Source organism: Camellia sinensis, unplaced genomic scaffold (genome assembly GCF_055761805.1).
Source record: "Camellia sinensis isolate YWXY unplaced genomic scaffold, ASM5576180v1 Unanchor10, whole genome shotgun sequence".
In the NCBI taxonomy this organism is placed as follows: domain Eukaryota; kingdom Viridiplantae; phylum Streptophyta; class Magnoliopsida; order Ericales; family Theaceae; genus Camellia; species Camellia sinensis.
In genome coordinates this window covers 1-58875 of record NW_028128988.1, presented here as the reverse complement: position 1 = coordinate 58875, position 58875 = coordinate 1, and the positions used below count along the sequence as shown (strand labels likewise).

At 37.4% G+C, this 58875-nt stretch overlaps 1 pseudogene across 1 annotated transcript; it reads right to left on the bottom strand.

Annotated features, from left to right (window-relative positions):
* Positions 1-24586: 24586 nt before the first annotated feature.
* Positions 24587-41338, bottom strand: LOC114304555 (SWI/SNF complex subunit SWI3C pseudogene; annotated as a pseudogene). Its single transcript, XR_014357826.1, has 5 exons — positions 40735-41338; positions 38813-39985; positions 36845-38518; positions 25042-25146; positions 24587-24786 (listed from the first exon to the last, which is right to left on the bottom strand). The product of XR_014357826.1 is annotated as an SWI/SNF complex subunit SWI3C pseudogene (transcript).
* Between the last annotated feature and the right edge of the window lie 17537 nt (positions 41339-58875).

Here is a 58875-nt window from a genome sequence, read left to right as displayed (position 1 = left end):
AGGCACCTCATTTTCTGCCATCGGCATCTCATGTGAGTGCGGCTGAGGCTCTCTCATGTTAGTATAAGTCCATTTGTCATTTTCCATGTCATTTGCATTGCGTATGCACCGCCTCGGTTTGCGTGCCCGTGTGCACGCATTTCGAGGCACCTCATTTTCTGCCATCGGCATCTCATGTGAGTGCGGCTGAGGCTCTCTCATGTTAGTATAAGTCCATTTGTCATTTTCCATGTCATTTGCATTGCGTATGCATTGCCTCGGTTTGCGTGCCCGTGTGCACGCATTTCGAGGCACCTCATTTTCTGCCATCGGCATCTCATGTGAGTGCGGCTGAGGCTCTCTCATGTTGGTATAGGCCCATCTGTCATTTCCATGTCATTTCATAACATTTTATCATCGCCTCGGTTTGCGTGCCCGCGTGCACGCATTTCGAGATACATATCATCGCCTCGGTTTGCGTGCCCCGTGCACGCATTTTGAGACACATATCATCGCCTCGGTTTGCGTGCCCGCGTGCACGCATTTCGAGACACATATCATCACCTCGGTTTGCGTGCCCGCGTGCACGCATTTCGAGACACATATCATTTTCTCGGTTTGCGTGCCCGTGTGCACGCACTCCGAGGCATTTCATTTTCATAGCATTCTGCCATTTTCTCGGTTTGCGTACCCGTGTGCACGCATTTCGAGGCTCTTCATTTTCATTGCATTCTGCCATTTTCTCGGTTTGCGTGCCCGTGTGCACGCATTTCGAGGCATATCATTTTTATAGCATTATGCGTACTAGGTTGTGTCTTAGATTGCATTCTGCCATTTTCTCGGTTTGCGTGCCTGCATGCACGTATTTCGAGGCATATCATTCCATAGCATTGAGTATGTTAGGATTATATCTTAGTTGCATTTCATGCATATCATGCATATTGCATCGTGTTCGGAATAGGAGTTAGCCCGGGCACGGGAAACGAGGTACATTTCGTACTCCGAGTGACGGAATGTGTCTCAATTCCCCAGTCACTGACACTCCGGATTATCCATGATGGAGTTAGGTTTTAGCTGTAGTTTCATGTGCATTCATCCTATATTGAGTTGTGCATTTCGACTCCTCGGCCATCATGCCTCGGTATGCGTGATTGGTGGCACGAGGATCGAGACATGCATATATCTGTGAAAATACATTGCCATGCCCCTTTCCTGCTCTCTGTTGCAGCAAAACGAAGAATCAGCAACCTTTTGGGACTTGGCACGCATTTCAAGAACAGGTGTAAACAGAGGCTAATTGGGGCATTCCGGTGGATTTCCGCGCAAGACAATCCGGACATGCATCATCCATCAGAAGCGAAGCAGTCCCTGGCTTGCATGCCAGTTTTACAGCTTTCCTAGATTAATTTGTAAATTAATTAGGAATTTGTACATATTCGGACTGTAATATTTGGACTGTAATATTCTTTTATTTGGGGCTGTATATTTATTCGGACCCTCTGCGCGAGGGCCACAACTGTAATAAGTGTGCGTGAGTGTGATGTATGTCTTCCAACCCCACGTCTTTCTCCCTTTTATTTATCCGCTTATGATGGTTAGATTAGGGCATATTTAAATTAGCATACAGCATGACAGCATGTTTGCATTCATTCATCTGTATTGCATGCACCGGGCTCGGCGCATCACACTAACTGCATCGTACTTTCAATTTCAAAGTTGAATACATGATAGTTGTAACATTTCATATGCCATCTTAGAATAGCCGAGTCTGCTATAAATTGCATTTTGCATGTGTTGCATTAGGCATTTCTGTACAGTTAGGATCATGCATGATTTCTAATGAATTCCTATTTTGGCTTGGAGTACTCGGTAAGTTTTATGCTTTAGCATCCTTACATGTGTGTGAGTGACTGCCATGAATAGCATGCTTACCATGAGGCTATGTGCTTATGTGAAATATCTGCCTGAATGCCTGTGGGTGAAGGTTGGGTTACTTGAATTGGGACAATTCATCAAATGTTTGTTTTAAGCCCACTAGATAGTGGCAAAACCATCTTTTCCAAAAGCCCACCTGAGGGTGGCAAATCCGTGTCTCAGCCTACCTGCGGGTAGCACCATCAAACCATTTTCAAATAAACAAGCATGAAATGTTTTGTTCCAATTCGGACGACCCAGTCTATATTTATATGCTGCGAGCATCACATAGTAACCTAGGCTAATAACATACAATGTTTTCAAAAATTGATATCATGGTTAGTAGAGGCCGGTCTATGACCGGGCGAGCGGGGGTGCTCACGAAGTGACCTTCCCCAATCGTACCCAAGTTCCCGAGCCGAGGCAACTTTGGTGATGACGGACACGTGGCCTTTTGGCACCGAGTCAGGGTTTCCTAAATTTTCCAAAATAAAATATTTAGGTGGCGACTCTGTATCTGGAAAAGCAGTCCATGTTTGGCACTTCTTTCAAAAATCTGTTTTCTTAAAACGATTTGCCGGATTTGGACTCTTTGGTTCAGATTTAGAACCGTGACTACAAAGTCGAGTCCGAGCTGTAGCGAGGTCCCCCGCGGGCTTGTTACAAGGATATTTGAGGAACATGAAGCAAATTATTAAGTTTGAAGTGAAAAGAAGGAGTAGACAAAATACTAGTTCCTGAATTATGAATGAGAAGAGTATTACCATCACCAATCATGACCTGATCAAAACCTTGATAAGGTTGATAAAGGTGAAGATTACTCAAGTCATTGGTAAGATGAGATGTGGCTGCATAGTCCACATACCATGGAGGAGAGGATGAAATTGAATTCACAGGTATTGGAGCAGAATAGGACTTGAAATTGGAAATACCAGCAGAAGGATTCACAGTATAGGAAGGAAACGCATGCTGAAAAGATGAATTCATATGATTTCTACACTCAAGGGCTGAGTGGTTTCCTTTACCACAAATTTGACAGACCAAACCATAGCTTTGAGGTCTTACAGTTCTTCGACCTTGATTATTGTTGTATCTACCTCCGGGATACTGATTTTGTGAAGGACGACCTCCTCTGTTCTGAAAGGAAAAGTGCTTAATAGAAGCAGAACCAGAGGAACCTTGTGGAGAACCAGAACCAGAGGAACCTTGAGGTAAAATGTTAGATCCATGTGTAGCAACAAAAGCAACAGTAAGATCAGAAGAACTACTAGATTTATGACAGTGTTCAACATGTATAGCCTCAAAACAGAGTAGAGCACACAACTCACATCCGTAGTGAGCACTTCAGATTTAGCATGAATAGCAGCTTTAAAAGCATTGTACTCCTCAGGAAGTCCATTGAGAACTAGAAGAATCAGATCTTCATCACAGATAGGAGAACAAGCCAGTGCTAATTGATCGACAAGATCTCTGATTTCTTGAAGATAAACTTCCATAGACTTTGTCTTCTTAGAGATTGTACTTAATTTGTTCTTGAGCTGATGTATCTGTGATCTGGACAGAGAAGTAAATCGCTTCTCAAGAGCAAACCAAAGCTCTGTGCTACGTTTCAGATGAAGAACTAACGAATAGATTGAAGGTATAAGCGTGGCTATGAGACAACTAAGCAGACAAGAATCAACAAGTTTCCATTTCAAAAACACAGAATTAGCAACAGCTTGATTATTGGAGTCCAGGACTGTAGCAGGAGGACAACTCATAGATCCATCAAGAAAACCAAAAAGCTCAGTAGCTTCAAAGAAATTTTGAGTTTGACTCTTCCAGATGAAATAATTTGTTGATTCAAGTTTAATTGTTATCAGAGAATTAAGATTGGAGACGAGGAGAAACACATTAGAAGGTAATGATGTCTTCTCAGATGAAACAGTGCTTGATGGATCGGCCATGGAGGACTTGTTAGTTTGGATCACCATTGTTGCTCGTGAGAGCTTAAAGAAGCTCTGATACCATGATGAAAGTAGAGAGAGAGAAAGATATGTAGAGAGAGAGAAAGAAACTTCAAAAGATATCTTTCATTTTAGTTACTCACATACAACCTTACACGAGTTCACTTATATACACAGATGTATGGTTTGCTCTAACTAAGTATGATTTTCTCTAACTAAGTATGGTTTGCTCTAACTAAGTTTGTTACAGAATCAGTTGTGAATTTGTTACACATACAAATGATCTCATATAAACAGACCATATGCTTATACTGGTCTCTCAACATGCATACCAATAGCTGACTTGCAACTACCATACAAAAACAGGTCTAGCAGATCTCCTATATGCACCTGCAGTAGCTGAAGATATAGCATTTGTAGCAGATGTATCAGATGTAGCAGGTGCAGCTAATATAGCAGACGTAGGAGTAGTGGTTGGTACAACTAATATAGTAGTTGATGCAGCTGATGTAGATGAAGCAGGGTGGTCTTGAGCTAAACACTTATCAGACTTATCAAATAGCTCTACGTAAATACTTAGCAATGTTTGAACTTTACACCACATTTTTACCAAACAATTACTATGCCTTCAATGGTGTCATAACAATCGCTAGTGTAAAAGGGCCAGAAGCATGGCAAGTTTGATCATTCAAATTGAACAACTACCCACACCACACAGTTCTCACAATAATTGTAAAAATATTTTCAGATAAATATTTTCTTGGAAATCAAAAAATTTCAGGACTAACCTAGTAACAAATTCTTTCATTATCTAAAGATTAAAATAAAATAAAAAAACAAAAAACTAGGAAAATTTTCTCCAAGTGGCGTAATACTGTATCAAGACAAATGCACCGTTAAAAAAAACTTTCTTTCGCAATGATAGATTTTCATGGAACAATTTTCTATTGAAACAAACATAGCCATAGGGCAAGAAATCCAATAAGTTCTATTTATTTTCTCTATTATAATATATATATATATATATTTAATTCTGAACAAATGTCCAATATGAATGCTCAAAGATAGTCCTATTTGATCAGTGTTTTTGATATTTTCACACATCTCCAATTCTTCATCAAATTTAAATTTGATGAAAATATTTGTAAAAGTTTCAAACATGTATCAAATTAAGTTTTCGTCAAATCAAGGCAAAAACTAATTTTACCAAATTTGATGAAATAAGCTTCTAGGAATAAGTTTGGAATTTTAAAAAAGATTTGAAGAAATTTTTCAATTAGGATTCAAACATGCAATTTTTTCATCAAATCAAATTATTAGTTAAATTTGATGAAAAAAATATTGGGTAATTCTATTTACGCATCACTAATACTCTCAATACATACCATTACTTAGTACACACACATAATAACTTTTAGGGTTAATTGTTGAAAAGTCCAAGTTAAGGAGGATATAAGGCATTAGATCCAGTGGATATGTTTTGTTGATAAGAGGTCCACTATTTGTGAAATAGTTTAGTGAAATAGTTTAGTGAAAAGTCCTTTTGTTTGTTTTGAATGATATTTTGTTTCCAATTTTACCCCATAATTTATCTGTTGACTTTTTTTTATTTGTTGACTGCCATTGACTATATCTTCAATCTATTCAAAATTGTTAAATATCTGTTCAAAAAATTTTCTATCTGTTTAGATTTTTTGATTATCTGTTTAATTTTTTTCTCTTATCTATTCAAAATTTTAACCTTATTGAATTTCATAAAACTTATTTTCCTTATCTGTTGATTTTCACAAGCCTATTTTTTTCTGTTTAATTTTTTTATTTCTGTTTTAAATTATGATATACATAGAGAGGAAATAGAGACTGATCTGTTCAAACCCATTCTTTTTTTCTTTTTATCTGTCTCTCTCTTGCTCATCTCTTTCTCTATCTATCAGTTGATTTTACAACCCATTTTATTTCTTCTTCTTCTTCTTCTCTCTCTCTCTCATCATCATCTCTTTCTCTCTATCTGTTAATGTGACAACCCCACTCTGTGATTAACTACTAATCTTTGATTAAGAAGGCCTAAGAAGTATTTAAGATGAAATTGTGAGTTAATTGTGCATTTTATGTGATCTTTGTGTTTCTATCGGTCTGTTGTAGGAATATTTGTCTAGAATTCTGTTTCGATATGAAAATTGAGAGCGTTATCGGCATCCTCACATAAAATTTCTTAGGTTTATGTGTTATTTGGAATTTTTAGATTTTTATGATCAGTTTAATTAGGATTCGATTCAGAATCAAATAATTAGAATACATTATCTAAAACTAAGCTATGGCTAATCAAGATCAATTATAGACCACTAATTAAGCCTATATAAGGGTAGTGTGATTCAAGAACCTTCTCATTTACATCCCATCTTCATTTCTTACGCAAGAAAATGTTGGGAGAGGGAGAGGAGGAAAAAAGATTGAGTTCAAGCTAAGAAGAAAAGGAGAATTGTAGAGAATTGGAAAGAAATTGAAGGAATTAGGTTGGAAGCTCAAAGAAAAAACAATCTATAACCCAATTGAGAGGTAAATGTAAGAATTCAACCCATGAACTAGGTGTATGAGTCATCAAGAATATGAATTCAAAAGAGTTAGGTCATTAAATACAATAATTAAGCTAAGATTGAAGAATTAAAGCTCAATACATACGTACATGTATATTTCACGGCATTTGAGGTTGTTTTCCAAAGAATTCTTGCATGCATGTAATAATCCTAGCTTTGTTTTGACAGTTCATCATGTTTCCTACCATTTCATCCTAATTATTCATGATTTAAAGAGTTTGAGCTTAAAACAATGCATACATTTGCTATACATTAAGGTAAAGGTTTGGTTTTGAAAAATTCACTTGCTTTTGGGCTTTGATTTTGTAAATTGAACTTCATTTCATGTTTTTCTACAAATTTTCAAGTGTTTTCTAAAGATTTGGCCCAAAAGAATGGGTTTAGATGTGTTAAACTTGTGTTTTGAACCTTGAATGCAAATTTGGAAATTCCAGAATTCGCAGGGTTCGCTGGAGTGATCGTTCCTTCGCTCGAGCGTACTTTGCAAGCTATGAGTACTTTTGCAGAGTTTGATGGTAAGCTCGAACAACCATAATTTGTTTTGAACCTTGGCTCAAGCATAAAATAAGAGCATCCAGTACTTTTGTAGACCAAGGGATCCGCTCGAGCAAACTGTCCTATTTTTTGAAATTTTGCAAAGTGTTTCAAAGTACATAATTGCATCCTCATTACATCCTAAGCATTCTTAAGCCATTGTTTAAGCTATAATAATGAAGATAAGAATTATAAAGACACTAAATGGAATTACATTTAGCAAATTACGGAATGTGTGTTTTAGTCAGTATCTGTCACGTGTTTGTTTAGGTCACACGTCGTTCTGGTCTATCTGATTCTTCTATTCTGCTCTGAAGCTATCTATGAGTAATAACCTTGTAAAGATATGTTCAACTAAGTATTTTCTGATAGATATGATAAGCTCTATTTTCTAAAATGATTTTTTCTGTATAGATGAATGATTGTCCAATTTCTGAAATGTATCATAGCATCTTTAGCATCATGTGAAACTGTTATCTAATATCTGTTACCTGGTACCAAGGATCTCTATGGGTTCCAATCATGGAACTATCTGTGAAACCTATATGGTTATTTGTTACGCTTATGCTCAATCATCTGTCTTATATGAATATGGGTCTTTATGACTAATTTGATTTGTTAGAGCTAATAGATGTACCACGTATGATGGTTTACAAATTTGAATAAGTATATGAATCTATTTATGATCTGAATTCTGATTTCTGAATCTGTTATGGACATCATTCATAAAACATTTACTCTGTTGTTATTCACTAGCTCTAGCTCATTATTTATATCATGTATGTAGGTGATCAGGCGCGTGACTAGGCTACAGACTTCTAGTCTAGATCTGTTCTGTCAGCCAACCTGTTGTAAACACCCCATTTTGACCGCTCTTAAGACTTGGGCACTTTGTTCCGAGTACTCGATGATGAAATGCTACGCTATACAAATCGTTCAATTTCTTCAGCAAAAGGCTTCGGTTTCAAGCTTTAAAACCTAAACCTTCCACCCACTTTGAACCAAAACCTTTTTTTTTCTAGCCTGACCACTCAGAGACCTGCTGGCCAACAAATGGTCGGCAGGCCATTTTTGGTTGGCCGGTTGTCCCTTTCTATGGCTAGCCACCCATGTTTAGCGCAACAGATATTTTGACATCTGCCAGTTGTCCCCATGCCCATACCTTGCACCACCTGTCTCATTATAGATATTTTCGACGTGAGAATACGTTTTTCTATAAATACATGACCTCCCTCATGGTTTGGGGTTAGAAAATTTTTCCAAGAGCCAAAACTTATCAAACACTCTTCCATTTTCTCTTGCAATATACATACACCATACATACACCTTCTTAGCCAAAATTTGAGGTCTTTTGCTGAGATTCTTGAACACAATATCAACTCTTGAGAGTGTTCAACTTGTGATTTGTAAACTAGAAGAGCATCCTCTCTTTTAAGATTTATACTTTGAACTTTTGTACCATCTTTTCTCTCTCTTTTCTTGGTGTTTACTTACTATTGTCGGAGTATTTTGAGGCCTGAAATATGTGATTTTAAGTCACAAAAAAAGAGGATGGGTTGGCCACCCTTCCTTTGGCTTGTTAGTTGGTTGAAACCCCTTGGATTTAGTCAATTTTTGCTCAGTTTTTTCACTTCAAAAACCTAATTTTCAGCACTGTTTTGGTGTTGTTTTAGAGCTTTTTAGTGTGTTTAATTATGCTTTAAATACTATAGATGTGTTTTTGTAAGTCCTCATGTATGTAACTTTCAATCCATTTGAGTTGATAGTCCTTTCTTGCTTCTTTTTTATAGCTTTCATACATATTTACACCATTATAATCACCCACTTTTCCATAGCACTCTGCAACCTCCCTCCATTCTTTGTTGCTTTTGATTGAAGAGTTGAATCAAACAAAAGATTATCGTTCAAAGCATAAAAAAGAGACCATTCATGCTAAATGGTTTAATCTCTTCGGAGGTTCATTACTAGGGCATTACATCTCTCTTATGCTAAGCGTGATCTCTTATTTGATACTTCTCTTTATCACCGGTGCATTACTTCTAAGGACTAACTTTCTAGTTAGACCCTTAGAAATCACAAAGAAAAGTGTTATTATAACTTATTATCGAGTTTGGATTTAGAGTTGTTATTGCTCATTTTGAGTTTGACTAGTCATTATCGCTCATTTTGGATTTGACTTAGAATTCATTATTGCTTGTAAATGAGTTTGATTCTTTCTTTGTTATTTGCCCCATAGAAAAGTGCTTGAAAAGTTCGTTTCTTGGGATAAGTCGTGCTTGCTATCTTTATTGCTTTTGGACTTAGTGAACGTAATCTACACTTTTGGACAAAAAAAAATTAAAAAAAAAAAGATAAGAAACGGAAAGGTAATGTAAAAAGGGCTAATAAAAGAGGCAAAAAAATGTAATAAAATTTGGTTAGGTTCAATCAGACGTTATTTTAAACCTATTGCGTCTTGAATCATAGCATACTTTTTAGTGGTGTTTAATGGTTCATGAAGCAATGTCTACCATTTCCCTTGAGGTAACTCCATGATAGGGAGGAGATATTGTTTATCTTTTGTTTAATTGATTGAACTGTTGTCCCATCATTTCTAAGATCATCACGCAACAAATTTGCGACAATTGATGATTTGAGAAACAAATCTACTCATCCCTTGATCATCTTCATAATAGGAAAGGACAAAGAGAATAAACATCTCCTGGAAACACTCTATTTTTGCTCTGCTTTAGCTCTGTTGCAACAGGGTAATTCCAAGAAAATAGTGGCCGACGACCACCATTCTGAACAGCCGACCACTTTTCAAGGCCAGCCGACCACATATTTTCTACAAGCAGTGGCATTTTTATCACAGAACAAAGTAGAACCTGAGGCCAAAACAGAAAAATATTCTGACTGCAAACAGAGAGGATTCCGGGAGGATGTTCTCCGTTGTGCACATTTGGCTCCTTGCCTTCCGTTCTATTAAATTAGCGCTTTAATATTAGTGTTGTAATTAATTAGTTGGCTTCATTCGAATGTGTAATAGCTAGTTAATTTAGTTAATTCATTTGATATTGTAATAATTAGTTTAATTAGGACATTCATTCGGACCCTCTTGTGTGAGGGCAAATTTGTAGCACTTGTAATATTTTGTATGCCTTCCAACCCCCATTTCTTCCTCCCTTTTATTTATATGCTTATCGTTATAGCATCATATTTTTTGTTTCATATCATTGCCATGCTTAATATCCATTTTTGCGTACATTAGGTTCGGTTAATCATTCTAACATTGTTGTCATTTCCTACTTACTTGAATACACGCGTTGTCGCATGCTTTGAGTTGATCGATATGACATGTTAAAATAAATCGAACCTAGTAGTTGCATTTTGTATGTGTTGCATTAGTCACTTGCATATTAGAGCATGCATTTTTCTAATTATTTTCTTCTCTTTGGTTTGCCTCAGATGAGTACTAGGTGAGTATTTCTTGCTTTAGCATATTGCATGTATGTTTGTGTTTCCATATCAAGCATACTACTATGAGGCTAAGTGCACCTCTTCGAATGGCGGTGGATGAAGGCTATTTCACTTAAGTTGGGATGATTTTGATTAATATACATATGAGTTTACTTTTTCAAGTAGCATATATTCAAAACTCTTTTCGAATAAACATGAAATCAAAGTATTCCAAAGTGGGTGAAATAGTCTATATTTGTGTGCCTCACATAGTAAGTTAGCATACTAATAATTAGACCAAGAGCATATAATGTACATAAAAATCACATCATGATTAGTAGAGGTCGATCTTTGATCGGGTGAGGGGGGGTGCTCAATTCATGACCTTCCCCTCTCATACCGAAGTTCTCGAACCTAAACACTTTGGTTATGATGGACAAGTGGCCTTTGGCACGAGTCACGGATTTCCTAAATTTTTCAAAAATATTTAGATGGCAACTTTGAAATCTGACAATTCAGTCCATTTTGGGCATTTCCGATTGTAAATAGATTTTCTAAAGATTTGTCGGATTTGGACTTGTATTTGCGTTTTTTTCTATTTCACATTGCACTTATGAAACTAGATTCAGAACCACGGGAGTCTGAACTGTAGGGATATTGTATCCGAGGAGACTAAACCCCTCTGAGAAACATGAAAAACAAGCTACACCTGTGCACCTCTCGAGGAGGTTTCGAAAATCTTTTGTAATCAAGTCTTAAGTTTTTAATTTCTTATGTCTTTTGGACAAGTTTTTGTTTATCTGTAATAGGGCTAAGTCTCTTTTTATTTTATCTGTTGTGGGTGACGTAAGAATGATCCAATAATATATGTAAATAAAGTTTTACAATTTCTATCTCATACAAATCTGCACAACTCTATGGATATTGTATTTTGATATTTGCTTCCGCTAGCCCTCTTATTTTGCTAATCTGTCTCAGAGGCCTTTGGTAATCTTAGGATTACTATTCGGTTACGATGCTAAACCTATAGGGGCAGGTTTGGGTCGTGATAGAGTGGTATCCGAGCACGAGTTATACTGCACACATGAGTCCATATGAGCTATATGATGTCCTAAAAAAGAATTATGGACATTACATCAGTATGTGTGAGTGTGTGTGTGTAATTATATGACATATCTGAAACAATATGAAATGAAATGAAACTAAACACTGTAATGTAAGGACTATTTGCCTATGTTTATTATTGCTCTGTTTACCTTTAGTAAATAGAAAGAACAAGAAGTGATGATATAACCAAATCTTCTGATGGACCGAATGGAACGAATGCTAGAAACTTTAACTGAGTCCATGAGACAACAACAAAGACAACAATCATTACCTCTTCCACCTTCTCCGGTACAAGTTGAGCCTGTGATATTATCAGTTTGACTTAGAAATTTGACAAGATGAAGCCACCGACTTTTCTGGATGGCATTGAACCACTGAAGGCTGAAACTTGGATGCTTGAGACAAAGAAATTATTTGAAGTGTTCCCATGTTCCGAGACTCAGAAAGTTTTGTTGGCCACCTATACTTTGAAAAAAGAAACAAGGCATTGGGGGATGTTCATACAGGATATCAATAGGGCTATGACATGGAATTAATTCAAGGAAATATTTTATGAGAAATATTTCCCTTAGTGCTTCTGAGATTGTAAGGTGTCAGAATTTGAACAGTTGTAGCAAGGCAACATGTCTGTGGCCGAGAATGAGGCCAAATTTACTGAGTTAGCTCGGTTTGCTCCACATATGGTAAATACGGACTACAAAAAGGCCAGAAAATTTGAAGGAAGCCTTAATGTAAATGTATTTGATCAGGTTGGTGTATAAAAACTGACCAAGTATGTGGATGTGTTGGATCAAGCCTTGATGTCAGAAGCCAATTTAGCAGCCATGAAACAAGCCAAAGCTTCAACAAATGATTAGAGAAGTAAAAGATCTAGGTTTAATTTCAAGAAGGGCCGGTCATTCTCAATGAACAAAAAGAAAAACACAGGATCTTCGGGTAGTTCAAGTCAAAGTAGTGGTACTGCACCTACTTGCTCTAAATGTAGAAGAAAACAAAAGGTGTCTGTTACTGATCAACGGACGCTAGCTTCATTTTGAGTCATTTAAAGATCAAATTTGTAATTAAAGTTTTTTTTTTTTTTAATCTATTGGACAATAGTTGGGTAAGTTCCTAAACATGTAATTGTTTTTGGAAACCTCATCAACTAGGTTTTCTAAATCCAATTGGACAAGGTTTCAATATTCCTATATATAAGTCCTAGTTAAGAATCTCAATCTATACAGATATTACATTCTTCAATAAAGAAATCTCTCTCAGCTTCAATTCTCTATTGTTATTCAACTTTTCCTCATCAATCTGCTATTTTTCCTTCACGGCCTCCAAGCTTTCACTCGCCTTTATTCTTTTGGTTTTTTTTTTCAATCCTTCCACAACCCACTATTTCAACATCTACACAAGAAACAAACCATCATGATCATAGGTTGAATGTTGGGATGATCTCAAGTGTATTGTACCTAGGAGGCAGAAAACACTCACACACAAGCACACAAGCAACAACACACAAAGATTTACGTGGTTTGGTAAATCGCCTAAGTCCACGGGTAGCGAATTTCACTATATGAAGAGAAATGCAAACTTACAACAATGGAGGAGGAGGAGACGCTACTCTCACTCAATTCACACTCACTCACTTAATTGCTTATACTTTGCTTACACTCTGATTTCACCACTCCAAACTCCTCTCATTCACTACCCATTTATAGATGCAATGGGAGAGCCAAAGTCTTCAACAAGCCACCGACAACATTTATGGAAGCCAGCAACAAAGTCTTCAATTAGCAACTATTGTTGACAAAGTGAATCAGAGCCAAATCTTCAACAAATCTCCACCTTGGCGAGGATTCTCCATCCAATATAGTGATCAATCGACACTGCCATGCACCCAAAGGTGCTCAGTTTCGAGAGATGTTGACCAAGTCCAAACATTGTTGGAACTTGATCCCAGAAACCACTTTTGTGAGCATATTGGCTGGATTACCTTTAGTACTAATCTTTTGAAGCAAAATATCCCATTCATTCATAATTTCTCGGACAAAATGGAAACAGACATCAATGTGCTTGGTGCGAGAATGATAAGCCTGGTTCTTTGCCAAACAAATGGTACTTTGACTGTTGCAGTACACCTCAACGTGCTTATGAGCAATACCCAAGTCCTCAATTAACGCATGTAACCAAATGGGTTCCTTAAAGGCTTTTGTCACTGCCATGTACTCTACCTCTGTAGTAGACAAAGCCACCGTTGACTACAGCGTTGACCTCTAACTCACAGGCCCTTTAGCAAGCGTAAATAAATGCCCTGTTGTTGGCCGGCGTTTGTCCAAGTCACCAGCATAATTTGAGTCCACATATCCAACCAAATTTTGTCCAAGTCGGCTATCTCTCTCGAACTTCAATCCTAGATTAACCATGCCATGTATGTACCTTAGGATCCATTTTACTGCCTATCAGTAACCTTTCCCTGGATCATGCATATACTTGCTTACCATACTCACAACATGTGAGATGTCAGGCCTTGTACAAACCATAGCATACATTAATGCACCGACTGTATTTGCATATGGAACCTGTGCCATATGCGTGCCATATGCTTCCGTTCTTTTTCTATACATGGAGACATCAAAGCACTAAGCTTGAAATGAGGTGCCAATGGTGTACTCACAGCTTTTGTTTTCCCATTTATGCCAAATCTATCTAACACCTTTTTCAAATACTGGGTTTGCGTTAGACAAACCATGCCCTTCTTCCTATCTCCATGCCAAGAATTTTCTTTCCTTCGCAAAGATCCTTCATTTCGAACTTTCCTGCCAGCTGTGTCTTAAGTTTATCAATCTTCACCTTGCTCTTAGATGCAATCAACATATCATCTACATATAAGAGCAAATAGATAAAGGAACCATCGAAAAGCTTACAAAAATATTCACAATGATCATACTGGCTTCTTATGTATTTCTTTTCCGTCATGAACCGATCAAATCACTTGTACCACTGTCCCGAGGATTGCTTCAACCCGTACAACGATTTGTTTAGCTTACAGGCCCAATTCTCTTTTTAGTAACTTTGAGACCATCTGGTTGGGACATGTATATCTCATCTTTAAGATCTCCATGTAAGAAGGCAGTTTTGACATCGAGTTGGGCGAGCTAGAGATCAAATTGTGCAACAAAGCTAGCAAGATACGAATAGACGTGTGCTTCACAACAGGTGAGAATACCTCATTGTAGTCTATTCTTTCCTTCTGGGTATAGCCTTTAGCTACCAATCTAGCTTTGAATCTGATGTTATCTCTGCTTGGGATGCCTTCCTTCTTGGTGTAAACTGACTTACTCCCAATTAATTTCTTGCCTTTTGGAAGTTGCAGCAACTCCCCAATCTAGTTCTTGTGGAGTGACCCAATCTCTTCATCCATAGCCTCCTCCTACTTGACACTTTTTGCATTCTGCATGACTTTTCTGAAAGTGCACGGAACATTGTCTTCAATGATTGGAAGTGCATAAACCACTATATCGGTCCTCCAACCGAGTTGCTTAGTAACCCTTTTTTCCTTTTTTGGTTGTAATAGGTTTGTAGACACCCCATTTTTGACCGTCCTCAAGACTTGGACGTCATCATTTGAATACTCAATGATTATCTGTTTTGTGTTCGTTTTGAATGCCCAAGGTTCTTGGCGGAGTGCCTTGCCTTCGAGCCTTTGAAACTTGTTTGTTTTGTGCTTGGTTATGGACCAAGTGCTTGCTTCTTTGCTTCTGAAGGAGAGGGTGGCCTGCCGGCCATCCCTACAATCCATCGGCCAGGGTTTATTCCCATCGGCCATCAGTGGTAGCTGGTCAGCTACACTGATGGCCGGTCGGCCTAATTGATGGCCAGTCGGCCATTAATGATGGTCGATGGCCATTTTTCTCATTTTCCAGATATTTTGTGTGCCAGCTGTTGGTCACTGAAGCCATCCTCCATACACGTGTATGGAGGGATGGAAACAAGCTTTAGGCTTGTTTTCCTATATAAGGGGAGGTCCCTCCCCCTTTTAGGGGGTTCAGAAATTTTGTGAGCAAAAAAGCTGTCTCTCTCTCTAGAACTCTCTTTCTCTCTCTCTCTCTCTCTCTCTCTCTCTCTCCTTATTTTAGGCTTGAAAGTGAACTTTCTCTTCATTTTTGCATACAACCCCTTAACCAAATTAGACTAACTTGTTGCTAAGGTGCTTGAAGGCCTTATTTGGGCTGTTGAAGGCTGGTTTTGGCTCATAAGTTGCTTCTTTGCTATTGTGTTTCAAGCGTAAGGCTCTACTCTCTTTAAAGCTTTACTTAGTTGCTTGGTTTGGCCACCTTTGCATGCAGTTTTTGGCCAAGTTGTCAACTACAAAAACCTCTATTTTTAAGTGTTAAAAATGGTAGTTTAAGGCCCTTTTGGAGATAGGGGTGGTCCACCCTCTCTTGTAGCTTATTCTCCAAGCTTTGTGCCCTCTTTTAAAGCTTTTGAAACAATTCTTTTTTGCCCTTTTAACCACTAAATTGAAGGGGAATTTCAGTGGTAGAAAGTTGGTTTTGAGGTCTAAAATAGGAGGGGGTGGCCTCCCCTCCTTGTGTTTTGTTTGCATGTGTTGATGGCTCAACTTATGAGCATGTTTTTCTACCATCTCATGGCTTAATCTCAGCATGTTTTTGGCCTTATTTTAACATGTTATGACCTTTTTTTGGCTGGTTGGAGTACCTCTTGTTTACTTCTTGCACTTATAATGTAATTTTGCTCACTAGCCTTGCATGCCTAATGAGTTAGCCTGTCATTCTAGCTTGTGTTAACTCCATCTCAGCATGTTTTTGCTACTATTTTAACATGTTTTAACTTTGTTTTGAGTGGCTTTGATCATATGGCTCATGCTTTGTATGGTTCTAGTGTAATTGGCCTTCACTAGCTTTGTGTTTTAAGGCTCTTAGCATGCTTTATTTCAGTTGTTTGCATGATATGGCATCATTTGGCATGTAATTTCAGTGTGTATACTTCTGTTACACTTTCACATATTTCACCTTTTTCATCACTTTTGAGAGTTGAGCTTTATGCCTTGCTTGTGAGCTAATTTGTGAGCATGATTTTCTTCCCTTTCAAGCTTCAATCTCAGCATGATTTAGCCTTTGTTTTGGCATGCTTTAACTCTGTTTTGAGTTGGTTTGGCCCTTTGAGGCTTGTGTTGTAAGGTTGTGGTACAACCCCTTTCATTAGCTTAATGAGTTAAGCCTTTAAACACGTATTACATGGGTTGTTTGCAAGATTTCAAGTCATTTAGCATGTTATTTCAGTGCTGAAATATGTGTCATTGCACTCCATGGTTTTAATATTTCATTCGCTTTGGAAGTGGTCTTGAGCCCCTTGTTGGCTTGAGTATGAATTTGAGGTCCCCATGCCCAAAGGTTTTAATCCTCCCTTGAGGATTTCTACTAACCAACAGCATGAGACCTCTTTCATGCTCAAGGCACTTGCGGCTTAGGCCATCTCTCCAATTACAGGATTTGTCACATTGGACTTAACCGATTAAAGGACTAATTGGTAAGCTAAAATGTGTAAACAATAATTGAACCAAGTAAAACTTGTGAAAGATAAGCATTTGTGTTGCATTGCATGTGTTTAGATCAGACGTTAATCAAAACACAAGAAATGCGGGACGTTTCATACTCAAAGTGATGAAACGTGTCACATTTCTTAGTCGCCAACACCCTTGATCATGCATGATAGGGTGGAGGCTCTTTGTGTATTGTTTGTGCATTCACTAAGCTTGTACAAGCTTGGTTTTTGGGCCATCATGCATTGAGATGCTTGGTTGGTGGCTTGAGAGCCGAGTGCCACACTCCTTTGAGCTTGAGACATGACGAGGAGAGTGGCAGTATACACATTTCCTGCAAAATACATTGTCTTGCCTCTGTTGTTCTCTGTTGCAGCAAAATAGAACTTTGGAAAAAAGGATGGCCAACCGGCCACTGGGGATGGCCAACCGGCCATTAAACTAGCCAACCGGCCAGTGTTTGTGGCCGACAGCCACCTTTTGTGGCCGACCGGCCATTAGTGAGTTTTTGTGCAAAAGTGTTCCTGTTTCGGAGCAAAGGCAGTCTGTTAATTGGTGTAAGGCTCAGAGATCAAAGCAAAGTGCAAACAGAGGTAGCTGATGGCAAGGCGGTGGATTTTCATGAAGAAGCCAACCGAGCATGCATGTCTCCCTCGCCCACGAGGCCATTTTAATTGCTTTAATTAGTTAGAGTAGTTAATTATTCAATTCGTTTTGTAATATTTTAATTAGCTTAGCATAGCTAGTTATTCAATTGTGTTGTAATAATTAATTAGCTAGAATAGTTAATTAGTTGATTTGTAATAAGTAGCTTAGCTTAGTGTAGCTTAGCTAGTTAGCTTATTCATTCGGACCCTCCTTCGAGAGGGCGCAATGTTGTAATAAGCGTGCGTGTGTATGTGCATGTCTTCCAACCCCACGTCTTTCTCCCTTTTATTTACCTGTTTCTGGTGGTTATATTAGGGCACGTTTCAATTAGCATACCTTATGCTCACATGCGTGCATCATTCATTTGTTTTGCATGCACCGCGCTTGGTACATCATTCAAACTGCATTGTATTTCAATACCTATTTGAATACGTGTAGACGTCCCCGAACGCCCCGGGAGGAACGAGTCCTCCCCCCCCCCCCCCCGTTCCGTTCGATATTGAGCTTCACTACAGTTCAGGACTCTAAAATTGTCACGGTTCTAAGTCTGAACCAAAGAGTCCAAATCCGGCAAATCGTTTTGAGAAAACAGATTTTGAAAGAAGTGCCAAGCATGGACTGCTTTGCCAGATACAGAGTCGCCACCTAAATATTTTATTTTGGGGAAATTTAGAAAACCCTGACTCGTTTGCCTAAGGCCACGTGTCCGTCATCACCAAAGTTGCCTCGGCTCGGGAACTTGGTTACGATTGGGGAAGGTCACTTCGTGAGCACCCCCGCTCGCCCGATCAAAGATCGGCCTCTACTAACCATGATATCTATTTTTGAAAAACATTGTGTGTTCTTATTCCGGTTATTAGCCTAGATTTACTATGTGATGCGCACAGCATACAAGTATAGACTGGATCGCCTGAATTGGAACAAAACATTTCATGTTTGTTTGTTTGAAAATGGTTTGATGGTGCTACCCGCAAGTAGGCTAAGACGTGGATTTGCCACCCTCAGGTGGGCTTAGAAAACATGATTTTGCCACTATCTAGTGGGCTTAAAACACACATTTGATGAATTATTCCAATTCAAATAACCCAACCTTCACCCACAGGTATTCAGGCAGTTATATCACATAAGCATATAGCCTCATGGTAAGCATGCTATTCATGGCAGTCACTCACACGCATGCAAGGATGTTAAAGCATAAAACTTACCGAGTACTCCAAGCCAAAACAGAAGCTAATTAGAAATTCATGCATGATCCTAATTATACGGAAATGCCTAATGCAACACATGCAAAAATGCAACTATAGCAGGCTCGGTTATTCTAAACATGGCATATGAAATGCTACAGCTAACATGTATTCAACTTGGAATTGAAAATACAATGCAGTTAGTATGATGCGCCGAGCCCGGTGCATGCAAAACAAATGAATGAATGCAAACATGCTATCATACTGTATGCTAATTGAAATATGCCCTAATCTAACCATCATAAGCTGGTAAATAAAAGGGAGAAAGACGTGGGGTTGGAAGACATACATCACACTCACGCACACGTATTACAACATTGCCCTCGCCCAGAGGGTCCGAATAAATAATATACAGTCCCGAATGAATATTACAGTCCAAATATGTACAAAACCCTAATTAATTAACAAATTAAATTAGGAAAGCAATAAATTGGCATGCAAGCCAGGGACTGCCTCGACTCTGATCCGGATGATGAATGATGCATGTTCGGGTTGCCTTGCGTGGAAATCCATTGCGATGCCCCAATTAGCCTCAGTTTGCAATTGTTCTTGGGATGCGTGCCAAGCTCCGGAAGGCTGCTGACTCTTGATTTGCTGTAACAGAGAACAAGAAAGGGGCATGGCAAAGTATTTTCACATATGTATGCATGACTACCCTTCAGGGAGTGTAGTCCTCGATCCTCGTGCCACCAATCACGCATCTCGATGCATGATGGCCGGGGAGTCAAATTGCATGACTCAATATGGAATGAATGCACGTGAAAACACAACAGGGCCTAGACTCCATCATGGATAATCCGGAGTGTCGGCGACCAGGAATTGAGACACGTTCCATCACTCGGAGTATGAAACGTACCTCGTTTCCCGTGCTTGGGCTAATTCCTATCCCAAGCACAATGCAATATGCATGACATGCATGAATGCAACTAATATACAACCTAGCATGCACAATGTTATGAAATGGCATACACAATGCACGATGTAACATGGCATACACGATGCTCTAACATACAACCTAGCATACGCAATGTTATGAATTAAAATGGCATACACAATGCACAATGGACTTACACCAACATGAGTGGACCTCAGCCACACTCACATAGGAGGCCATTAGATGAAAATGAGACACTCGAGATGCGTGTACAACCTAGCATACGCAATGTTATGAATTAAAATGGCATACACAATGCACAATGGACTTACACCAACATGAGTGGACCTCAGCCACACTCACATAGGAGGCCATTAGATGAAAATGAGACACTCGAGATGCGTGCACGCATGCACGCAAATCGAGGACCGATCCTAAGGCACAAATGCCACTCTAACAAGACATGGCAAGGCATGGAATATGGCATACTAGCATGCAAAAATTTCAGTAGCAAAATATGATGCAAAACAGCCCCAGAACATGGAAACATGGCACCCGACACACGGAATGAGACCCGAAACATGAAATTAGGTACATGGAATGACCTATGGCTATGCAAAGCATGCATTATTTGAATATGAAGCATAAAGACAGAATCAAGGAAGTCCCAAAACATGCATATTTCCAGTTTTAAGCAAGGCCAAAAAGTGAACACAAATAGGGCTAAGTTAACATGCAAAAATGGCTCCAAAAGAGAGATAAAGAAGCAAGTAGCAGCTTCTGGCCCCAAACAATGAAGAGCCCTTAAACAAAGTTGAATAGAGGCTCAAAACAAGGTATTTTACAGTTTATGTCCAAGCCCAAAACAGTGCACAAGTAAGCTTAAAATACTATGCAAGAAATAGGCCTAAAAGAAGGTTTAAACACAAAGTGTAAAAAGGGAGCCTCAAACAGCAAAAGACCCTTGATCAAACATGAATAGGGGGTCAAAATATGACTATTTTAAGTTCAGGTAGGAGCCCAAAAATACAATCACAAGGGGCTAACAAAACATGCAAAAATAAGGCCAAAAGAGGGATAAAGAGGCAAGTGACAAAAGGAAGCCTCAAACAGTGAAGATACCTTCAACAATGTTGAATAAGGGCTCAAAATAAGCCACTTTTAAGTTTATAACCAAGCTCTAAACAATTTACAAATGAGCCTAAAATACCATGCAAGAAAGAGGCATACAAGAGAGGTAAAGAAGCAAGTGTAAAAAGGAAGCCTCAAACATGGAGAGGCCCTTAAACAAACATGAAAAAGAGCTTAAAATAATGCTATTTTCAGTTAGGGTCAGAGCCCAAATATGCAAGCAAGAGGAGCTAATTTATTGAGCAAAAATAGGGCCAAAGAGAGGGATAGAAGACTTACCCTTGAAGACCAATGCTTCAACAACTCTTGGCTTGAGAAAAGGTGCTCCTTGCCTCTGGAAAACCAGCTTCAAGTGTTGGAAAGGATGGTGGGGAGGTGGTGCTATGTGGTGGTGTAGAAATGAGCCAAAAAAAAAACAAAAGGGTTTTGATGCTCGGAATATAGAGAGAGAGAGAGAGAGAGAGAGAGAGAGAGAGAGAGAGAGAGAAATTAAATGTAGGAGGCTTAAACAAAATTTTTTTCTCACCCAAAATGAAGCTGGAGCTGCTGGTTTTATAGAGGGAGGAATGGAGGAAAATGGAGGAAAAATGGGGGGGAAAATCAATTCAAATTTCTCCCAAAAAATAGGCCTAAAAGAGAGATAAAGAGGCAAGTGGTAGCTGCTGGCCTCAAACCGAAGAGAGCCCTTCAAGAAAGTTGAATAGGGGATTAAAACAAGACACTTTATAGTTTACATCAAGCCACGAAACAGCTAACAAATAAGCCTAAAATATCATGCAAAAATAGGCCTAAAAGAGAGTTAAAGAGGCAAGTGATAGTAGGAGACCTCAAACAGTAAAAGGTCCTTAATCAAACATGAAAAGGAGCTCAAAATATGACTATTTAAAGTTTGGGTTGGAGCCCAAAAATGCTTTCAAGCAAGGCTTTGATATAGAGCAACATAGGAACAAAAAAGAGGAAAAGAAGCTTACCCTTGAAGACCAATGGACCAGCAGCTCTTGGTCTGAGAAATGGTGCTCCTAAGCTCTGAAAAACAGCTCCAAGTCGTTGGAATGGATGGTAGTGGGGTGTATACCAAAAACCGGAGCAAACGGAGGTGGTTAAGCGGTCCCGAACCGAGGCACACGGCCGACGGTTCCGAAAACCGAGAACCGGGCTCCGAAACGGGAAAAACGGCCTACGACCATGAAACATAGCCTACGGCCACTGAGAGACAATCTACGAGACCTCTCCCTCCCTTCGGGAAGAGAAGACGTAGAAAACGGGACCTGGTTTGCAAACCGAGGCAAAGCACAAAAGAGTCCGAAAGTCCGGAGGCAAGGCTCACGGCTGAGACTCTGCGACCTCTGAACGAGCACAATATGCAACATCACCGAGCGCTCAATCAGTGACGTCTGAGTCTTAAGGTCGGTCAAAAATGGGGTGTCTACAATACGTGTTTCTAAGCATGTTATCAAATGTTGCATTCATATGCCATCTTAGATAGCCGAGCCTATTTAGTTTCATTATTGCATTCATTGCATTAGGCATCTTGTATAGTTAGGATCATGCATTGTTTCTAACTAGTTTTCTGTTTTGGCTTGGAGTACACTGTAAGCTTTACGCTTTAGCATACTTGCATGAGTGTGAGTGTTGCCATGATAGCATGCTTGCCATGAGGCTATGTGCTTAAGTGATTAACTGCATGAATGCCTGTGGATGAAGGCTTTGATGCTTGAATTGGAACAATTCATCAAATGTGAGTTTTAAGCCCACTTTGCGAAGTGGCAAATCATCATGTTTTTAAGCCCACTTGAGGGTGGAAAATCCGCGCTTTAGCCCACTTGCGAGTGGCACTTTCAAACCATTTTCGAAAACAAACATGAATCGATTTGTTCCAAGTCTTGCGACTTAGTCTATACTTGTATGATGTGCGCATCACATAGTAAAGTTAGCTAATAACCGGAATAAGAACACATGTGTTTATAAAACAACATATTATGCTTAATAGAGGCCGATCCTTTGATCGGACGAGCGGGGGTGCTCATGTTATGACCTTCCCCTCTTATACCCAAGTTCCCGAGCCAAGGCAACTTTGGTAATGACGGAGACGTGGCCTTTGGCACGAGTCAGAGTTTCCTAAATTTGCCAAAAATAAAATATTTAGATGGCGACTCTGTAATCTAGTAAAGTAGTCCAGTTTGGCATTATTTGATTTTAAAATCTGATTTTCCAAAATGATTTGCCGGATTAGACTCTTTGGTGTTTATCAGTCTTACATTGCACTTTCTGAGATTAGATTCAGAACCGTGACAGGAGTCTGAAATGTAAGAGACCAATTCGCGCCTCTCCAAAAGGGGGGCGCGCGAAGAAAGTCGAGCGCTACAAGGTTCTGATTGTTGTGGGGCCTCTTGACACTACAACAAATTTGGGATTTAAAGACGAGACAAATTTGTCCCAAAATGTATATATTTCGTCACCCAAAGTAATTACGATGAACATTTTTCGTCACCCGTTTTGTCGCCAAAGGGTCGTCGCTAAAGGGTCTTAGAGACGAAAAAAAAATTCGTCGTTGAAAATGATAAATTTATGACGAATTTTTTTGTCTCCAATACACTTTGTTGGAAACATACTTGTAAGTAATTAGCGACAAAATATTTTGTCATTAAAGGAGAAATTAGAGACAAAAGTATTTCGTCATAAATATAAGAAATAGAGACGAAATAATTTTGTCATGTTTAATATAAATGAAGATGAAAATTTTTTGTCAAAGAAGCTACCAATAGAGACAAAAACAAATTCATCATTAAAAATGAAAAATTTGTGACGAATTTTTTTGTCTCCAATACACTCTGTTGGGAACATACTTGTAAGTAATTAGCGACAAAATATTTTGTCATTAAAGGAAGAAATTAGAGACAAAAGTATTTTGTCATAAATATAAGAAATAGAGATGAAATAATTTTGTCACGTTTAATATAAACGAAGACAAAAAAAAATTTGTCAAAGAAGCTACCAATAGAGACAAAAACAAATTCATCATTAAAAATGATAAATTTGTGACGAATTTTTTTGTCTCCAATACATTCTGTTGGGAACATACTTGGAAGTAATTAGCGACAAAATATTTTGTCATTTAAAGAGAAATTAGAGACAAAAGTATTTTGTCATAAAAATAAGAAATGGAGACAAAATAATTTTGTCACGTTTAATATAAACGAAGACGAAATTTTTTTGTCAAAGAAGCTACCAATAGAGACAAAAATAAATTCATCATTAAAAATAATGAAATAATGTCAAAAAAAATCCGTCACACATTGAGGGTAATAGTGACAAAATGTGACAATATTTTTTGTCATGACAAATTCATTTAGCGACGAAATAAATAATTCATGACAAAATTAATCATCCACCTAAGCTAAATAAGAGACAAAAAAAAAAACCTTCTTTAGGGATGAAAAATTTTGTCAATAATTCCATAATATTTTTTTCCACATTATATACCTATTTCATCAAAATCTAAATTTTAGTTCAACAAATATGACATTGTTCATGTTGAAACCTGTTGAATATAACAATTCCATCACAACTTAACCTAGCCTGTTATCAACGCATTTACGAATTAACAAAATGAAGATATCCATTCATCATTACAAATAATTTCATCCTAATACAATAAAATAGTGAAATATCCACAAAATATCCAAAAGTTATAACTTGTTCAATTCCACAAAAAATCCAACAATAACTAGTGCAACTCCAAAAAGTATGTGTATCCTTATCAAACAAAAATGAACATTCAAGCAAATTACATCATTGTTGCACGTCAAAAATGCCACTCTAATCCAATCTGCAAAAAAATAAATTAAAAGTTTTAGTAATTAATCAATTATACAAAAGATTAAAAACATTAGTAACTTATCAATTTATAATTAGATCAATTATACAATTTATACCTGTAACAGACTTTTTTTTGAGATTATGAGAACAAAAAATTAATTTTAAGGCTAATTCACAAATGGTGCATCCCATTAATGTGTCGTAAGTTCAAACAACTTATATTGGTCCCTCCCAAGGTGCATCCCATTAATGTGTAATAGCTTACCGCTCAGGTGCTAAAGCTGAGTTATCATCACCACTGGAGAAAAGAAGAAGGTCAATAAGTGTGGATGGGGGTTCCGTAGTCAGAATTATAAGCTACATCTTCACGCTATTTGCAAGGGGCAAAAAAGAAAAAAGAGAAAATAGAAGCACCAGGTTAATATTGCAGAAACAGCAAAATCAAAGCCAATCAACAGTTAGGACTCTCACTGACAAATCTTCTCAATCTAATCCTAGTTGCATAAAGTCTAATAAAAGTTCAATTTCAATATCTGAAATGTTTCACTGCTTTGCCTTTGTATTACCAAGTTGGTAAAAAAAATATATGAAACCATTTGAAGCATAAAACAACCATCGTACGTGAGTGGTAAGTCTCCCAAACACATAACAACACAACTCTCAAATGAGCCATACCAGCAAGCACAACAAGTTAACAATCATCCAAGTAGACAAATTACTACAACTAAAAGAACAACAAGGTCTTTAACACTCAATCCCTGGGATGCAAAAATTGTTTTGAGGAGAGTGATGTTGCCAAAGTTCTATGATGAACTTGTGTTGTAATGTATGACAACATTATTGGAATATATATTCTAACTAACAACATCAAATTTCCAAGAGCCTTGCAAAATATGTTCTGCCAATGCACATAAACATGAAATTTTAGAACTAATGGAATCAAGCCATATTTTACTTCAAAATAAGATAATTTTCTTTTATGTACTTGTGAAGCTCCATAGCATAAACAGTTACCCCATCATGAAATTATGTTTGAATTCATCATTATGCACAGAGGGGGAAAATATGGAACTCGGAACTTATGCACGAGTTCAGGCATTTTCCTACTCTATCTCCGACCAAACCAATTTCCAAGGTCCGCTTTTTGTTCCTAATCTGGGATTCAGAAAAGATTAAAAAAAAATAAAAAAAAAAGAAGAAGAAGAAGAAGAAAAGAAAAAGAAAAAAAAAACACTTTTATCATTGAGAAAGGTCAGATGCATTATGTTAAAAGCATCCAGATTTAGGGCAAAATTTTCAACCCAAAAAGTAAACCAATCAACTTAGACATTCATACATGAAAAACTAAAGAAAAATCATCAGCTGAGGGAAAACCAATCCTTTCTTTATGGTCATGTCACATGGACAGTGGCAGCACATGGGTAAGACAACCAGTGTGGTTTCTTCACCTGGGCAACAAGGACACAATGTTGCAGCAACACAGCCATGTATAAGAAAAAGCATAAGAAAGGAATAGAAGATGTTTCTTACCTCAATAGAAAGGAACATACTCTTCTAGCTCCCCCCAAATAGGGGCCTATGAGCCCACCTACAGCCCCAGCTGTGGCTGTAGTAGACTGAACCAGATTTTTTTCAGCTTCTGATGGTTTAACCATTACTGGCTAACCAAGAAGAGGCTGGCTAGAGAGTGCTATTATAGCGACCCCGGTCTTTTTCCCATTTGATTATTGTATCCGGACTTAGGTTCCGTAGATTCTGTCATTGTATAATGGTTGTTGTTGTCCCTTATTTTCTCATTTGGAATTATAGGATGTGTTGGGCAGGTTTGTTTCAGGTTGGTTGGGTTTAGAAATCAAGTGTTGCTGTCCAGTATTTTGGATATTCGCTCGAGCGAGGAGTTTGTCGCTCGAGCGAGCTGTTGTTTTTGGTTCTTCGCTCGAGCCGGGGTTTGGTAGCTCGAGCGAGAGATTGCGTCTGGTTTGGACCTGTAGCTTTGCATTCTTGGCTCGAGCGAGATTTTCTTCGCTCGAGCGAGTTAGTCCGTTCTTCGCTCGAGCAATAGTTCCTTCGCTCGAGCGTGTGTCTGGTTACAGACCTGAGGGTTTGAGTTCTTCGCTCGATCGAGCTTTCTTTCGCTCGAGCGAGCTTTTGGGTTGTTGGCTCGAGCAAGGCTTCCTTGGCTCGAGCGTAGTTTCTCTGTGTCTGGTCGCTCGAGCGACCAAGTCTTCGCTCGAGCGAGCCTGTCCAGTATATATTTACAGCAGCGGGTTTTGATCAGTCCTTTTCATCTTCTTTTGATTCCAAACCCTAGGTCCGACTTCTCCTTCTCCCTACTCACTTTCCTTCTTAGATTTGATCCACTTAGGGTGTGTTTCTACCCTAGATCCTTCATTAAAAAGATAGAGGGAGTTGAGGGCTTTCATTTAATCTGAACATTTGGCAATTTGGAGCACTTTGGTAATTGGGCACTCATCTTTGTCTTCACCATTTGTGTTGTTTTCTTCGAGGTAGGGATTTCCTACTCCATTTTATAGGTTTTGTTCTAAGCTTTGGTAATTTGATATGTTGGGGATACATTGGTAAATTTTGGGGAAAAACCCTAGTTGTATTATTGAATTAATTTGTATAAGTAATTCATGGAATTGGGGAATTCATTGATTAAATAGCGTAATTGGGTAATTGGAATCATTTGCCTATTGAATTGTTGACATAGTTATTTTCAGTTTAGAAATAACTGTTTTGGGCTATCGGTGGAGGATAGTCGTGATTGTTGTAGACATTGCATGTGGATTAGGAATAACTGAAACTAATCACATTGATTAAGTCATTAATTTTGACTATGGCATTGATACAGAAAATATGTGTATTGATTGAGCATTGCATTTGCATACATTGTTTGTGTGTGGGAGGAGATAGGGGATGTACTCCACGGTTTAGGGGAAGATAGGGGATGGACCTCTAAACCGGATTTTGTTTGGGAGGAGATAGGGGATGGACTCCATTAGCATCACTTTTATGTGTGCTTATTTATATAGAAGTGTTTTATTGATACAGCACTAAAATGTGTATCAATCTGGAAGTATGAAGTGTTTGATTTGAGCTTGAGTCTCATTTGTTTGTTGATATTGGAGGGATGTGAATTTGATATATGTGATCCACTGTTATAAGTTTGGCCAGGTTCTGAGCCATGTTGATAAAATTGGAAAGTAAAACGTATCTTTGGCAATAGTGTCATGAGACTGTAAAATGAAGTAACTGATTATTTTGGTTAACCATCTGTTGAATGCTATTGCTTTATTCATTGCTTATATGTGGTTTAGTATATTTCTACTGGGCTGTGGCTCACCCTTTATGGGAACATCATTTTCAGGTTCAGGTGATAAACTACCTCCAAGGACTTAGCTTGGGAGGGTTTGGCATTTGGATTGAAGAAGACTACCTTTAGTTAATAGTTTTTATTTATTAGAACATGTAAACATTCAAGCCTAGGGCTTTTCTTGTATTGAGATTATAACTCATATTTTTGAATCCAAGTGTTGGCTTGGAAAGATGTAAGCCTGTAGGGCATTTTATTCGATGTTACATGTAATGCTTTATTTAGTAATACTCTGATGAATGAATTAATAAATTGTCTTCTTTAAATAATGCATGTCAATGATATATAATGGGTTAATTTTTTAGGGCGTTACAACTTGGTATCAGAGCGTACCAGGTTTGAATACTTTGGGTACGTGGGAAGTGATTAGTATCACATTGGGTTCGTCTCGTTTGATAGAGACTTAGTGTAATGTTATATGCTTATGTGATAACATGTTTATGTGATTATGTGGGTATGGAATGTAGTTTCTTGGATGTTGATTGGACCCTTGAGTTTCTATTAGTCTTGTTGGAAAGGCACTTGATCACTGCTGCTTCCAACCGGAACTATAGTAACGCATTGGGACTATCATTATCCGGGAATGAAATTCGTAGGTGCTTATGTGATTATGTGCTTACGTGGAATGAATTATTGTTTTCCATTGCATTAGGACGCGAGTGTTTAGCTTCGGCACATTTATTAATGTGCTAATGTCTTTGTTTCCTTTATTAGGATGTCAGGACGAGGACGAGGACGCGGTAGGCGTGGTAGGCCGGGTAGGCAGGAGGTGCCTGTGCCAGAAGAGATTCCGGCAGTTCAAGAGGGAATTGGCCAGGCTAATGTGGCCGAGCCAGTAGGCCAGCAGGCAATGGGCGCTTTAGCTCGAGAGATAGCAGGAGCATTCAGGGAGTCAGTAGGCATTCTCAGAGCTGAGAATCAAGCTCAGGTTGTTGCTGCTGATGCAGGACCTTCCTTTCTGAAGAGGGAGTTCTTCCGGTCTAATCCGGATGAATTTGTGGGTGATCCAAAAGAGCCGCTTAAGGCAGATGAATGGCTCGAACAGACAACGAAGACGTTTGAGATGCTTGGCATCGAAGACGAGGGGTTGAAAGTGACCTTGGCATCTTTCCAGTTGAAGGGGGATGCGGGTCAGTGGTGGAAGTTTACTAAGGGGCGTATAGGAGGTACGTGGGAGGCTTTTGTGAATGCTTTCCAGGAGAAGTTCTTATCTCCAGCAGTCAGGGAGAAGCTGCGAGACCAGTTCTGTCAGCTTAAGCAGTCGAGTTCTTCTGTGGCCGAGTTTGAGGCTGCATTTACTAGCTTGTCCAGGTTTGCACCTGAGTTGGTGGCGTCTGAGGAACGCCGCTGTATTGAGTTTGAGAAGAAGTTGAGGCGTAGCCTCAAGCTGAGAGTTGGGGGAACTATGATTCGGGATTATGGGCGTATGGTTGATGCTGCAGCCCACATGGAAATCATGATGCAGGAGGAGGAGGAAGGGCAGAAGGGCTCCAAGAGGAGTCAGGATGGTCAGAATGATGGTAGGAGACAGAAGGGTTTTAATCCCCACCAGTCTCAGGGTAGCTTTTCGAGATCGACTTTTCCGGTACCGAGTGCTATTTCGGGAAAAGGCAGTCAGGGAGACATTACCTGTTTCAAGTGTGGCCAGCTGGGCCACAAGTCTCCAGTTTGTCCTCAGAGGGGAGGAGTGCAGAGAGCAGCATCTTCTTCGGCTCGATCTCAGAGCCAGAGTCAGGGTAGAGGTCAGCCACTCTCGTGTTATCAGTGTGGTCAGCCAGGGCATATGAAGAGGTATTGCCCACAGTTGGGTGGCACACCTGGTGCATCTGGTGTGAGGCCGATTCAGGGTCAGCAGCCAGCTCAGTCGGGTCAGGCCTCGAGGGCCAATCAGGGGGGGCTTCATCGTCTCAGTCGGTGCAGCAATCTTATGCTCCTAGGGTTGAGCAAGTTGATCAGAGGTCGTCTGGGCGCGTGTATGCTGTTACCGCGCAGGATCTTGTGCCAGCACCATCAGTTGTGAGAGGTACCTTCTTGTTTTGCAACTCGGTTGCTAATGTTTTGATTGATACGGGTGCATCTCATTCCTTTGTGTCTGCTGCATTTGCATCTGTTTTGGAGTTGGAGTTAGCACAGCTAGCATCCCCTATTTGTGTAGTGTCACCTCTTGGGGGTGAATTGATTTTGAAACAAGGCGTTAGGGGTTGTGATATAGAGGTTGATTATCATAGAATCCCATTTTCCTTTGTAGTTATGCCTATGAGAGGTTTCGATGTTATTTTGGGTATGGACTGGTTATCGTCATACCGGGCAGTTATTGATTGCTACCGCCAGAGGGTCACTTGTTGTACCGTGAGCGGAGAGTATTTTCATTTTCTGGGGGACCGGGTTGGTGATGTGTTGCCACCGGGGTATGTTCAGCGAGGACGGAGTGAGCTTAGTGGTCTACTTGCTAACCTATCGATTAGTGAGGATGTTGAGACTCAGATTGTGTTGCCAAGGGTGGTTTGTGAGTACTCAGACGTTTTTCCCGAGGATCTTGTTGGTTTGCCACCGCATCGAGAGATTGAGTTCTCTATTGACCTGGTGCCCGGCACGGCGCCGATTTCTATGGCACCTTATCGTTTTGCCCCAGCCGAGTTAGTTGAGTTGAAGATTCAGCTCCAGGAGTTGCTAGACAAGGGTTTTATACGTCCTAGTGTTTCGCCGTGGGGAGCACCAGCCCTCTTTGTTAAAAAGAAAGGTGGTGCTTTGAGACTGTGTATAGATTACCGAAAATTGAATCGGGCTACGGTTAAGAATAAGTACCCTATGCCTCGTATAGATGATCTGTTTGACCAGTTGAAGGGTTCCCGTTGTTTCTCTAAGATAGACTTGAGATCAGGTTACCACCAGTTGAGGGTCAGAGAGGAGGATATTCCGAAGACGGCATTCCGTACGCGGTATGGCCATTATGAGTTTCTGGTGATGCCATTTGGACTCACCAATGCACCGGCAGTCTTTATGGACTTGATGAACCGGATCTTCCGGGAATTCTTAGATCGGTTTGTAGTCATTTTTGTGGACGACATCCTTATCTATTCGCCTTCTGAGGAGGAGCATGAGTCACACTTGAGGGTGGTGCTTGAGTTACTTAGAGGTCATAGGCTGTATGCCAAGTTTGGGAAGTGTGAGTTCTGGCTGAGGGAAGTCAAATTCTTAGGCCACGTGGTATCCGGGAAAGGAGTGTCTGTTGATACATCTAAGGTGGAGGCAGTGCAGGATTGGGCACAGCCTAAGAGTGTATTTGAGATCCGCAGTTTTCTGGGATTAGCTGGGTATTACCGTCTGTTTGTGAAAGATTTCTCCAGGATAGCATCACCGTTGACTAGACTGACTCGGAAGGGAGTCAAATTTGTATGGAGTGGGACTTGTGAAAAGTCGTTTCAGGAGTTGAAAGTTAGACTGACCACCGCTCCAGTATTGATTATTCCAGAGAGAGGGTTGGGTTATACAGTCTATTGTGACGCCTCACGAGAGGGTCTGGGTTGTGTGTTAATGCAAGAGGGGAAAGTAGTTGCCTATGGCTCACGTCAGTTGAAAATTCACGAGCAGAATTATCCTACACATGATCTAGAATTAGCAGCTGTGATATTTGCCTTGAAGATTTGGAGGCATTATCTTTATGGTGAGAGGTTCGAGGTGTTCTCGGATCATAAGAGTTTGAAGTATTTGTTTACACAGAAAGACTTGAACTTGAGGCAGAGGAGGTGGATGGAATTTATAGAGGATTATGACTTTGAGTTGCATTATCATCCGGGAAAGGCCAATGTGGTGGCCGATGCCCTTAGCAGGAAACCTGTTGGTGACATAGCTAGTATAGCCGTCCGAGAATGGGAGATGTTGGGTGCACTTGGGGAGTTTGATTTAATTCTGGGTGAATCCGTTGAGGCTGCGGCCTTGTTTTCTGTTATTGCACAGCCTTCACTTGTGACTCGAGTGTTAGAGGCTCAGAGAGGTGACTTCGAGGTAGAATCTCTCCGTGAGAAGATTTCTAGTGGGAAGGTTGAGAAAGGTTTGACGGTGTATTCCGACCTGAGTGTGAGATACCGAGACCGTCTGTTTGTGCCGGAGTCTTGCCGAGAGGAAGTACTCCGAGAGTTTCACCATTCACGCCTTGCGGTGCATCCGGGAGGCACTAAGATGTATCGGGATTTGGGTCGCCAGTTCTGGTGGCGGGGTATGAAGAGAGATGTGGCAGCTTTCGTATCTAAGTGCCTTACTTGTCAGCAAGTGAAGGCTGAACATCAGAGGCCAGCGGGTTTGTTGCAACCCTTGCCTATTGCTGAGTGGAAGTGGGAACACGTCACTATGGACTTCGTTGTGGGTCTTCCGAGGACTCAGCGGGGTAGTGATGCTATTTGGGTGGTTGTAGATCGGTTGACTAAGTCGGCGCACTTCATTCCTATGCGCGTGAGAGATTCGGTCGATCATCTTGCCGACTTGTACATTCGGGACATAGTGAGGTTACACGGGATTCCAGTGACGATTGTTTCGGATAGAGATCCTCGTTTTACTGCCAGGTTGTGGCAAAGTTTACAGAGTGCCTTAGGCACTAGGTTGACCTTTAGCACGGCTTATCATCCTCAGACTGACGGACAGTCCGAGCGTACTATTCAAATACTTGAGGATATGCTTCGGGGTTGTGTTCTAGACTTTAGTGGGTCGTGGGAGAGGCACTTGCCGTTGGTAGAGTTTGCCTACAACAACAGTTTCCAGTCTAGTATTGGTATGGCACCATTTGAGGCCTTGTATGGCCGACCGTGTAGATCTCCTGTGTGTTGGGCCGAGGTGGGTGATGCACCTCTGTTGGGTCCAGAGTTGGTGAGAGAAACGACGGAGAAAGTTGAGCTTATCTGTAAGAGGCTTGTTACAGCACAGAGTCGTCAGAAATCGTATGCCGACCGTAGGAGGAGACCTTTGGTGTTTGCGGTGGGTGATCATGTCTTTCTGAAGATATCACCTAGACGGGGTTTGATGAGGTTTGGGAAGAGTGGGAAGTTGTCCCCTCAGTTCATTGGTCCATTTGAGATCCTTGAGAGGATTGGCGAGGCTACTTATCGTTTAGCTTTGCCGCCGCAGTTGTCCGGAGTACATGACGTATTTCATGTGAGTATGCTTCGGAAGTATGAGCCGGATCCATCACATGTGTTGGATTGGACCGATTTAGTGGTTGATGAGGATATTTCGTATGAGGAGAGACCGGTGCGGGTCTTGGATAGGCGGGATCAAGTTTTGCGAGGCAAGACCATCCCTTTGGTAAAAGTTTTGTGGAAACATCATGGAGTGGAGGAAGCCACTTGGGAGCGTGAATTGGAAGTCCGCGAAAAATATCCGGACATGTTTATTGATTTGTAATCTTCTATTTAGATTTTGTAATATTGTTGAACTTAAGAGCTTTATAAATGTCTTAAGTTGTAAAACACTGGGTATGTTTTGGTCAATGGATATATTTTGGAATTAAATTCGATATGAGAATTGCTAACATTGGAAGGAATAATGCACAATAGTAATGCAGGTTGAGATATATGTTGTTTTTATATATATTGTGAGATGCCTCTTGATAAAGAGATGAAGTGACCAGTATTGGGTCAAGCTGTCTATTATTGTTTTATAATATCATTGGGAATTGAGAAAAATCTGTTTTCAAAAACTTAAGCTTAATTTCGGGGACGAAATTCTTTGAAGGGGGGGAGGTTATAGCGACCCCGGTCTTTTTCCCATTTGATTATTGTATCCGGACTTAGGTTCCGTAGATTCTGTCACTGTATAATGGTTGTTGTTGTCCCTTATTTTCTCATTTGGAATTATAGGATGTGTTGGGCAGGTTTGTTTCAGGTTGGTTGGGTTTAGAAATCAAGTGTTGCTGTCCAGTATTTTGGATATTCGCTCGAGCGAGGAGTTTGTCGCTCGAGCGAGCTGTTGTTTTTGGTTCTTCGCTCGAGCCGGGGTTTGGTAGCTCGAGCGAGAGATTGCGTCTGGTTTGGACCTGTAGCTTTGCATTCTTGGCTCGAGCGAGATTTTCTTCGCTCGAGCGAGTTAGTCCGTTCTTCGCTCGAGCAATAGTTCCTTCGCTCGAGCGTGTGTCTGGTTACAGACCTGAGGGTTTGAGTTCTTCGCTCGATCGAGCTTTCTTTCGCTCGAGCGAGCTTTTGGGTTGTTGGCTCGAGCAAGGCTTCCTTGGCTCGAGCGTAGTTTCTCTGTGTCTGGTCGCTCGAGCGACCAAGTCTTCGCTCGAGCGAGCCTGTCCAGTATATATTTACAGCAGCGGGTTTTGATCAGTCCTTTTCATCTTCTTTTGATTCCAAACCCTAGGTCCGACTTCTCCTTCTCCCTACTCACTTTCCTTCTTAGATTTGATCCACTTAGGGTGTGTTTCTACCCTAGATCCTTCATTAAAAAGATTGAGGGAGTTGAGGGCTTTCATTTAATCTGAACATTTGGCAATTTGGAGCACTTTGGTAATTGGGCACTCATCTTTGTCTTCACCATTTGTGTTGTTTTCTTCGAGGTAGGGATTTCCTACTCCATTTTATAGGTTTTGTTCTAAGCTTTGGTAATTTGATATGTTGGGGATACATTGGTAAATTTTGGGGAAAAACCCTAGTTGTATTATTGAATTAATTTGTATAAGTAATTCATGGAATTGGGGAATTCATTGATTAAATAGCGTAATTGGGTAATTGGAATCATTTGCCTATTGAATTGTTGACATAGTTATTTTCAGTTTAGAAATAACTGTTTTGGGCTATCGGTGGAGGATAGTCGTGATTGTTGTAGACATTGCATGTGGATTAGGAATAACTGAAACTAATCACATTGATTAAGTCATTAATTTTGACTATGGCATTGATACAGAAAATATGTGTATTGATTGAGCATTGCATTTGCATACATTGTTTGTGTGTGGGAGGAGATAGGGGATGTACTCCACGGTTTAGGGGAAGATAGGGGATGGACCTCTAAACCGGATTTTGTTTGGGAGGAGATAGGGGATGGACTCCATTAGCATCACTTTTATGTGTGCTTATTTATATAGAAGTGTTTTATTGATACAGCACTAAAATGTGTATCAATCTGGAAGTATGAAGTGTTTGATTTGAGCTTGAGTCTCATTTGTTTGTTGATATTGGAGGGATGTGAATTTGATATATGTGATCCACTGTTATAAGTTTGGCCAGGTTCTGAGCCATGTTGATAAAATTGGAAAGTAAAACGTATCTTTGGCAATAGTGTCATGAGACTGTAAAATGAAGTAACTGATTATTTTGGTTAACCATCTGTTGAATGCTATTGCTTTATTCATTGCTTATATGTGGTTTAGTATATTTCTACTGGGCTGTGGCTCACCCTTTATGGGAACATCATTTTCAGGTTCAGGTGATAAACTACCTCCAAGGACTTAGCTTGGGAGGGTTTGGCATTTGGATTGAAGAAGACTACCTTTAGTTAATAGTTTTTATTTATTAGAACATGTAAACATTCAAGCCTAGGGCTTTTCTTGTATTGAGATTATAACTCATATTTTTGAATCCAAGTGTTGGCTTGGAAAGATGTAAGCCTGTAGGGCATTTTATTCGATGTTACATGTAATGCTTTATTTAGTAATACTCTGATGAATGAATTAATAAATTGTCTTCTTTAAATAATGCATGTCAATGATATATAATGGGTTAATTTTTGAGGGCGTTACAGCTATTGCCATAGGGACTGGCATTGCATCAAAAAATTCAATATAACTGCAAAGAAGCTGCATTAGCATCTCGATGGTACTAAGAAGGGAAATGGACATTGATTAGATGTGAAAGTGAATACAATAATAAGATTAACAAATGATACTGCCCAGTCTAAACGTATTTTTTTCCTTTTTTGGAGGTAGGTGGGGAATATATTATTAACCACACCATCAAACCCACTAACTTGCAGGGGATACAACAAGCAATAAATGGAATGGACCATTATGACTTATAGAATATACCAGCAGTATACAATTTAATGAACTCGAATCGTACAATCAAACACTCTCTAATTGTTATTGATCAAATATCTATTAATGCGTGGAAGCACTAGGGAAAGTAAACAACTTCCACTAATAAATGAAATATGAGACATCAAAGCAAATACCATCCTTCACCAAAAAAAAAAATGTCCTTCAGTTTTTTTCCACAATATTCACCCTTAATATTTTAAAATCACTAGAATAATACAAATCCATTAATAGCTACGCAATGTTTAAAACATTTCTCCATTACCGAAACCAAATTTTAACCAATGCAATTTCATGAAGCCCATCCCCAAAACCAAAAAAAACAACTTGGCGAGTTTACATTGTGTGGGGGAGGAGGGTGAAAGAGAAGGGCAGGGGGTCATCATCTATCTTACAAAGCATTGGACTTGGCCTTACTGCAATTTTGTTAGCCCACAATTACTTGTCAATTTAGCATGTAGACTTTTTCAATATGATTAGTGTGCCTTTTGCTCTGCCATCTTCACTTGTTGATAACAGCCTTAGTTGTTAAAAGAAGTGCAGACTTCTATCCTTGACCTCATTATGAGATGACAAACCTCCACTAATGATAGAATTAAAATAGTTATAGCATAATAAAAAATTAAATTGAGATAATTTTTTGGCTATGGAAGGAAAAATTGAACTTACCCAACTCTCTTGGAATGACTTGAATTGCGGTCCATTATAAGGCGTACATCTCAGACCTGGAACTGTAATTCAACGGTATTAGAAATACTCAACACAAATAATTAGTTCACCATCAAACGTAATATACCATCACATATTACGTTATAGCCCCACAGTGAGTAGCCCAAGAAGCACGAAACTTCTGGTGGCAGCTGCAAGGCAAGCATGCACAGAGTAAGTGGGTCTCCAATAGATGGCTTTGATTGCCTACCAAAATCTTATAAATCGTACACTAAAGATAATAGAAATTAAAATGAATGTGAAAATTGATTCATTTTGGCCAGCTTCATTTACCTGTATAAAATAAAATAATAGATCTTCAAAGTTCAAACACAGTAAAGACTAAGTAATTGAATTTCATTTAGCACCCTTTGAACTTTTTTAAATAAAATATGGCAAGTTCCAATTTCTTGTATAAAAATACAGTTAAAAAATTCCCAAATTTTGGATTTTATTTAGGTTTGCCCAAGACATAAAATGTAATTGATACAGCAATAAAAAGTTCATAAGCAAAAACCATCCGCTGATCTCGTTCAGGATCAACCTCCGTCTCTGCCACTTCTTCCTTTTTCTCTTTATACCATCTGCTAAAGAAAAAAAAATCTTAAGTATTATCCCAACTTGATCCATAAATAACAATAAATCTGCTTCAGTTAAAGAAGGGTAAGTCAAAAAGAGTGGAACAAACTAACGAACCATAACTAAGGAAAATACATTTGGTCCTTGAAAAAATTAAAGTACTTAAGCAGCAAAATTCCTCGAGTTACTATGCAAAAGAGGAAAGAAAGAAAAAAATATATATATGTATGTCAATCCACATCAAGGAAGTCAAATATATACTCAATGCAAGTTATTCTTCATATGTAATTCATACATTTCAAGCATATAAACCTATAATTGAATAAATATACACATATATATCACTACAAGAAATTGCATTTTTCGCAACGCAACAAAATATGTTGCTAAAAGGAAAAATTCGTTGGCAAAGAGTTTTGCCGAGACACAAAGCTACATTGGCAACCCGTAGGCAAAAGTGAGTTGGCAATAGTTTTTGCCGACGAAATTATCATTGCGTTGGTAAAAGTAATGCCTTTAGCGACGAACATAGTCGTCGATAAAAGCCTTCATCCATCGTCGGCAATTTACCTTGCATTGGTAAAAGTCATTCAAATATGATGATTGTATGGCACTTTTTGCGACACAAATTTGCATGGGCAAAAAAATATACTTTTAACAACAACATATGCGTCGGCAAAAGTAAACTTTTGGCGACACATTTACGTTGGTAAATGTTGTCATTTGCCGACGATTTGTTTGTCGCTAAAACTTTCAATCAGGATTGCTGCAAGACTGCACCAAAAAAATTTCAATCCTCACCTATAACCAATAGTCCAATTTTCAATCAATAATTCAGAAATCATACCACATTTCTCAGCCAGGCATGACAATACTTTGTGGTTCCAAAGCATGCCCTGCAAAATGAAATCCCAACACCTACATAAGAGAATATAGAATAGAACATAAATCTTGAATATAGCCATTTCCCACCTCAATGATCTACCATCCAAGGTAAACCCATGCACTGATTGAATACATCGAACCGCTTCCTCCTCCTTTGGGTAAGTAATATATCTGGGATAGAAATCACGTTTAAGAACAGAACAGTTGTAGTGAAGTAATGGAACAAAAATATGTAAACAAGCCAGTATCAACATACAACTAGATAAAAAGCAGAAATAAAATGCATCATCACATTAGGCAGTTTCCTTGTACATATGAACTAATAGAATAAGTAAGAGATTGAAATGAACAAGCAGTGTTTGACAGAAACATTTTGAAGTATTTATAACTCAATTTCACTTCTCAAGGAAGATAAAAATAAATACATAAACAAAAACTAGCAATAATGAAAACACTTAGACTTACACACTACAAGTATTGTTTGCAAAATGTTGAATAGCACCAGCTGCTGTCCGAGATATAGACACCTTCAGCACCTTTCCATACAGACCAAAATACTGTCTCCGATGGAGAAGTTGCTAATAAAATGATAAAACTGTTAATGAACAGACCTATTCCCCTGTTGTGAGGGGTGGTAAGGGGAGAGAGAGAGAGAGAGAGCAGAAAAGTACACACGTCTTCATCTGCCAGATTAAGAGGTAACCCCACAATGTAGACAAGATTTCGTTGAATCACTCGCACACTGCAAACTCTGAAGGCAGCAGCTTATACTAACAAAAATCTATTTACAGAGTACAAATCATGAAATGCAACCACAATTTGAGGCCTCTCTCTTCTCAATACTGGACTTGGTGCACACTTGGGACTGTTGAACTTATTTAAAGGTACTTTTGTAATAATTACTAAAAGAAGCTGTGGATGTGTTTGGCCAAGGCTGCTTACAAAATGCTACAATATGGACATGCATGCGTTGCACCTTTTCTGATGCCAAATTTGAACCAGTTACTATAATTAATTAAGTAGATAAAAATGAGCCCCCACTTAACCAATAAGCTAAGAACCACCTTTGGAGTAACTTCTAAAAAAAAGGTATGCTACTCACCTCCTTCTGTGAGTGATAACAAACAATGGGCAGGGGACATGAACAACAATCGCATCGATTCTCAAATAATCGCTCTTGGATCCTGCTATCTAAATCAGACTCCTCACCATCATGACATGACAATGACGGATAAACATCTGTTGTCTTGTGCCTACATTTGGGCTTGTCAAACCAAATTAAGCTATCAATGGACTTCAAAGTAGTTGATGGCACATGAACCTCACCATTTGAATCTTCCTTCAAATATGAACCATCACTCCGATGCTCACGATTGGGAGCAAAAGCACAGTAATTAATGATTTCCCAATGATCAAGAAACTGAACAATTCGTGTTAAATCATCAACATCAATGCCAGCTACCAATTCTCAGAAATCATCAGCTGACAGTCTCATCTCTGGATTCTCCATGTACTTGGCAACAATCCAGTTACGACATTCCACGTATTTTTCTGGCCTATGTTCAGCTGACTTCCCGGAGAAAAAATGTGGCACCACTTGTCTCTCTAATCTATGCATAGTACTGGGCGAAAACCAATCTGCTCTCCAAAGAAGCTCAAAACCAAATGAGAAAAACTAAAAGCAAATTAATATGACATGATGAGAAATAGAGCGATGTGAATATTGTTAGCACAAGATCAACAAAGACAAACTAAAACAAAACAGCATAGCAAAATATAGAAGATAATAGGCAAGAAATGATTGTGGTCTCTCATCCAGGTGAGAAAATAAAAGAAATGAACTCTATGTGAAAGCAAAGTATGTGATATGGTAATATGGGTGGGATTTCTTTTTCTTTCATATTTTAATAGGGCAATTTCAATATTATGAAAATACACAACCAATGATTTTGTTTCCTACCAAATCTCACTACTTTCGATGACAAATGAAACCTATAAAATAAAAGAGTTCTCTTTCTCTCCATTTCTCACCTAATTTATAAACCAAAAATGATAAAAGATTTCTCTTTCTCTCCATTTCTTATCACTTGATCTAAACATACTGTAATATACACATGGAGAGTGAGAGCAATGTGCCAAGGGAAAACTCCAAATCAACAACCCAAAACCTGAAACTCACAAAGTAATAATATGGCACAATGAAAGAGGCAAACATATAAAAATAATAATTTGAGCAAATTTTTACGAATACATATAAGCATGTGTACATAAACAGAGAACAGTATGAGACATAATAGTTCAAATATCAACCTAAATAGAACAGATTAGGGCATAGGAAAAATATATATATATAGAGAGAGAGAGAGAGAGAGAGATAAAGCAAGCACCTGCGTGCATTGGAACAACATGAACTCGATTAGCCCCAAAACGCTTCACAACCCCTCGACCCTCCATAACCGGAGGCGGCGTAATCACATACGCGGCCGTGGAAGAAGACCCCTGATTGCCGGCCGACGCCGGACTATCCGCCAGCATGGCCGACAGCGCCTGGAGTTGTCCATGCGATATGTTCTCCAATACGATGCCGTTCTGCAGGTCCTTGCCCTCCCTGCACTGAATCGCCTTCTCCAGGGCCACAATCGCAAGCACAGAGGAGTGGGGGCGATTGACTGTGTGCTTGATCATGAGAGGGAAGTGGGAGATTCGAACCCCGCCATCCGATAAGACCTCACTCTCGCGGGCAATCGAAGCCGAATCGGTAGGACCCGATTGAGGGTCTTCTTCGAATTCGGGTTGTTGTTGTTGGTCGAGGTCGTCGTTGTCTTCGTTTTCTTCGTCATCATCGTCGAGGTCGTCGTCTTGGGGCTTGGGTCATCGAGTGATTTTGGGGTCTCTCTTTCGCTTCTTCTTCCTCCACTTGGTGCGAGTCTCTGTGGAAATGGCAAAGTAGAAAGAGAGAGAGAGAGAGAGAGATTGATGAATTTTGAACATTGAGTAGGGGAGAGAGAGCGAGAGAGAGTGAAAAAGTTAGGTTAGTGGGGTTTGTTTACCTGAGGAGGAAGCTGGCATTGCTGAAAGAGAAAGAGGCGGAGTGAGGGAGAGCGAGCGAGAATGGGGGGTGGTTTATGCAGAGATTTGTGGGGTCTGCGATTTGGTGCTATCGTGGTTTGAACTTGAAGTATCGATTTTACTACAGAGCTACAGAGAGAGACAGAGAGAAAGCTCTGCCTCTGATTTTGTAGCCCTTCTATGCTCAGACGATTAATGTTGGAAGCATTATAGCATCTCCATTTTTTTAATTAAATTTAAATTTAAATACCAATTATCTCTAATGCCTCTGTATACGGGTTTTCCTCAGCTTTATCTTTTCAATTATAACAATAATAAAATGTCATTTGAAAACTTAACTGATCTTTTATAATATTTTTAAAAGATTATTAAAATTGGAATAAATGCTATAAATAAATAAAAAAAATAAAACTAATTTGAACACTAAAAATCAAAATCATATTTTCAAAATTTAAAAAATTATTTATGACGTCCTAAAAAATAAAATTATATAAAAATAATAAGTATTTTTTTATTTTTTCACCAAATTTTTTTTTTTTTTTAGTTTTTTAGGAAAAAAAATTCTAAAATAAGTTTCTGAAAATAAAACCAAACGTATTGAAATTGATAATTTAACCAGATTCTTTGGAAAAGTTTAGATTATCTCAAATTAGTCATCTAAACTTAAGAGTGTTTTTGGACTTGATGGGTTCATTTTGTGATCTAATTCGATGATCACTTTAATTTTACAATTCAATAATTAGAATATTTAAAAAAATTTGAAAAATTATAATAAAAATACAAATAACTAAATCACCTCATTTCACTACCAAAACTTTTACCGACGAATAGTATTATTGTCGCTAAATGTTTAACTCTTTGCCCATGCCAACTTGTCGTCGCCAAAAGTAAGCACATTAATAGCAACGCCTATTGCGTTGCTAAAAAATAAGCCTCGTAGCTAAAATTTATGAAATTTTGGCGCCAACCAATATTTTTGGCGCCTAGTCAATGTTATGCTTTTTTAGCGACGACAGTAAATTGCGTTGGTAAAGGTGTACTTTTCCCAACGAAATTGATCACTGTGTCGCCAAAAATATACTTTTGGCTACGAAAAATTGACATTGTCGCCAAAAGTAGTCACCAAAAGTGCAATTTCTTGTAGTGTATATAGGTGTATGTATAGAGAGAGAGAGAGAGGAGCTAACCCAACGTCGTCGCAGTAGCGACGATTGATGAGGACATCGCCGTGGAGATTCAAGTAGTATATGGCGGAAGCAGCCACTGGCATGGTCTCCGATCCAATGGATCCAATATTCAGAATGCTGAGGCCGATCGAAAACAGATCAACTAAGATCTAGGGTTTTGCCCAGCAGATTTGACGGCCAATGAAGACCTGTCTTCGTTCGATTTTGTGGTCTCGCGATTCAGAGCTTCGCAAAGAATACGAAGAAAACACTACTTACTCTGTTTCTTTGTGAAATGGTGGAGAGAGAAAGAGAGAACTTTCAAGTCGATTTTTTTTTTATCTGCTTCATGGTTTTGAATTAGATTCGAAACAATGGAACTCATATTCGAAATCCCTTATTACAAATTTGGGGAATATCTGAAAAAATCAAAATTAAATAATTTTCATACAAAATAAGGTAAGGAGAGGAAGAAGCAGTCTATGAATCTACACAAATATGAGGGGGGGAAAAACCAAAACCAAAGATGAAGATGAAGATGAAGACAACCAACTTACCAGTCAATGAAATACACTCTCAATCGTTGCTTTCAAGGACTCCTTACAGGAAGAACACCATGAAGAAGAGATGGATAACTCTGATTTCAGATACACAAGAGAGATAGATTCGGTCTTACAGAGATTGAAACCCTTCCCTCTTTACGTTCCCTTTCCAAATTAGAACCAATTAGAAGCCAAAGAGATTCTTGGGGGAAAAAGCGTATAAGAGAATTTATTTTGCCGCTTTTTTTTTTTGGGAAAAATTTATATTTTCGCGCTTTTTTTTTTATCTTATTATTAACGACTTAGATTATGCGTCATAAAAAGTTTAATATTTTTAAAGGTTGACTTTTTGTGCGTCATGAAAAATTTAATATTTTTAACGACTGACTTTTTGTGCTCTGTGAAATGTGTAATATTTTTTACAGTTATCGTATGTGCGTTGTGTGTAATTGATGTATTAACAGCACGCCATATACACGTCGTAGAAACTTTTATTATTAATTGGAAAAAAAATTCATAAAAAAAATATTAATTGGAAAAAAATTAATTGAAAAAATAATTTTGTTAGAAAAATTTGTAAATTTTTGTTTAAAAACCAACGAAAACTCATTTTTTAAATTTACGTTTTTTTTCTCAAGGTTACAAACTAAGACAATCATTTATAAACTAAAAAAATTATCAAACAAGCTTTTACGACAGTTTTTTAAATTTTTGTAAATATAAATTGAAAACTGAAAACAAAATGGTTACCAAACAGGTCTCAAATGGTAAAAATATCATAAAATTAACAAATAATTAAATAAGTTACCAACGTAAAAAATGACTTATCAAAAGATTCTTAGGCTATGTATGGTTTGATTTTTAGATTTTTTTTAAATTAAAAATTAATTTGGTTAAGAAATAAGAAATAAAAAAAATATTTTTTAAACAAAATGAAAATAATTTTTTTATTTTTTTATTTCTTAACCAAATTAATTTTTAATTTTTTAAAAAAATTTCGAAAAATCAAACCATACATAGCCTAAGAATATTTTGATAAGTCATTTCTTATGTTGATAACTAATTTAATTATTTGTTAATTTTACGACATTTTTACCATCTAAAACCTGTTTGGTAACCATTTCGTTTTCAATTTTCAATTTATATTTATAAAAATTTTAAAAACTGTCATAAAAACTTGTTTGATAATTTTTTTGGTTTATAAATGGTTGTCTCAGTTTGTAAATTTGAGGAAAAAACGTAAATTCAAAAAATGAGTTTACGTTGGTTTTTAAACAAAAATTTAAAAATTTTACTAACAAAATTTTTTTTCAATTAATTTTTTTCCAATTAATTTTTTTTTAATGAATTTTTTTTGCAACTAATACTAACCAAGGGGCAATTGGTAATATTACTTTAAACCTTAAGGAGGGCATTATAATTTCTAAAATGTGAGGGGTGTCAATGTAATTTACCCAATGAGGGTAAAATTGGTATTTCAAAAAATTGAAAGGGTTGAGGGGGAATCTGCAATGAAACTTTAAACCTCAGGGGGGGAGATGTAATTTCCAAAAGGTGAGGGGGAGAAGTGTAATAAACATAAATCTCAGGGGGTGTCAATGTAATTTACCCCATTTTTTTAACCTTTTGAAAGGTATAGACATTCTTCTGACCAATCTACATTTAAAAAAAATAACCATTGAACTAACTACAATCACATTTTTCTCTTTGTGAGTGTTTATATTTATCTAACTTCAATCATATTAAAAAATCAAACTACAATTTTTTTTTTTTTTTTTTTGGCTAGACCAAATACAAATAAAAAAAGGAGATAACTTCAATCGTACAAATCACAAATATTTTTATGCTATCTAACTACAATCATATTTTTTTCATAATAAAAAAAAATAATTATAAAGAAGAACCGTTAAAATGATTAAATCACATTAAAAAAAAAACCATTGAACAAACTACAATCACATCACATTTTTCTCGCAATAAAAAAAATAAATGAAAAAAAAAACCATTGAACTAACTACTATACAATCACATTAAAAAAAAGAATCATTGAACAAACTACAATCATATCACATTTTTCCCATAATAAAAAAAGTAAATGAAAAAAAAGAACCATTAAACTAATTATAATACAATCATATTAAAAAAAAAAAAAAAAGAACCATTGAACTAACTATAATCACATTAAAAAAAAGAACTGTTGAACTAACTACAAACACATTTTTCTCTTTGTGAGTGTTTATATTTATCTAACTTCAATCATATTAAAAAATCAAATTATAATTTTTTTTGGCTAGACCAAATACAAATAAAAAAAGGAGATAACTTCAATCAAAAGAACCATTAAAATAGTACACAAAAGAAGAAATTGCTAAACCAAATACAAATTATAATTTTTTTTTTGCTAGACCAAATACATCAAAAAATGAGATAACTTCAATCATACAAATCACAAATATTTTTATGCTATCTAATTACAATAATATTTTTTTCATAATAAAAAAAATAATTGTAAAGAAGAACCATTAAAATAGTAAATAAAACGATTAAATAATTATGAGAGGGGTTTTGACCAAATCTCCCAAAAGACATGGGGATTTGGAGAAATTAATAAATGCTGAGATTTTTTTTTTAATCAAAAAATTAGAAAATTATGATTGAGATATTAGACCTCCCACAAGGCTTGTGGCTTAAAAACCTCCTTTTGCTTAATATATAGTATAAACTAGCATATCACCCGTGCTATGAACGGATTGTGTTTACAATTATCTATATATGTGAATTGTGATTTTTAAATGTTTTATTTTTTTATTTTAAATGTCTTGTTTTTTTTCTTTTTTTATATTATATTAAAGTTTAATATTTTGATAATAATCATGTGTGTTGGACTTTTCAAGGAATTAAATGTCTTTTCTTTTTTATTATATTATATTAAAGTTTAATATTTTGATAATAATTATATATGTTGGACTTTTCAAGAAATTTTTTTTTATACTTGTTTTTAATGCATTAAAGTATTATTATAAGGAATAATAATCATATGTGTTGAGACTTTTCAAGAAATTCATATGTGTTGGATTTCCAAAAAAAAATTTATACTTGTTCTTAATGAATTAAAGTGTTATTATGAGGGTAAAGCTTGGGGTTGGAAGAAGTTAATAAATGTTAAGATTTTTTTTTTTAAATCAAAAAATCAGGAAATTTAGATTGGGAGATTGGAACTCCCACAAGGCTTGAGGGTTAGAAACCCCCTTTTCCTTAATATGTAGATATAGATAGATAGATAGATAGATAGATAGATAGATAGATAGATAGATAGATTTAATAAGAATTTATGTTTGTTTTAGATATTTTTTTAATATACAAATTATTTTTTTTAAGATTTTTTTATAAAAATAATTTAACAATCTCGTCACTAGCCATAGTGTATGAGAGAAGTTGAAAGGGCGTAGGAGTAGATATAGGAGAAGTCAAAAAGTGGGTTGGGAGAAGTCAATAAATGCTGAGTTTTTTTTTTTAAATAAATAAATCAAGAAATTTAGATTGGGATATTGGAGCTCCCACAGGGCTTGGGGTTAGAAATCCCATTTTCCTTAATATATAGAAGATATAGATAGATAGATAGATAGATAGATAGATAGACAGATTTAATAAAAATTTATGTCTGTTTTAGATATTTTGGATGAGATCTTATAAAAAAAAAGTGTAAACATGAATGCCCTCCTATTTTATTGTGTTTATAATTATCTATATATGTGAATTGTGATTTTTAAATATTTTTTTTAAATGTCTTCTTTTTTTCCATTTTTATATTATATTAAAGTTTAATATTTTGATAACAATCATATGTGTTGGACTTTTCAAAGAATTAAATGTCTTTGTTTATTATATTATATTAAAGTTTAATATTTTGAAAATAATTATATGTGTTGAACTTTTCAAGAAATTTTTTTATGTTTGTTCTTAATGCTTTAAAGTGTTATTATGAGGGATAATAATCATATGTGTTGGAACTTTTCAAGGAATTCATATGTGTTGGATTTTAAAGAAGTTTTTTTTATGCTTGTTCTTAATGCATTAAAGTGTTACTATGAGGGTAAAACTTGAGAGTTGGGAGATGTTAATAAATGCTAAGATTTTTATTTTTTTTAAATCAAAAAATCAAGAAATTTAGATTGGGAGATTGGATCTCCCACAAGGCTTGGGATTAAAAACCCCATTTTGCTTTATATATAGTATAGATAGATAGATAGATATATCTTCTTTTTTTTTTCTTTTTTTTGTGTGGTCTCTATTCGGGTATTTTTTTTTTAATTTATTTAAGATGGAGTTGTGGGTATCTTTTTTTTAAAATTTAATTTATCTATGATTTTCATTTTTTTTAATTATTATTATTTAGGTAAGTTATGATGTGAGTTAGATATGTGATAGACATGTAAGTTTTATTGATTTAAAGTTTATTTAGATAAACTTTAAAGATTTTTTTTTTAGTTTTTTAGTTTTTTTGGTTATGTTATAATGTAATATATAAAATATAGGTAGATATCTACAACTTTAAAAGCAAATATTATCTGATTTTTTTGGGAAGAGAAAATGAATGCAAGCTTTAATATTTTTTTTTTAAAATTTGTGAGAGAGATTAGGAGGGAGAGATTATGAAATATTTTTGTTATTAAATAAATAAATTAGTCAATAGTTTTTTTTAATCTATTTTGTAAATTAAAAATCAATAATTTTGGAAAATTGATTAATTTGTCCTATTAAGTGATTTAAAATTTTGATACATATACATAAAAAAAATACATAATTACATTATTAAATCATAATTCAAATTTAGATGTTATATCTTTTTGAGATCTATAGCTAAATTCTTATCTTTTTATTTTTTATTTTTGTGTGTAACCATAGTATATGGGAGAAATTGAAAAAGGTGTTGCAATAATTATGAGAGAAGTCAAAAGGGATTGTGGGTTGGGAGAAGTCAATAAATGCTGAGGTTGGGTTGGGAGAAGTCAATAAATGTTGAGGTTTTTTTTTTTAAAATCAAAAAATTAGAAAATTAGGATTAGGAGATTGAAGCTCCCACGGGCCTTGGGGTTAAAAACTCCCTTTTGCTTAATATATAGTATAGATATATATATATATATATATAGATATAGATATAGATAAATAAATAGATATAGATCGATAGATAGATAGATATAAATATAGATAGATAGATAGATAGATAGATAGATAGATAGATATAGATCGATAGATAGATAGATAGATAGATATAGATATGGAACATACCATTTATATGACACAAGGACCAAAGTACCGGGACAACTGCTGCAATTTGCTCTCATCCAAATTAAAGGGATTTAAAAAGTTAAAAAAAAAGAACAAAAAATTATAATATTAAAAAATGTTCACTAAAAACATATAGATTAAAAATTAAAAATTAATTATTGTAAACTCCATACTAAACAAGGTAATGTTTTCTATTAATTTGAAAATTAAAAAATTATTATTAATTTTTCCTCTGTTTTTTTTTCTCACAAAAAAAAAAATAGCTACATTAATTATTTTCTTTTCTTTTTTTTTTGTAGAGAGGGGTTTTGACCTGCGATTTTTCTAAAATGGGTGTTCTAGACGGAAAGGGTAGAGTTGGTTCAGACAATAAGAAAAAGTGCTTATGCAAGAGGCGCCTTCACTATGAGCAAGAATAGTCAGTTTTGCATAGGGTGCCTTCTTGTATAATAGCTTCAATACTGGTATGCATGAAGGGCTTAAGTGTGAGACGTATAAGAGGGGCTTTAGTGCGAAAATAGAAGAAATGGTTTACAGAGTGTCTTCTTGCTTCACGACTTCAATACTTGTGAGAGAGGAGTAGGCTCAAGTGCGAGAGAGAAATGAGGGTTTGTAGGAAGTGTCTTCTTGGGTCACGAGTTGAGTGTCCGTGCACATGAAAATGAGTGATAAGGGTCAGAGTGTGTCTCTTGGGGTCACGGTTTTAGTGCTCCGAAACACAAAACCATAGCATATTAATAAAGAGAAATAATTAGTGAAAAAATGTTTTTGTCTTCTTAAATACAAGAACAGAGAATTTATTATTGGTGATGAAATATTTTTGTCTTCCACAACATAACCTTATGAGACGAAAAATATATTCATTGTGCAATCAATCAGAATTTATTAGTGACTAAATATTTTCATCTCCCACAACTTATTCTTCCAAGACAAAAATATATTTGTCGCTCATTTAATAGAAAGATGAAACGGCATCGTTTGCATGATGGAGTGTTTATTGGTGATGAAACATATTCGTCTTCCATAACTTCTCATTCCTAGACAAAAATATATTTGTCGCCTAATAAATGGAAATATGCAACGACATCGTTTAATAGATAGGGAATTTATTCGTGACGAATTACGTTCGTCACAAAAAATATATATATTTTGTGACAAAAATGTTCGTCTCCAATGAGCTAAAATAATTCGCGCCAAAGCAAATAAAATTGGCGCCTAAATTTTGCAGATGAAATTTTTTTTCGTCTCCTATACGTTTGAGAAAAAATAAAACAAACGACAAAATTAATATTTTATCATCTTTGGGTTAAATTTTAAGACAAAAAAAATTTCGTCACCAAATTTTGTCACAATAACCTAGATTTCTTGTATTTTGTTTCCTTGTTTAATTATTATTATTATTTTTTTCATATTGTGGTGAGGGGTTTACTATGAGAAAGAATAATAGCTTTGCACAAAATGTCTTCTTGGATAATAATGTTTGCATGCACAAACGGCGAGAATAGAGCAGCTTTAGTGCGAAATAGAAGAGATGGTTTATAGAGATTATTTTCTTGAGTCACAGCTTCAATACTTGTGAGAGAGGAGACTCAAGTGCGAGATAGAAATGAGGGTTTGTAGCGGGTGTCTTTTCGGGTCACGACTTTAGTATTTGTGTGTGTGTGAAAGTAAGTGATTAAGGTGAGAGTGATCTCTTAGTTTCTGACGACATTTTAATAAAGAGAAATAATTAGGGATAAAATATTTTCGTCTCAAACTCTTATGTTCGTTGCCTAATCAACAAAAATACAAAAACAACGTTGTGTGGGGATGGAGAATTTATTGGTGATGAAATATTTTCGTCTCCTTCAACTTAACCTTATGAGACGAAAATATATTCGTCGCACAATCACTCAAAATGCAACACGACACATGGAGAATTTATTAACGACGAAATATTTTCGTCTCCCAAAACATATCCTTCCGAGACAAAAATATATTTGTCGCCTAATTAACAGAAAGATAAAATGAGCATGAATAGTTTATTGGTGACGAAATATTTTTGTCTACCATAACTTATCCTTCCCAGCCAAAAAATATATTTGTCACCAAATAAATAAGAAAATGAAACGACATCGTCTAATAAGTTTCGAATTTATTGGTGACGAATTCCTTTTGTCGCAAAAAACTTTAAAATTTGTGACAAAAATGTTCGTCTCCAATGAGCTAAAATAATTGGCGCCAACAAGAAAAAAAATTGGAGCCTCTTTTTTTTCTGATGAATTTATTTTTTCGTCTCCTACAGTTTTGAGAAGAATTAAAAGAAACGACAAAAGTAATATTTGGTCATGTTTGGGTTATATTCTAAAACGAAAATAAATTTTATCACCAAATTTTAAAAATTAATTATTGAAAACTCCATACTAAACAAGATAATGTTTTCTATTAATTTTGAAAATTACAAATTTTTTATTATTTGTTTCTCTGTAATTTTTCTCACAAAAAAATAGCTACATTAATTATCTTTTTTTTTTTTTTTTTTTTTGTGGAGAGAGGTTTTGACCTTTGATTTTTCTGAAATAGGTGTTCTAGACGGAAAGGGTAGAGTTGGTTCAGACAATGAGAAAAAGTGCTTGCGTACATAGGGTGCCTTATTGGATAATAGCTTCAATGTTGGCATGCACGAAGGGCTTAAGTGTGAGACAGAAGAGAGGGGCTTTTGCGCGAAATAGAAGAAATGGTTTATAGAGTGTCTTCTTGAGTCACGACTTCAATACTTGTGAGAGAGGAGTAGACTCAAGTGTGCGAGAGAAATGAGGGTTTGTAGAAAGTGTCTTCTTGGGTCACGACTTCAAGGTCCGTGTACATGAAAATGAGTGATAAGCGTGTATCTCTTGGGGTCACAGTTTCAATGCTTCGAAACACAAAACCATGGCATTTTAATAAAGAGAAATGATTAGTAATAAAATATTTTTGTATCCTTCAATACCAGAACAAAGAATTTATTATTGGTGATGAAATATTTTTGTCTTCCACAACTTAACTTTATGAGATGAAAAATGTATTCGTCACGCAATCAATTGGAATTTATTAGTGACGAAATATTTTCGTCTCCCACAACTTATTCTTCTGAAACAAAAATATATTTGTTGCCTATTTAATAGAAAGATGAAATGACATTGTCTGCATGATGGAGTGTTTATTGATGACGAAATATTTTCGTCTTCCATAACTTATCCTTCCCAGACAAAAATATATTTGTCGCCTAATAAATGGAAATATGCAACGACATCGTTTAATAGGTATGGAATTATTGGCGACAAATTACGTTGTCACAAAAAAAATTATATTTTGTGACAAAAATGTTCGTCTCCAATGAGCTAAAATAATTCGCGCCAATGCAAATGAAATTGGCGCCTCATTTTTGCACACAAAATTTTGTTTTCGTCACCTATACTTTTGAGAAAAATTAAAACAAACAACAAAATTAATATTTCATCATCTTTGGCTTAAATTTTAAGACAAAAAAAAATTTGTCACCAAATTTTGTCACAATAGCCTAGATTTCTTGTATTTTTTATTGATTTTAAGCATTTGGTGACGAAATTTGGTTTTCCTCTCTAAAAATAATACATTTGGAGACGAAATTGTTTCCTCTCTAAATTTTTTTACAATGGTGACGACAAATTTCATCTCCAAAATGGCGCCAAATCTTCCACCAAAATTTCCAAGGGTGGGAAATTGTTTTGTGACGAAAAATAAAATTTAGAGACGAATAAAATTTTCGTCACCTATTGTTTTATTTGATTTTAAGCATTTGGTGACAAAATTTAATTTTCGTCTCTAAAAATAGTACAATTGGAGGCGAAATCTTATTTTCATCACTAAAACATGTATATTTGGAGACGAACTATTTTTTCGTCACGCGTTTTTGTCACCATAGACCTTTTTTGTTGTAGTGTGAACTGGATCTTCATTCTCATCTGAACTCTTTTCAGGATTTTCTTCAAAGCTATTAGCTGAAACTTCTTCAGGATTGTTGACTGTCTAAATAGTCTTTGTCAGAGTCTCAAACTCCACCTGCACTGACTTCTTCAATACTTCCTCATTCTCTTGAAGATTTGGTTGTTTCAACATTATAGACTCATCAAAGGTAATGTCTTTTCTAGTGACAACTTTCTTTGATTCAGGGCACCAGAACTTGTATCCCTTGACACCGTCACTAAAGCCTAAGAAGACAGCTTTCTTGGCTCTAGGATCCAACTTAGATTCTGTAATATGAAAATAAGCTGGACATCTGAAGATATGTAGCTAATCATAATCAGTAGTTGGCGCTCCAGACCATACCTCTATGGGAGTCTTGCCATCCAGTGTTGCAGCAGGTAGTCTGTTGATAAGATGACGAGCATAGTTCAATCCCTTGCCCTAAAAGGCCTTGCTCAATCCTAAATGTGACAGCATACATCGAACTTTTTCCACCAAAGTACGGTTCATGCATTCTACAACTCCATTTTGCTGTGACGTTGTCTCACTATCCCTTCATTATAGAAAACCTCAAAAAAGGGATCAGATGTGTATTCGCCGCCATTGTCCGATCTAAGCTTCTTGATCTTCCTACCTGTCTGGTCTCAATCATTTTCTTCTACGTAAGAAAGATGTCTAATACTTCATCTTTATGCTTCATTGTGTAAACCCACACTTTTCTTGAGAAATCATCAATGAATGACACAAAGTAATGTTTACCTCCCAAAGAAGCATTTTTGGAAGGTCCCCAAACATTTGTGCGAACGTAGTCCAAAATCTCTTTGGTACAATGAATGGCAATACCAAACTTGATTCTTGTTTGCTTGCCCAGTACACAATACTTGCAGAACTTAAGCTTCCATGTTTTGGCTTCTTTCAACAGACCTTGCTTTACCAACCCTTGTAAAGCCTTCTCATCGACATGCCCTAGGCGCATATGCCAAAGTCTGGAAGTGTCTGATATATCATCCTCTGAACCAGTAAATTTTCCTTTCGAATACCCTTTATTGCAACAAATGCTCCTCGTACCACTTTGAGAACTCCACATTCAACAATTACTTTGTAACCTTCAGAGTCTAAAACTCCCACTAAGATGAAATTCATTGTCAAATCCAGTACATACCGAACATCTTCAAGAATTCTGACTGTTCCATCACGCATCTTTAACCGAATTGTTTCAATCCCTTTGTTCAGTAAGCTTGGTCGTTGCCCATCAGCACAACTCCTCCATCGAACTCTCGTAAGCTCGAGAACAACTACTTGTTAGGACACATGTGGTAGGAACAACCAAAATCTGGAATCCATTCATCATAATGGCCAAGTGATGAAACTGTGAAGGCTGATCCTTCACCATTATCTCCATCTCGTGCAACGTTCACATTTTCATCTTTCTTGTCTTTATAAGGACAATCTTTTACCTAATACCCCTTCTGGCGACATGCAGCACACTCGTCTTTTGCAGGACGTCTTCTGTTTGATGATCTCTCTTTGGATTTTGAGTGAGACTTTCCCCGCCCTGTATATCTTCTGTTATTTGTCATACCTCTGACTATCAATGCCTCTGATGTTGAGTCCCTATTTGCAGACTTATCTTTCCTTCTAAGCTCATTATTTACCAAGGCATTTGAAGCATAAACATACTTGATCTTTTATTTACCATACAGTAAAGTGGTGATGAGATAATCATATGTGTCAGGCAAGGAATTCAACATTAATAATGCTTTATCTTCATCATCGATTTAAACATCCAGGTTTTCCAAATCGACAAGAATTTTATTAAAATTGTTCAAGTGTTTGTTCATCGAAATACCTTTCTTGTAGTCGAAACGAAACAAACTCTTCTTCAAGTAGAGCCGATTCTCAATGCTCCTTGTCATGAACTTGTCTTCCAAAGCTCCTTTGCGGTATCATATTATGTGAATGCGTACTTTTCTTCTTTTGCAAGGCAAAGTCTGATGGAACTATAGGCCAGGAGATTAACTTTCTCTCATTCTATCTCGTTCAAGTCATTTGGTTTGTCTTCCAGAGTGAAGTTCTCGCAACCCAAACCAGCTCCTATAGGTTTAGCGTTGTAATCGGCCAGTAATCCTTAGATTACCAAAGGCCTCTTAACAGGAAGACATATAATAAGGGGCTACAGAAGCAAATATAGAAATATACATTTTTCATAGAGCTATGTTAACGTATGTGAGACAGAAGTCTTAAAAACAAACTTATATATATATGTGACGTCATAAATACACTAGTCTTATGTCACCAAGGCCACATGTACTGAACTTTCCAAAACATATTCGAACAAAACATAAACATAAGAAGGTACAAAAGAAATTCCCAAGACTCAAAAAAATAAATAAATAAATAAACTTGATCAGATCTCAAAAGGAAACCTCCACGGGAGGCACGATAGCTGGCTGGCACCAAAACTTGCCAGGCAGCAATTTAGGCCTGGTCACATGCCTGCTCACCTACATACATAATAAATAAATAGTGAGCGAGAGCTCAGTGAATAATAACAGAGTAAGGGTTTTGATGAATGATGATGTCCATAACATAGTCATAAAATCAGAATTCATATCAGAAATAGATTTTGATTCACATTCTTGTTCAAGTCAATAATAGAAATCTGAATACGTGCTTAATCTCATATCTGTTAGTGCTAACAGATCACATACAAAACATCAAGGGTCATACTTGTCAGTTCCATGTAGGAACCTCCAGCCGGGTACGGATAACTTGTCAGTTCCATAAAGGAACCTCTAGACCGAGTACGAATAACTTGTCAGTTCCATAAAGGAACCTCCAGCTGAGTACAGATAACTTGTCAGTTCCACAAAGGAACCTCCAGATCGGGAACGGATAACACCCTCGAGCCATGGAATTGTTACCACGAATACTTTTCAAAATATGGACAATCATTCAGTTATATAAACCATAGCATTTCAGAAAGCTAATCATTTCATATCATTAGAAAATAACAAAAGTCAAGCATAGCTTTACAGAGTTATTATTCACAATTAACAGATGGCTCCAGGGCAAACAGACAAAATGGGCAAATCAAACGTCTTGTGGCGCGTGACCTACACAGTTACAAGACGAACATGTACTGAATTACTCACTCGAAAACATTAACTTAATTCCTTTTTATCTTGGTGTCTTTCTACTCCTTATCCTCATTATTATGTTTTGATCTTGGCCTAGGAATGCCTAGGGTACAATGAGGATGGAAAAATGCTGGAAACAGGGGTCCCGCTCGAGCGCAACTTCCTTCGCTCAAGCAGACATGCAAAATGTGAGTGGTCGCTTGAGCGCAACTTCTGTCGTTCGAGCGGTCTGTAAATTCTGCAAAAGTACTGGTTGCTTGATTTTTCCGCTCGATGCTTGCTCAAGTGTGAGACTCATGTCCTCGCTCGAGCGCAACTTTTGTCGCTCGAGCGGTCTGCAAAACAACAAACTTCTAGGAGCTTGCATTTTATGCTCGAGCTAGCTTTTGGTCACTTGAGAGGAAGTGCAAGATCACAGTGATACCTCGAGCGGAGAGGCAGAATCTGGAATTTCCAGATTGCTTTGTCAAGCTTTATAGCGATCCCGGGTTTACCCTTGTTGTACAGTGATCCGGACATGTGTCCGTGGATGTTGGTAGTTGGTTATCATCGTGTTTACATTCCTTTTTCTTCATATTTGAGTTATGGGATGTGTTGGGTGGGTTTGTTTCAGGTTGGTTGAGTTTAGAAACCAAAACTAGTTGCCCAGATTTTTGGCCTGTCCGCTCGAGCGGAGGTGTTGGCGCTCGAGCGGGGAATACACCCATCCAGTATTTGTTGTGCAGTGTTGTACGCTCGAGCGTAGGGTTGGGAGCTCGAGCGGAGGTCTGGTTCTGCAAAAGTGCTGAGCGAGTGCATTCTGCGCTCGAGCGGGAGGTTGGCCGCTCGAGCGTAAGTCTGTGAGTGGCCGCTCGAGCGGGGTGTTTTACGCTCGAGCGGAAGACTGGGTTTAAGTCCCGAAATTGTGACTTTTCAAATCACTTTTTCACTTTCTCTTCTCTCTCTTACTTTTCCAAAAACACCATTGTTGAGTCTTTCTCTCTAGATACTACCTTCTCTCTAGGTTTTGATCTAGTAGGAGTGATTTACTCACCTTTGGCCTTTACAAAAAAGTTGTTGATCGTCGAGGGCTTCATTTTAATCTGAAAATCACGGGTTTTGGAGCACGTTGGGTTTTGTCGTCTTCTCCTTTGGGACTCCGAATTTGAGGTAGGGATAACCTACTCCTCTCTATGGGTTTTGTCTTTAAATTTTGGTATTTTGAGATGTTGGGCTTGGTTTGGTAATTTGTGAAAGTTTGGGGCTTTTGTGCAATTATACAAAAGTTGGGGTTTTATTTATAATAAACCTAGATGCATGTTTAGCATGAAAAAAATGGAATGATTGCTGAATCAGTGAAGAAAATGGGACCTAAGGGTTGAAATGGTAATTATGGAAAATGGCCTAATTACATTGTTTAATTAATTGGGATAATTAATTGGTGAGAAATGAGGAAATGAAATGTTGATTGAATATCCATTTGCGCATTTATTTTCTGTTTTAGAAATAACTGCTTGGGGCTATCGGTGGAGGATAGTCGTGATTGATGTAGACAATGTATGTTGATTAGGCAAACTGAAACTAATCAATGGAATGTGTTATGGAACTTGACAGTTGCTAGAATACATTAATTGTTTGTATTGTGTGATTGTATATAGAACCAATGTGTTTATATACGTTATGTGTAGAGGAGGAGATAGGGGATGTACTCCGCGGTTTAGGGGAAGATAGGGGATGGACCTCTAAACCGGATAGGTATTTGGAGGAGATAGGGGATGTACTCCGTAGACAGAGCTCATATGCTTGTCTAGAGAAGTGAAGATAGAGCTCATATGCTTATCTTTGTGAAGTGAAATGTGGATACAGCTTGTATGCTTATCTGTGGATATTGTTGATATACATATCTGTTGTAGAGTGTGGATACAGCTTGTATGCTTATCTGTGGATATTGTTGATATACATATCTGTTGAGAATGTGGATATAGCTTTTATGCTTATCTGAATGTGAGATATAGTTTTTATACATATCTGTGGAAATGATGATAGAGCTAGTATGCTTATCTGTTGTTAAAAGGAAAATGAAAAGTAATTGGGACTTGTAAGTCGTTGACATAAATATGTTATTTATGTGACTGTATCAGTGTTGACCAACTATCAATTGCTAATGTTTTAGTCATTGTCCATGGTTGGTTTAGTGTATTTCTACTGGGCTGTGGCTCACCCTATATGGGAATATCATTTTCAGGTGCAGGAAGCATGCCACCTCCAAGGACATAGCTGGGAGGCTTGTGGCGGGCATAGTTTTGTCGTTTTACTTTGATTTATTACAAGTAATTTCAAGCCAAGGGCTTAATGTGTAAACGAGTTAGAACCCTTTGTTGTAACCAAGTGTTAACTTGGAAAGCTGTAAGCCCGTAGGGCATTTTGTTATGAGATTAACATGTAATACTTATGTAACGAAATTCTAATGAATGAAAGGAATGTGGTTAGTTTAAATGTAAATGCATGTCTTATCTGGTGGGTTTATTGTTATTATTTTGAGGGCGTTACAACTTGGTATCAGAGCGTACCGGGTTCGAATACTTTGGGTACGTGGGAAGTGATTAGGATCACAATGGGTTTGTCTCGCTTGATAGAGACTTAGATGTAGTATCATATGCTATGTGCTCAATTGATAACATGCTTCTGTGACTATGTGGGTATGGGATTTAATTTCTAGGATGTTGATTGGATCCTTGAGTTTCTGGGAGTCTTGTTGGAAAAGCACTTGATCAATGCTGTTTCTAACCGGAACTCTAGTAACGTCTCGGGACTATCATTATCCGGAAATGAAGTTCGTAAGTGCTTATGTGTTTATGTGCTTATGTGGAGTGAATTACAGTTGTCCATGCATTAGGACGTGAGTGTTTAGTTTCGGCACACTTAGGAATGTGCTAACGTTCTGTGTTGCCTTTATTAGGATGTCAGGACGAGGAAGAGGTGCTAGGCGTGGTAGACCTGCGAGGCAGGAAGTACCGTTACAGGGTGAGATTCCGGCAGTGCAGGAGGGAGTTGGGCAGGCCAATGTGGCCGAGCCAGTAGGTCAGCAGGCTATGGGTGCCTTGGCCAGAGAGATAGCAGGAGCTTTGGGTATTCTTAGAGCTGGGAATCAGGCAGCTGAGACAGGGCCTTCCTTCTTGAAGAGGGAGTTCTTTCGGTGTAATCCGGACGAGTTTATCGGGGATCCTAAAGAGCCGCTTAAGGCAGATGAATGGCTCGAACAGACAACGAAGACGTTTGAGATGCTTGGCATCGAGGACGGAGCACTGAAAGTGACCTTGGCATCCTTCCAACTGAAGGGAGATGCGGGTCAATGGTGGAAGTACGAGAAAGCTCGTGTT